The sequence below is a fragment of the Hibiscus syriacus genome, unplaced genomic scaffold, assembly GCF_006381635.1.
Source record: "Hibiscus syriacus cultivar Baekdansim isolate YM2019G1 unplaced genomic scaffold, ASM638163v2 tig00110319_pilon, whole genome shotgun sequence".
NCBI lineage: Eukaryota > Viridiplantae > Streptophyta > Magnoliopsida > Malvales > Malvaceae > Hibiscus > Hibiscus syriacus.
In genome coordinates, this window is record NW_024062678.1 from 384,671 (window position 1) to 456,759 (window position 72,089).

A 72,089-nucleotide genomic window follows, 5' to 3' on the forward strand; every position below is an offset into this window, starting at 1 on the left:
AATTTTATCTATCTTCAAAGATGAAATAAATGAAAATCAATTGTAAACGTGTAGATTACAAATGAGATAAATATATGAAATTTATTGTATCTCGTATTCTAATATATATTTTAATATCCTATTTATATATAAAAAAAAACACTTGGTCAATGTCTATGAAAAACCTATATCAGCAACCAAAATCCTAATAATTATAGATATAGAAAAATTATATTTTCCTAATTTCATAATTCTAAAGGTCATGAATATTTAATAATATCTTTTTTTTAATAAAAATTATAATTAATTCAATCATAAAATCATCTTTATTTACTAAAATTATAATAAAATGTAACTTGATTAAAATCCCAAAGGTCATCATTCTCTTGTGGAACCCTTCTCTCCATTTTCTGTCTTTTCATTAGAGCACCTAGGATCTCCCTTCTTAGTGTTTGTCCTAATTGCCTTAAGCCTTCATTAATTTGCAAAGAAACCTCCTCATCATCAAAGCTTTTATTTATATTAACTCAACCTACCAAATGAGTATTTCTACAAAGGACAAGGTAGGGCTATATATGAAATCAAAGTAGGTGTTTATTTATTGATATAATGAGATTATATATTAGATCTCTTTACTAAGATTAGGAGTACAAATTTTAATATCCAATCTAAATTATAAGATAGTTTTTGTTCAGAATAAAACAAATTAGACTAAGAGAGTCATACTCATAATGGTTCATTACAATACCCAATCTAGAGTATAAGGTAGTATATGTTTAGAATTTTCCTTAACCTATTGACAACGTACACTCACCCTACAGATGTAACTGCTCAAACCAAAATCTCTCAAAGAAAATAAAATTTCTTTTTACCATAGACAGCGTTGTAGGTTGACCTACACTTACACCTTCATTAAGTTTTGCTCATTATAATGAAAGCCCACTCTTGAGTCATTTATAATATTGTGAACAATTAATCCACTTAACTCATTTTACTAATTATTATCTCCTTCATGCGTGACTTGAAAGCAATTACAAGCTATCAGCCACTACAAACCCAATGACAAAAACTCTCAATATCACTTTTTCAGTCGAAGAATAATTATATTTATCAAGATGGAATTCAGATAGTATCGATAAAATTGATCAAAATAATATTTTGGATTAAAAATACTCTATTTAAAGTGTTAAAAAAATTTAGCTAGCCTAAATATTACCGTGCTCGATAGAAGATGTTTGAAAGATTTGACGACTTCTAGAAAACGTTCAAAACATTCAATGAATTCTAAAAAATTTCATGGAAGACACGGCACGGCGTCTTTTGATAAGACAGTTTTTGAACATGTATATAACTTGAAGAAGTCGTTCAGTCTTTCGGACATCTTTCATAGGACATTGCAACTCACAATAGATGAGAAAATAATTTTTCTAACACCTTATATAAAAAAAAAATTCCAAAACATTAATTGGCGAATTTTACCGAAAAAATCTATTCAACAATTCAAATAGTTGATAAAGATATTAAATATCATTTCTTTAATAGTTGATTATTAAAATCAAAATTTTAAATTTTCGATAAAGTACATTCAACATTGAATTTTTTAAAGTTATAAAATAATTATTAAATTTATCAAATGATTAAAAATAATTATTAATTTTCATCAAATTATTATAACGTCACAATTTATGATCATTTTATGATTTTTAAAAGTTTGGTAACTGAAATGAACACTTGAGCATAGTTCAATGACCTCTGATATATTTTACCGCAGAATTTAATAGCCACAAATATTTGTTTAAAAGAGAAGTGACACGCGGCATGTAATTAGAAAGTGGGTCGGAATATTGATGGAATTAGTACTTTAATTGGCACCAAATGTTTGATCTAATCTATATATGATAGGGAAGCATGTATCAATATATCCCCTCACTACACTCGTTACATGCCTCACTTCTAGTATAATTATCGGTTTTCGATTTATTAATAATTAATACGGCTCAAAAAGTTGTAGAGGTGAGGACAATATTCCTAACCCAATTTACCCCATTCTCAAATGTCAAGATTCAAATCTCTGACCTTTACTTAGAGATCTGCCTCATCCCACTAGATCAATTAATTATTGATTCTATGCCTCACTTCTAATTGTTTTTCAACTCACCTTTTATGCGAAAACGATTTTCACTAGCAATAAGAGTTTGAGGGCTAAAATGAATAAACTAGTAAAATTGAGGGGCCAACAAAGTCATCATACCTAATTATATTAAGGAAGTCGGACTTTTCACTTCTAATCCAAAACTTGAAAATTTGATCAGATCAACTTAGAGTTATACACAATCCAGATCAATTTACCTCAATGGTTCCAAATTTAAATTAACGACTTAAACTCGAAATGTTCCGAATATGAAGTGATCAAAACTTGAATTGAATTAAACAATGATTTAGCTCGAAAAATTTAAACCTCAAAACTTAAATGACATAAACCCAAAATTAATCCGAATCAAAATAACAAAATTTAAAAAATCGAATTAACATTATCCAAAGCAAACACTACCCACCTAATTGATTTGTCTCACCAAAGTGTTTAATTACACCTATATGGGAAAGGAATCTCCATTATTAGTTCATGTAAATTTAAGAAATGCATAAGGTTGTTTTTGCATGAACTTGTCTTACAAACAAATGTCAGAGTTTGACTCCGATTTTATGTAGCACAGATACATAGATACTAAGAGTGAGGGTTAAATATCAAGTTTTTCTGTCTTCAAATCCTTTTGTATTATTTTTCCTTAATATTAATAAAATTTTCTTCTTTTGCCCATGATTTTTTTATAAAGGGTTTTTCACATTAAATCTCGGTGTTCTTTTTGTTTACAATTATTCTACATTTATTATTATCATCGTAACAACAAAAATGAATTGCATATCAAAATCAATTGCTTTCTTTTGAAAGAAAACCTTTTGATTATCTTCTAGATATGGAAGGGGAAGCGAATCTCAAGCATTATGCAAAGCTTTGCAAGATTTGACAATGCCGCGTTCTTATCTAATAAGCAACCAATGGAAGAAGAAATTGAACTTAATGCACTTCTATTTTCCTCCATGTTCCATTGAGGAATCAGGACAACATTGCTGAAATGCAAGCCAATGTTGAAAGGCACCAAGAGAAGGCAGAAAAAAAGGAAAGATAAGGCTGATGATGGAAAGCTCGAATAATTGCATTTAATTTAACTATGACATGTCGTTTTCAATCGATTTAGAAATATTTTTTTAGGGTAAGTATACACATATACATTAAAAATATTAAAGTTCTTGTATGAAGTGAATACAAATAAGATTTTAGGCTAAGTACAATCAATAAAATATATAATAATTACTCAAAAAAAATTGAATATTAAGGTGAACAGTTATCTACCCTTGCTAAGATATCAATCCGTCACTGTTTTCAAAGAGAAGAGAAGATGATAAAACATGTTCATCAAGTGCATTATTAGGGAGTATTTGAACTCATAAAGGTTGGCGGTTCACCGAATCACAAAGCAAGGAATTACATGAGTTGGATGGTGACAGAATGCCGTTTCGTTGTCAAAACTTTAGATGAAAATGGGACATAAGCACTAAGTTTTTATCATCCAAAGTTGGAAAGTTTTAGGGCAGACACAAGAGAGTAGTGATTGATACTGTGCGAAATTAGGAATTTATTAAAAAGGATTAAAATATTTAAATTTTTTCAGAAAAAAAATTCAATTGAGGGAAGTCTGGTAAATTCTTTTTTTTTTCTTCTTAAAAATATTTTTTTAATATTAATTAATATTAAAATTTTTGACAGGAACCCAAACTCATGATGATCCGTGCCTATGACTACTGTTGAGTGTTATGGCCTCCTTGAACATCTGCATCTTTTGTTTATGGAAATACAAATAACTATCATGACCCCAGGCCTAACACCGGTATATAAGATATCATGTATGGTTGAGAAGGGATCTTGAACTCCCTCTCTTCCGGATCTCTCTACACTGACTATGCATTATCTTCTTTTTCAGTTCATTAGAACCATTGACGACTCTCCACCTATACTAGAAGAAGTGATCCGTTTACGACCGTCGATAATAATAATTGGAATATTTAATTAAAATATTTTAAATTTTAAAGATGATTTTAAGATCTCGAAAGATCTTTGGGTCAACTAACACTTAATCTTAAAAAACAAATACTTTTTAGAGTTAATGATACAAAGTAAATGGCCATTATAGAAATGCTAGCCTTTAGAAAAGTCAAGCTCATTAGAAAGAAATAAAGAAAATAGAAGGCAAAATACCACTAATATTTAGCATGCTGGCATCATGGTGTTCACTTTAACTCGTTCCTATATAGTGATTTACATAGCTTTCCATGATGATGGGTTTCAAATAACTTAGGCACATAATATTCTCATATGCACATAGACTATGAGATTAAGAATAAATTAAAAATATTAAAACAACCTATTAAGCGGTTTTAGTGGTAAAAGAGGATGTTGTTTTTCGTAGAAGTTCAAGATTCGAGTAGCTGGTGTGGACCTCTAACTCGCCGTTAATCAATAATATCCACATCAACAACGCCGTTTATTTTTAACGGCAAGTGGCTACATTAAAACCATTTAAATAGTTATGCAGTTATATTGCCAAAATTATAAGTATGGTGGTCATATCAACACCAATCTCTTTTGAATTTTACCTCTATATATGGTATACTAAACATCAATAAGCTTCTTTCTTCTATCATCCAATTCAAAAGCACATAACCATGTTACCTCAATTTGTCACATTCTTCTTCTATCTACTTATATACTCATCTCTGTTAGTCTCCTCTGCATCTGCATCTGCACCAGCACCTCTCCCTCTCCCTATGGTTTCCCTTCTCTCCTTAAAATCCTCCCTCAATGACCCTCTCTCCACTCTCAAAGATTGGGACCCTTCCGCCGCATTTTCCGATCCTAATTCCGATGAGCCGGCTTGGTGTTCATGGTCAGGAATCAAATGCAATCAAGAAACATCTCAACTCATATCTCTTGATCTCTCTGCTCGAAATCTCTCCGGAAGTATCCCGCCGGAGATCGGATTCTTGACTAGCTTAGTCCACTTGAATTTGAGCCGAAACAACTTCAATGGACCTCTCCAGCCAGCCCTTTTTCACCTTACTCAACTTATGACTCTCGACATAAGCCACAACTCCTTCAATGCCACATTCCCACCCGGTGCTTCCAAGCTTAAGTTCCTCAAAATCTTTAATGCATACAGCAATAGTTTCACCGGATCCTTGCCGCTAGACTTGGTACGGTTACGGTTCTTGGAGCAGCTCAATCTTGGTGGTAGCTACTTTGAAGGTGTGGTACCAGTTGTCTATGGAAGCTTCACGAGATTAAAGTTGCTTGACTTGGCAGGGAATGCCTTGGAAGGCATGTTACCGTCTGAACTGGGATTCTTGAACCAGATTGAGCATATAGAGATTGGCTACAATGCTTTCACTGGCACAATACCAGTGGAATTTGCATTCTTGTCCAATCTCAAGTACTTGGACATCTCGAATTGTTCGCTTTCGGGTACACTTCCTAAAGAACTTGGTGATTTAACCAAGCTGGAAGCTTTGTATTTGTTTAAGAACAAGTTTATAGGTGAAATCCCTGTGAGTTACACAAAGCTGAAAGCTTTGAAGGTTCTTGATTTATCTGGCAACCAACTCAGTGGCACAATCCCAGAAGAGTTGGCTTCTTTGACTGAGTTAACATGGTTGAGCTTAATCGACAACAATCTTTCCGGCACTATCCCGCAAGGCATCGGTGAGTTACCAAATCTCAACACATTACTTCTGTGGGATAACATGTTCAGCGGCATTCTCCCACAGAAGCTAGGTTCAAATGGGAAGTTGCTGTCTCTTGATGTCTCATCCAACTCTCTAACCGGTCCGATCCCTCGGAATCTTTGCCATGGAAACAAGCTTTTCAAACTAATCCTTTTCAATAACATGTTCACGCATGAGCTTCCCGGAAGCCTTGTGAAGTGCACATCGCTTTCGAGGTTCCGAATCCAGAACAATCTTCTCAATGGTAGCATCCCACATGGCTTTGGACTCTTGAAAAATTTAACATTTGTGGATGTGAGTATGAACAAATTTACAGGCAAGATTCCTCGTGATCTTGGTCATGCACCATTGTTGCAGTACCTTAACATCTCAGAGAACTCTTTCGACCATGAATTACTGAACGAAATATGGAGTGCACCTACCCTGCAAATTTTCTCAGCAAGCTCATCCAAGCTCATAGGTAAAATCCCAGATTTCGTTGGCTGTAACAACGTGTACAAGATCGAGCTCCAAGGTAATTTGCTAAACGGAAGCATCCCTTCGGACATTGATCACTGTCGAAAGCTTTTGTCTTTGAATTTAAGCCGCAATCTGCTTACGGGGATGATTCCATTGGAGTTATCGTTGCTTCCTTCCATAAATTCGGTTGATCTTTCTGGTAATTTACTCACCGGAACCATCCCTTCGAGCTTTGAAAACTGTAGCACTTTGGAAATTTTCAATGTTTCCTACAATTTGTTATCCGGTCCAATCCCATCGTCCGGACCAACATTTCATAATTTACACCCTTCCTCGTTTTCCGGCAACGATGGATTCTGTGGCACGATTGTATCTAAACTGTGCCCCGCGGAGGCAATGGATACAGGTGAAGTAAAAGGTGGTGATAACAAGCAGCAGCAGCAGCCTAAGAAAACGGCTGGAGCTATAATTTGGATTGTGGCAGCTGCATTGTGCATTTCTTTATTTGTTCTCGTGGCAGTGACCCGCAGTTTACATTACAGCCATAGATTCAGCGACAACCGGGATATCGAACAGTGGAAACTGACCTCCTTCCAGCGGTTGAATTTCACGGCTGATGATGTGCTGGAGTGTCTGTCAATGACAGATGAGATCATAGGGATGGGTTCGACAGGAACGGTATACAAAGCTGAGATGCCAGGAGGCGAAATCATAGCGGTGAAGAAGTTGTGGTGTAAGCAAAAAGACACTGTGAGACGGCGGCGAGGGGCTTTACCTGAGGTGGAGGTGTTGGGGAACGTCAGGCATCGTAACATAGTGAGATTGCTAGGATGTTGCAGCAACAGGGAGCGCACCATGCTACTTTATGAATACATGCCAAATGGGAACCTGGATGACTTGTTGCATGGCAACATAAATAAAGGGGACAATTTGGTGGGTGATTGGTTGACTAGGTACAAAATTGCTCTCGGGGTGGCTCAAGGTATTTGTTATCTCCACCACGACTGTGATCCAGTCATCGTCCACCGTGATCTTAAACCGAGTAACATTTTATTAGACGGTGAGATGGAAGCTAGAGTGGCGGATTTCGGGGTAGCGAAGTTGATCCAAGACGACGAGTCCATGTCAGTCATTGCTGGCTCCTATGGCTACATTGCTCCAGGTACGGTTTTTTTTCATTCAATTACGGTTCATTTATATTCATAAAAGAAAAATCGAACTTAAGACAGATTGAGACAAACCATTTGCTTGTTTTGTTTTTGGTAGAATATGCATACACCCTACAAGTTGATGAAAAAAGTGATATCTATAGTTTCGGAGTGGTGTTAATGGAGATTTTAAGTGGAAAAAGATCGGTGGATTCGGAGTTCGGTGATGGAAACAACATTGTAGATTGGGTGAGGTCTAAGCTCAAGAGCAAAGATGGAGCTGTTGAGATTTTGGATAGAAATGCAGGGGCAACATGTGCATCGGTCAGGGAAGAGATGATGCAGATGCTTAGAATTGCAGTGTTATGTACCGGCCGAAACCCGGCGGACCGCCCGTCAATGAGGGATGTTGTGTCGATGCTGCAAGAAGCTAAGCCAAACCGGAAACTAATGCAGGAGAGTGTGGTAGTTAATGGAAGCAATGTGGTTGATGGCACTCGAGATTCTATAGCAGAAAAGGCTATACCGGAATGTTAATTTTGTGATTAGTTTTCTTCATGTAAGGTGTTGGAGAAATGAATTTTTTCAACTAAGTGTTTGTTATAGTATTTGGAGAATTCTTCAAGACTACACGGACGATCTTTTTGAAAGAAAGGCATGCAATTCAATTAACACAATGAAACAGGTAAATCATCTAAAACCACATAAACAGACATCTCGGGACAAACCGAGTCAAAGAACAATGTATTATTAGACCGAAGCTTAGCTGCTTGGATGAGATGTACACGTAGACTCTGCTCGGACAACAAAACTTGTGGAGGGACCAAAATGACAACATTTTCCATTTGTTCCGAACACTGTTTCTCTTGTTCCACCATGCTTACAAGTTCAGTGACTAAATAAAGCAGTTTCTCCACCGGCTGTGAGAGGATGTCTATAATACTGCTTTCTATGCCTTCCATGACCTCAATGGCTGCACTTATGGCTTCATGCATGGACTTCACGTCGGCCTGTAATAGAATTATATATCGTTAATACATTAAATTTTCTTTCTCGAATCAAATCAGAACACAAGCTTGTAATAGAATTATATATTCATTCTCGAATCGAATCGGAAAGATATATATATAAATACCTTGGTTTCTTGAATTAAGGGGACTCGAACTAGGATTGCCGAGAGTTTCCGAATCACTCTACTGACTGCTTCGAAGTTTTTGGCTTCAAGCTTCAACCATTCATTGAGTAGGCGTAGCTGTGGGCCAACGATTTCACGTAGTTTGATCTCATGATTGAGTTTCTCAAGTAGAATTCTCTTTTCCAAAGTGGAGTTCCTTATTTTTAGGATTCTCACCCACACACCAAATAATTTGTCCTGAAATGTAAATAGTAAAAAAATTATAATTATTTTAGGAAAAAAATATTATATAATCTAAAAACCAAACCTAATTATTCGAATCTTATTTTAAGCGTAAAAAGTTAATTGTTAGAATATGGTTAATTTGAACTCGAAAATGGTTCAAACTCATTATTTTCTGTTAAAAAGTGATAATTGTTTGAGTTGGACGTTAACTTATTGATTGAGATATGATAAAATTATATTTTGATGATATCTACAGATTATATTTTAAGCGTAAAAAGACTATATGTTTATATATATATATATATAATATATATATATATATATATATATATAAATAATCCTATGAGCCGAACCCAAACTTATCTAAAGAAGACATCCGTGGCGAATTGTTGATACCTGAGCATCTATATTCACAGCGGCCATGGCAACCTCAGCTGTAGCATTAGTAAACCTCCATTGCAACATCCTGTTATACACAACTCGAAATTGATGATACTCTTCTTCTTGTATGGGTGACACCTTCTTCTTCTGGCTGAAATACTTTAAAACCCCGCTTACGCCGCCGCCTTTGGAGCACTTACCCCTTACCTCAGTCGTCCTACAAGAAGACCCTTGCGGCTCCATCGCCGCCATCAACGGTGAAGTCCTACCCGGAGACAATGCCCATGCGGACGGAGAATTCGTGACCGGTTTTGATGATCCCTTTGTTTTCGAACTTCCTCGCTGCAGGAACCTAACGAACCCATCTCTAGTAGTACTCTCTTGATGATTACTCTTCTTTTGCATGCTCGATAGGATGGCCGTGGGGTTGATATTCTCTCCGTTTGTTAGGGTTCTCAACCTCGTCACTTCAACCTATTAACATGGACGGACACAAGATTATATATTAGGAATGTAATTTTAAAATTTACAAAAAAAGACGATAATATAAAAAATATTTAAAATATATGATAATTTAAAATCTTCCTGACGAGTGTCATAATTATGCTCATTCAATCTATCCATACCTGTTAGTCATTCTTGGGGTCGAGTTGATCACCGACGGTTTCCTTTTTAGGGCTGTGGTTCCACTTCGGCTCCGCAGACTAAGTATAAGTTGAGAGCACGTTGATGGGGGAATAAATTAATATGTATTGATGAAATGTATGGCAATAGTAAGCAAAGTTGGTGAGGAGAAGACTATTTTCCCTCATGTCAAGCCTTCCACGAACAAGGAATATTGGTTACGACCTGCCAAAAATTCCTATCAAATTAATTAAATATTATATAATATATATCAGAATTAGGTACATCCTCTTACGTTGGTATTTAAATAAATTTTTATCTCATACACGATATTTGGACCAATTCTATCATGTGTAAATAATGATGTCATGGTGTATTTTTTAAGGGTAATCTTTATCCTTTTGAAAATCATAGTTCACATTTAGTTTTGTTTCATTTTAATATTTTGTTGTTAAAAACTTAACGGACGGGCTGACGTAGCATAGCTTCAGTGGACGGACGACCAATCCGAACGATGTACCACTAGAGAATGACGAGTCAACCAACATATTTCAGTTACAAGCCCATCGGACGGTGGACCATGGAGATCGGAGGATGAAGAAATCGAAGAGTCTATTCTTCAATTTGGGGAGACTGAAGCTTTTCCCGATAAAATGGAGACCAAAATCTCGTTCAATGGGTCAAAAAGGTGCAGCCTGGAAAGTTTGGGCTTCATTGGCCGACTATCTCGTCCATTAAGTTTTTAACGGTACTAAAGTGAAATAAAAATTAAACTTTAGGTACTAAAACGGATAAAAACTGATAATTTATGTACTAAATGTGTAGTTTATCCTTTTTATTTAAATTTTGTAACAGAAAATTAAAATAAATCTTTAAGACAAAAAAATTAAGTTACAATCTCGAATGTCATAAGTTTAAGGCTTAAAACATTCAAAATTTTGTTTTTTATATGAATTTTAAAAATATAAAAGATATGTATGAGTTTAAAGTTGAAGTTTCATAGTAAAATATTATTATAAAAAAAATAAAGTCATGAACAATGTTGTATCAATTAAAAAAAATTCAATGACATGTATTTGAGCTATTAAAAATTATCACTCAAATTACGAACACAATGAGAAGAGAACAAATGAAAACAATGAAAAGGGAGACTGAAATATAATAATTTTATACAAAAAAATGAAATTTTATTTTGTAATAAAAATAAAATAGATAATTTTAAATTTGATGATTTGATATAATTCTATCTATCATTGAATGTAACATACTCAACTCCAAGTAAAACCATTTCATAGCCTCTTTGATACCATTGAACATAATCAATATAGTTGACAGCATTTACTCAAGCTTTCTATCTTCCTCGTGTTCTCTTTTTCCTTTTTTTTGCTTGTTTCATTTTTGTTAGGATTTTTAATTTTAGTGTTTATATATATATATATATATAATCCTAATCCTAGAGGAGAGAGGAAGGTAGAACTCTAGGGGAAGAAAAGGGAGTGCTCCTAGCGGGTCTAAAACTCATAACCTAAAGAAAAGGGAGCAACTTGGCCAACTGGTAAAATATACTTGCTCTTATATATATATCACATAAACAATTAAACATGTATAAAATTATCACGTTAACAATAAATGTTGATTGTTAGTCAACTAACAATTTTTATAGAAAATTATCATTTTGACCGAAATTGAAAAGTTAAGGGCTAAAGTCCTTAAAAAAATATGGGTTAAAGTAATTGTTTAGACAAACATTAAAAGTGAAATTTGGTATTATTCTGTTTTCATGTGTTGTTGGTAGTCAAGGAGAAAAGGGAGCCCTTTAGAGCTAAGGGTAAAAGTTTGCCCATTGAAGGGTGAGGAAGAAGTTGAGTATTGGGACTTGGAAAGTAATACTCATTTTATCTCAAATTACTTCATGACTATTATAATGTGTATTAGTGTGCTTTGTTGGTCTTTTAATGATAATTGTAGTTTTGATGTATCTAAATCTCGTTTTAAGTAACTAGAAAGTTTATTTTGATGTGTAAAACTTGGTTCCGGAACCAAGGGTTTAGATATAAGATTTTTGAGCTATTTTGGGTCGATTTGGCTTAAGCAACTTTTTTTAACCTAGACTAGATTATCTAATGCTCCTAAAGTGCTGCTAATATGTACAAGATACCCCCTAAGTTCAATTTAATAGGTCACAAATTTTAAAAGTGACCAAAATGCCTCTAATACTAAATGTTAGATTGGAGGGTCGAAAACATATATGATGTCCTCGCATAGACCATTATGTATATAAATATTTCTAATATGGCCTAATTTGAAGTTCTAAGTGTTAAAATAACTAAAATACTTTTATATTATAAAAAATACCAAAATATTCCAAAGGCTTAATTAATGGGCGTGAAGAATTATTAAAATACTCCCCCGTACGAATTAGTAAGACTCAACACTTTAAATCACGAGAAATGACCGAAATGACCTTAATGCTTAATAATTGGGCTTAAAGGCCCTAAAGTCTTATACAGAGACAAAATTACCTCGAGGGTTAATAATCATAAGGTTAGTTCCTTATTTGAGCTTAAGTAAATAATAACAATAAGTCTTAATAATAATTTGATTAATATACTGTTAGAGTCGGAGGAGAAGTGTAACATCCTCCATACCGGGTTAGTGATCAAATTGTGAAATTATAAAATTCAGTGACCAAAGTAGATAAATTGAATAGTTGAAAGATTTAATGGGAATGTTTTGTATAGGATCAATTAACAAAGAAGGAGGAACTAAAGGGGTAAAGGAGTCTTTTAATAGGGGAAATAATTAAATATTAGATGAGGATATTTAAATCCACGTGGAAGGCAAATGAAGAGAACAAAAGTTTCCAGATTTCTCTTCTTCTTCACTTCTTCTTTCTCCATCGAGAGACCAAGCTAAAGGTGAGTTTTCTTGTTGATTAAATTCTTGATGAATTTAAGGTTTCTTATTGATCCTTAGTTGATAACTAAGCTTAAGGAAAGCTTAGATTATCTTAAAACCATAAGATGAGGAGAATATGAAGAATCAAAGAAAGGAAGTAGAAAAGTGAAATCTTGGATTAGAGTTCCTAATAAGAATTAGAAGTGGAATTTGACTTGTCATAAAGCTAACTAAGAAGTATGAGGTGTTAGAATTCAAATTAGAACATGTTGGAATTTGAGTTAGATTCTTAAATTTTACATGGAGAATTAGATTTTTAAGTTTCAAAAGTATGGAATGGATAATAATTAGTTTAAGTAAGAGTATGCAAGTTAAGGATATATAAAGAGGGGAAATATAAAGTGTTAAGTAGACTAAGAAGAGATTTTCGTGCTAAAATGACAATTCTGGGCAATGTGCATCGATGCACATTCATTGTGCACCGATGCATCGATGATAAATCCCAGAAATTGTTTAAGGTGCATCGATGCACATGCAGTGCATCGATGCATTAATTTAAAAAGAAAACATCGAATAGGATTTATGCAAATGGCTTTTCCTTTAGCCTAAGAAATGATAGTTTAGAATATATTAATTAGTATACTGATAAGTATCAATGAATTACTATGTAGATATCGAGCCTAAACGAGTTCCGGAACAATCAACAAGTAGGATCAATCGAGGGAAAGACAAAGAAATCTAGGTGAGTGCATATGCATAGCATGAATATGTATTTTATTCAGTTCTAGACTTGTGATAAGTCTAGATTCAATATTTTGATACATGATAGTATTTCATATTATGATATATGACATGAATCCATACCATATGCATTATGGGACATGAATATGCAAGAAAAAGTTATATGAGTTATGTGATAAAGTATGAAAATAGTCTACGTGATACAAATAAGATAAATTGTGAAAGCTCATGTTATGTAAATAAGAACTATAGGTATAGTTGGCATGCCAAGGGTAGAGGGTCTATGTGGTCCTTCAAGACATATATGTATTATTTGGAACATGTGTGAGGTCTGGTGAGACACATACTTGATCCTTGGCATGTGTATATGATTCTTAAGGAATGATATGTGGTCCTTATGGACATTATTATATGGCACTACGGTGCAATTCTACGCGGCACTCCGGTGCAATTCTACGTGGCACTTAGGTGCAATTATATGAGCTGTGGTGACAACATAGTGCACAACCTCACAATACTCACATACCTTAGGTTCTCTGTACGGTACCATGGGCTAATGAACTTACTAAGGCGAACTTATGAATGTGAATTTGATAAGTATATGTGTAAGAAACATGGTTCTGGTTATTACATTGTTTACATACATCTTATCATTGCAACCCATCTTATTTTGGCAATTACTTTATATTTATCGATATTATTATTATATTGCCTCACTAAGTCGATGACTTAGCGTGTGAGTGTTTCACACGTAGGATCTGATAAAGTAGACGATCGAGGTTAAGCAGCTGGACAACATTACTCTTGCAACTATCAGATCAGAAGCAACTTAATCAGTAGGTCATTTTGTTATGAAAATGGATATTGGCATGTAACTAAAGAGTTAAGTTGTGTATGCTCTGAATATTTTGGTAAACTTATATTACCATATGTATATTATTGTATTTTTCTTAATATAAGTTCAAATATTTTGTTATTATTTGTAATGAGTTGTGTTTTAAAAGTCAATGTAATATCTCTGACTCGTATCTGGGTTGGATACGGGTTGTGAGTGTTACATTTAATGGTATCAGAGCTATGGTTTAGCCGATTCTAGGCATAAACCAGAGTCTATAGAGTCTTTAAATGGAATGCATGCCAACAAATAGTGAGAATTTCTGATGATCTGGTATAGTACGAGTATGCTGTTTTGCTAATAGAACAATGTGTTTATTCTTATTAGATGTCCGGACATAATAGCTCCCGAAGTGAAGCGGGAGAAGATAGGCCTGCTGAAAGCAGTAATTCACCTGCCCTGGTCAGGCAAGGTGAAGAACATGCATCTCAAGGAGTGCCTGTGCAAGATCAAGATATGTTCTTCATAACGTTAGACGTTATTCTAACGCGTCTTCAACCTCCTGCTCCACCAACTCAAAGGATGAATGTAGCAAAAGAGTTGAGAGGTTTAGGAGCTCCCGAATTTAAGGGAGAAACTGAAGAAGGTCCGGTTGCGGCAGATCTTTGGTTAAATGATTTAAAGATCATGTTGGATGGTCTCCACTATTCTGAAGTGGAGAAGTTAGATGGAGTTGTCTCGTTATTGAGGGGTCAGGCGAGAATATGGTGGACGAACGTCACCATGAGGATGCCCAGTGACCAATTGACTTGGTCTTTATTCTTAGATGAATTTAAAAACAAGTACACTGGAGATCAATTTATTCGACAGATGAAGCAGGAGTTTTTGAATTTGAAACAGATGAACCGCTCTGTATATGAGTATGAATGTGAGTTCAACAAGTTGAGTAGGTTTGCATCCGAGCTTGTGCCTACTGAAAAAGAGGCTTGTGAATGGTTCATGGAGGGTTTACGCCCTAGATTGAAAGAGATGCTGATAGTATTGAATTTGTCCTCGTTCCAAGAGGTGATCAATCGTACCAAGGCTCTTGAAAGAGCTCAGAATGAGAGATTTGGGGATTTTAGAGTTCAGACATCAAAGAGAACGGGTGCTTCTTCTAGCTCAGCACCATCAAAAAGGGGAAGAGACTCAGGATTTCGATCACAAGCTAGATCAGAATCAGTTGCATCGTCTGCTAGGGGAGCAAGTCAGGCAAGACCTAGACAGACGCAGTCAGTGGGATCTGGTGTTGGGAGATCTACTCCGAGTCAAGCGAGACAGTGTCAGAACTGTGGGAAAAACCATTATGGGGCTTGTCGGATGGCTGCTGGGACTTGTTTTCGATGCAGAGATGCCATACATTTTATCCGGGATTGTCCATTGATGGTTGGTGAGCCTGCACCATCTGAAAGAGTTGGTTTTTCCTCACAAAGTGGACGAGGAAGAGGCAGAGGAATGAACCCATCTGAATTCTCTGCTCAACCTGAAGTTCGGTCAACCGCACGGGTGTACCATCTAAAGACAAGTGAAGACCGTGATGACCCTGATATTATAGCAGGTACTTTTCAGTTGTACGATAAATTAGTATTGGTACTGATTGATCCGGGTTCTAATTATTCTTATATTACAAGTAAGTTAGTAAAGGAATTGAGGATTCCCTTAGAAGCTACGAGTAATGAGATTATAGTAACAACTCCTTTAGGCCATAGTGCTTGGGTGAATAAAGTCTGTAAGGGGTGTCCCATAAAGGTTCAGGGAATTGAATTCCCTGCTAATCTGATGGAATTACCCTTTGACGAGTTTGAAGTGATTCTGAGAATGGATTGGTTGTTCCGTTACTATGGAGATGTTAATTGCAGATTGAAAAAGGTAACCCTGAAAATTCCAGGAGGAATAGAGATAAGTGTGAGAAGTGAAAAGTTTAATCCCTTAGCAAATGTAATGTCAGTAATGTCAGCTAAGAAGCTATTGCTACAAGGATGTCAAGGATTTCTTGCAAATGTTATAGATTTAAGAGCGATAGAGAAAGGGATAGAGGAGATTCCAATAGTTCAAGAATTCCCAGAAGTTTTCCCGGCTGAGTTGCCAGGATTACCTCCAGATAGAGAGGTAGAATTTCAAATTGAAGTAATGTCAGGAACCCTCCAATTGCAATGGCACCTTATCGGATGGCTCCGAAAGAATTGCAATAGTTAAAGAATCAATTGCAAGAGTTGTTAGGAAAGGGTTTTATTCGACCAAGTGTATCACCTTGGGGAGCTCCGATGTTATTTGTTAAGAAGAAGGATGGATCAATGCGTCTCTGTATTGATTATCGACAGTTTAATAAGGTGACCATCAAGAACAAGTATCCCCTTACGCGTATTGATAACTTGTTTGATCAACTAAAAGGAGCTTCGGTATTTTTGAAGATCGATCTATGTTCGGGTTATCATCAATTGAAGATTCAGGAGAAAGATATTCCGAAGACGGCTTTCAGAATGAGATATGATCATTATGAATTCATCGTAATGCCTTTTGGAGTAACGAATGCACCAGCTGCTTTCATGGATCTCATGAACAAGATTTTTCAGCCCTATTTGGACCAGTTTGTTGTTGTCTTTATTGATGACATATTGGTTTACTCGAAGTCCATTGAAGAGCACAGCACACATCTGAGGCTAGTTTTGCAAATTCTCAGAGATAAAAATCTATATGCGAAATTGTCCAAATGTGAATTCTGGCTAAACGAAGTAATTTTCTTGGGGCATGTGATATCGGCAGTTGAGATTAGAGTGGACCCTCATAATGTTAAAGCTATAATGGACTGGGAAGTTCCAAAGAATGTATATGAAGTTCGGAGTTTCCTTGGACTTGTCGGTTATTATCGAAGATTCGTTAAGAATTTTTCGATGATAGTGTTGCCTTTAACAAAGATGATGAGAAAGAATGTACCGTTTGTTTGGACTTCTGAATGTCAAGAAAGTTTTGAAGCTTTAAAGAGAATTCTGACAGAAACTCCGATATTGGTTTAACCGGAATCTGGAAAGAATTTTATAGTATACAATGACGCATCCCATAACGGGTTGGGGTGTGTATTAATGCAAGAAGGGAAGGTGGTAGCTTATGCATCGAGGCAGTTGAAACCACATGAAAAGAATTACCCCACCCATGATTTAGAAATGGTTGCTGTGGTGTTCGCTCTCAAGATTTGGCGTCATTATCTGTATGGAGAAAGATGTTACTTGTATACATACCATAAAAGTCTGAAGTACCTGATGACTCAAAAAGAGTTGAATTTGAGGCAACGTAGATGGGTAGAGTTCTTAAAAGATTATGATGTGATAATTGACTATCATCTCGGAAAGGCTAACGTGGTAGCAGATGCTTTGAGTAGAAAGACGTTTGCAGCTTTACGAGCTATGGACGCAAGATTATCTTTAACGGGAGACGGTGGTCTTTGTGCAAAGTTAAAACTTAAACCAGCATAGAAGATGAAACGTGTTTGAAAAGAATTGAGCAAGTAAAGAGTAAAGAGATTAAAGACTTTGAGGTTAAGTCAGATGGAAATCTATATTGTAAAGGAAGAATTGTAATACCCGACAATGACGACTTGAAGAAAGAAATATTAACAGATGCTCATTGCAGTCCGTTAACGATGCACCCGGGTGGAACCAAGATGTATATGGATTTGAAGGATCGATTTTGGTGGCCAGGGATGAAACGAAACATCACCGAATTTGTGTCTAAGTGTTTGATATGTCAACAAGTCAAAGCTGAGCATCAAGTTCCGTCAGGATTATTGCAACCGCTTTTCATTCCTCAATGGAAATTGGAAAATGTTACGATGGATTTTATTTCGGGGTTACCCTTGACTCCGAACAAAAGAGAATCAATCTGGGTAATTGTTGATCGATTAACTAAGTCAGCGCATTTTCTCCCGGTTAGAACAGATTTCTCTATGGAAAAATATGCAGAGCTGCATATTAGAGAAGTTATTAGATTGCATGGAGTACCTGTTTCCATAGTCTCTGATCGAGACCCTCGATTCACTTCTAGATTCTGGAAATCTTTGTATGGAGTGTTGGGGACTCGTTTAAACTTTAGTACGGCTTTTCATCCTCAGACTGACGGGCATTCAGAGAGAACTATTCAGATATTGGAAGATATGTTGAGAGCATGCGTAATGGAATTCAAAGGATCATGGGAAAAGTATTTGCCGCTGGCAGAGTTTGCTTACAACAATAGTTATCAGTCTAGTATAAAGATGGCCCCATATGAGGCATTATATGGGAGGAAATGTCGTACTCCATTAAATTGGTATAAACTCAAAGATCGAAGTGTTCTTGGTCCGGATTTAATTCAAGATGTAGAACAAAAAGTTTGAGAAATTCAGCATAACCTCAAAGTGGCCTCTGATCGGCAAAAGTCCTATTTTGATCTTAAAAGAAAAGAGATTGAGTTCGAGGTTAGAGATAAAGTTTTCCTTAAAGTATCTCCTTGGATGAAAGTATTATGTTTTGGTCGGAAAGGAAAGTTAAGTCCTAGATTCATTGGGCCATATGAAGTTGTTAAGAGAATAGGACCCGTGGCATATCAGTTATCCTTGCCACCAGAAATGGAGAAGATCCATAACGTCTTCCATGTGTCCATGTTACGAAGATATAGGTCCGATCCCTCTCACATCATTGCACCAGAACAAGTAGAAGTCCAATCGGATCTGACATATGAAGAAGAACCAGTGAGAATATTGGCTTTTGAAGTCAAACAGTTAAGAAGTAAGACAGTTCCGTTGGTCAAGGTTCTTTGGAGAAATCACAAAGTAGAAAAAGCTACGTGGGAACGTGAAGAAGATATGCAACTTCAATATCCCCATCTGTTCGTACAATAAAAATTCGAGGACGAATTTTTTTAAGGGAGGGAGATTTGTAACATCCTCCATACCGGGTTAGTGATCAAATTGTGAAATTATAAAATTCAGTGACCAAAGTAGATAAATTGAATAGTTGAAAGATTTAATGGGAATTTTTTGTGTAGGATCAATTAACAAAGAATGATGAACTAAAAGGGTAAAGGAGTCTTTTAATAGGGGAAATAATTAAATATTAGATGAGGATATTTAAATCCACGTGGAAGGCAAATGAAGAGAACAAAAGTTTCCAGATTTCTCTTCTTCTTCACTTCTTCTTCTCCATCGAGAGACCAAGTTAAAGGTGAGTTTTCTTGTTGATTAAATTCTTGATGAATTTAAGGTTTCTTATTGATCCTTAGTTGATAATTAAGCTTAAGGAAAGCTTAGATTATCTTAAAACCATTAGATGAGGAGAATATGAAGAATCAAAGAAAGGAAGTAGAAAAGTGAAATCTTGGATTAGAGTTCCTAATAAGAATTAGAAGTGGAATTTGACTTGTCATAAAGCTAACTAAGAAGTATGAGGTGTTAGAATTCAAATTAGAACATGTTGGAATTTGGGTTAGATTCTTAAATTCTACTTGGAGAATTGCCTTTTTAAGTTTCAAAAGTATGGAATGGATAATAATTAGTTTAAGTAAGAGTATGCAAGTTAAGGATATATAAAGAGGGGAAATATAAAGTGTTAAGTAGACTAAGAAGAGATTTTCGTGCTAAAATGACAATTCCGGGCAATGTGCATCGATGCACATTCATTGTGCACCGATGCATCGATGATAAATCCCAGAAATTGTTTAAGGTGCATCGATGCACATGCAGTGCATCGATGCATTAATTTAAAAAGAAAACATCGAATAGGATTTATGCATCGATGCATAAGGAGTGCATCGATGCATCCCCATTAAATACAAACATCGAATAGGATTTATGCATCGATGCATACCTCCATTAAAAGATGAAAATGGCTTTTCTTTTAGCCTAAGAAATGATAGTTTAGAATATATTAATTAGTATACTGATAAGTATCAATGAATTACTATGTAGATATCGAGCCTAAACGAGTTCCGGAACCATCAACAAGTAGGATCAATCTACGGAAATACAAAGAAATCTAGGTGAGTGCATATGCATAGCATGAATATGTATTTTATTCATTCCTAGACTTGTGATAAGTCTAGATTCAATATTTTGATACATGGTAGTATTTCATATTATGATATATGACATGAATCCATACCATATGCATTATGGGACATGAATATGCAAGAAAAAGTTATATGAGTTATGTGATAAAGGTATGAAAATAATATGTCTACGTGATACAAATAAGATAAATTATGAAAGCTCATGTTATGTAAATGAGAACTATATGTATAGTTGGCATGCCAAGGGTATAGGGTCTATGTGGTCCTTCAAGACATATATGTATTCTTTGAAACATGTGTGAGGTCTGGTGAGACACATACTTGATCCTTGGCATATGTATATGATTCTTAAGGAATGATATGTGGTCCTTATGGACATTATTATATGGAACTACGGTGCAATTCTATGCGGCACTCCGGTGCAATTCTACGTGGCACTTAGGTGCAATTATATGAGCTGTGGTGACAGCATAGTGCACAACCTCACAATACTCACATACCTTAGGATCTCTGTACGGTACCATGGGCTAATGAACTTACTAAGGCGAACTTATGAATGTGAATTTGATAAGTATATGCGTAAGAAACATGGTTCTGGTTATTGCATTGTTTACATACATCTTATCATTGCAACACATCTTATTTTGGCAATTACTTTATATTTATCGATATTATTATTATATTGCCTCACTAAGTCGATGACTTAGCGTGTGAGTGTTTCACACGTAGGATCCGATAAAGTAGACGATCGAGGTTAAGCAGCAGGACAACATTACTCCTGCAACTATCAGATCAGAAGCAAACTTAATCAGTAGGTCATTTTGTTATGAAAATGGATGTTGGCATGTAACTAAAGAGTTAAGTTGTGTATGCTCTGAATATTTTGGTAAACTTATATTACTATATGTATATTATTGTATTTTTCTTAATATAAGTTCAAATATTTTGCTATTATTTGTAATGAGATGTGTTTTAAAAAGTCAATGTAATATCTCTGACTCGTATCCGGGTTGGATACGGGTTGGGGGTGTTACAAGAAGTCAGAGGAGAAGAGGAAGAATGAAGGAGTGAAGAGGAATTGAGGAGAGAGGAAAGAGGGTTAGGGATTATAGAGAGCAATTAAAGAAGCGAAAAGGAATTTGGAAGAGAGGAACGAGGGTTAGGGATTATGGAGAGCAATTTGAGAATTGAAATGGAAGAGGGAATTGAGGGAATTGAAGCATGAGGATTACCTGATGGGTTGAAACCGGCTGAAGAGATCCTGAGTAAGGTGGAGTGGCCCAACCAGGACGGCCCAGTTCCTGCAATAGCTAAGGAATGAAATATCAGTCTGTTAGGAAGTTTGTTAGCAGAGAATGCCAGCTGGCATTGTTAGATTCTCTGTACAGCCTGTAACTAAATAAAACTGCTGTGTAATCACAATTTTCATTATGCAATGAATGATGAATTCCTTTTCTACTATCTATCTTCTCTAAATTCTTTTATTGAATCTACTCTATTCTCTTATTCTATAACAATTGGTAATCAGAGCCTCGATTCTGGCAAAGTTTAGTGGGTATACCAAAGAAGAATCAAGTTATGGCAGAAACTGATTTGTCTGGGATTCAAAAACAAATTGAGGATCTAGCTGCGTTGGTGTAGAAAGGCCAAGATAAAACTGATCCACCTAAATGGCGGGAAAATCAGGAGAATAGAATCACTACTTTGGAGTCCAGAATGGCTACTAATCAAGACTATGTTGAGGAACTGCTTAGAATTTTGACAGGCAGAATAGGGGAGCAAGAGCAGTCTGTTGGAGACCAGATACAATCTCCTGATACTTCTAAAAATAAGGAGAAAAGACCTGTTTTGGTGACTATGGTGAATCAAAAATCTAGATTTACTTATAAAATGGATGAACCTGGGATATTAGAGAGTAAACCTGATGCTTGTTTAGCCATTAAAAGTAGTTCTAAGCCTATGAATCAAAAGGGGGTCAAGGGGTTCATTTAGCAGTGCATGAACTATGTGACATAGACCTAAAATAGAACTGCCCTTCTTTGAAGGGGTTAATCTAGAGGATGGATTCAGAAATGCCTGAAATATTTTTCTATTTGTAATGTTCCTGTTGAGCAGAGGGTGGAAGTAGCTACAATGTATTTAACAGGCAATGCTTAAATTTGGTTTGATGGGTATATTATACAAAAACACCATGTAACATGGCATGAGTTTGAAGCTGATTTGTGTTACAGATTTAGTGATAGAACCTTTTCTGATATTGTGGAGGAGTTTACTAAATTGACTCAAAAAGGGTCTGTTGAGGATTATCAAGAAAGATTTGAGGAATTACAACCTCATATGCTGTTACAAAACCCCACTTTAACTGAGGAATTTTTTGTTTCACTTTTTATTAGTGGGCTAAGAGATGATATCAAACATAGGGTCAAGGCTTTGGATCCTAAGAATTTGTCTGAAGCATGTAAACATGCAAAACTTTATGAGTTATCTGTTGAGTTTGAAAATAGAAGGTTGAGGCCTAATTTTAAATTCTCACCCTACCCAAGCCCCATTATTAGTTCTAAACCTGCTTCACTGCCAGTTAATTCAAAACCTACAGCAGTGCATAATCCAAGGTAGAATATTATTGATTACAAGAGACAGAATAATCTTTGTTTTAAGTGTGGTGATAAATTTATTCCAGGTCACCAATGTAAGAACAGACAGTTGAATATGATTACTGAGGAGTCTGAAAATTCATTAGAAATTTTCCTACTGATTCAGAACAATCTTCACAAGAAGAAGAGGAAACTTTAGAAATTTCTATGAATACGATTACAGGCTCTATTGAACATACTACATTGAGAATTCAAGGATATATTCAGGACAGATCATTGAATATCTTAATTGACAGTGGGAGTCCACATAGTTTTTTGACTCCAAAATGGGCTGATGCTGGTATACAAATTACAACCCCTTATCCTTTGGCTATCACTGTAGCTAATGGACAACAATTATTCAGTTCTGCTAGATGCAACAAAGTAGAATGGCAAATGCAGGGACACACATTTGTACATGATTTCAGATTACTTAATTTGGGTGGTAGTGATATGGTGTTGGGAGTTGATTGGATGAAATTGTTTAGCCCTATATTGATGGATTTCAATAATATGACCTTGAGTTTTGATCATCAAGGAGAAAAAATATGTATTCAAGGCCAACAACCTTCATCAGAATTACAATAGATTTCAGGGGCTACCTTACTTAAAATGACTGCTTGGGATTCAGATATTATGGGTCACATTGTTTTATTGACTATGTCAGGGAATTCTCATCCTATTCCTACTGAAATAAAACAATTATTGGACAAGTATAGCATTGTTTTTGCTGAACCAGAAGGATTACCACCTCAGAGGACTCATAATCATGCTATTCCTCTAAATCCTACTGCTACACCTGTTAATCTTAGACCCTATAGGTTTCCTCATAATCAGAAAGTTGAGGTAGAAAAACATATTGCTAGTATGATTTCCTCTTCTGTTATTCAGCCTAGTAAAAGTCCATTTGCATCACCCTGCCTTCTTATTAAAAAGAAGGATGGCACTTGGAGATTTTGTGTGGATTATAGACATTTAAATATCATGACAATTAAGGATAAATTTCCTATTCCTATAGTGGAGGATTTATTGGATGAGTTGCATGGGGCACTCTATTTTTCTAAGATTGATTTGAGGTCTGGATACTGGCAGATTAGAATCAAACCAGAATATATTTATAAGACAGTCTTCCGAACACATCAAGGCCATTATGAATTTAAGGTGATGCCTTTTGACCTTATTAATGCTTCTGTTACATTTCAGGCTCTTATGAATGATTTATTTAATTATTTCCTTAGGAAATTTGTTTTGGTCTTCTTTGATGACATTTTGGTTTACAGTAGTAGTATGTAGGATCATATGAGGCATTTGCAACTAGTTTTGGAAGTTTTGCAAGTTAATAAATTATTTTCAAAATTGTCCAAGTGTTTTTTTGGACAACATCAGGTGGAATATTTAGGTCACATAATTTTTGCTGCAGGGGTATCTACTGACCCTACCAAGGTAGAAGCAATGCAGACTTGGCCAAGACCTAAGACCATTAAATCTTTGAGAGGATTTCTTGGATTGACAGGGTATTACAGGAGGTTTATCAGACATTATGGTATTATTAGTAGACCTTTAACATAACTCTTAAAGAATAATGGGTTTCAGTGGAATTATGAGGCTTCCATTGCTTTTGAAGACCTTAAAAGAGCTATGTGTTCTACTCCAGTTTTAGCATTGCCTGATTTTTCTAAGATTTTTTACTTGGAAACAGATGCAAGTTCTGGGGGTGTTGGGGCTGTTCTATCACAGGAAGGAAGGCCTATTGCTTATATGAGTAAGGCTCTAAGTCCTAGACATTCAACACTGTCTATTTATGAAAGAGAATATCTTACTATTCTCTTGGTTGTTTCTAAGTGGAGGCATTCTTTGGAGAATGGACCCTTTGTTATTAAAACTAATCATGAGCCTTTAAAGTTTTTGTTGGAACAGAAATTGACTACCACTATTCAGAAGAAGGGATTAACAAAGCTATTGGGGCTGGACTATACTATACAGTATAGAAAGGGAAAATTAAATGTTGTTGCTGATGCTTTATCTAGAAGATGGGAAGACCAAGCTCAGTGTTTTACTTTAGGAGTGATAGTTTTAATTCCTACTTGGGTGCAGGAGGTGGAGGACAGTTATCAAGGTGATACTTTAGCTCAGAATTGGATTTCAATTCTGGCTATAAATCCTACTGTAGACAGTAACTAGAAATTTTCTAATGCTGTTCTTAGATATAATGGAATGGTCTATATTGGGGCTCACAGAAATCTTAGGTTGAAGATTATTCAAACCTTGCATGACTCTCCACAAGGTGGTCATTCAGGAATTCAGGCTACTTATTACAGAGTTAGGTCTAATTTTTATTGGCCTAAACTTAAAGCTATGGTTACTACTTATGTGAGAGGTTGCACAGTTTGTCAAGAAACAAAGGTGGAGCATATTCCTAAACCTGGTCTATTACAACCTTTACCTATTCCTAATCAGGCTTGGGAAGTCATCACTATGGATTTCATAGAAGGACTACCTCCCTCATTCAAGAAGAATTGCATCTTGGTTATAGTGGATAAATTTACAAAGTATAGTCATTTTTTGGCCATATCTCATCCCCATTCAGCAGCTGATATTGCTAAATTGTATCTAGATAATGTTTACAAGTTACATGGCCAACCTAAGATGGCCATCTCAGACAGAGATAAGACTTTTACCAGTTCTTTTTAGAAGGAACTGATGAAGCAGTTGGGCACTCAGACAGTTTTTAGCACTGCTTACCATCCGGAAACAGATGGTCAAACAGAACGAGTTAATCAATGTTTGGAGCAGTATTTAAGGGGTTTTTGTTTCTATCAACCTAAGAAATGGGCTAAATGGCTATCTCAGGCAGAGTGGTGGTTCAATACCACTTATCATACTGCTATTAAGCTTACTCCATTTCAAGCTTTATATGGCTATAAACCACCTATTATGGTTTGGTTTACTGATACTACATTGCAATCAGTACAAGATATTGTCACAAATAGAGAGCAGATTAGACAATTGGTGAAACAGCAGTTAGAATTTGCCAGTAATCGTATGAAGCAACAGGCAGATAAGAGAAGGTCATAAAGGGTTTTTCTATTGGAGATAGGGTTTACCTGAAGCTACAACCTTATAGGCAAACCTCAATTGCTCTACGAAAAAACCTCAAGTTAGCATCCAACTATTATGGTCCATATACAATTCTGGAAAGAATTGGAGAGGTGGCTTATCATTTGGACTTACCGAATTCTTCGAAGCTTCACCCAATGTTCCATGTGAGTCTCTTGAAGAAGTTCATCGGGGACTCTTCCACTGCTGCCACAAACCCTCCTGCAGTTGATGAGGAATGACAGTTCAGTATTAAACCTTTGAAGATTATAGGAAGACATATAATAAATCGAAACAATCGACCAGTAACTCAACTTTTGGTTCGATGGACGAATCTAGATGCCTTGAATGATACATGGGAGGACTATTCGGTTCTCAGGGGGCAGTTTTATGATTTTGATCCTTGGGGACAAGGCTCATCTCGTGGGGTGGGTATTGTTAGAGTCGGAGGAGAAGTCAGAGGAGAAGAGGAATAACGAATGAGTGAAGAGGATATGAGGAGAGAGAAAAGAGGGTTAAGGATTATGGAGAGCAATCGAATGAGTGAAGAGGAATTGGGAAGAGAGGAACGAGGGTTAGAGATTATGGAGAGCAATTTGGGAATTGAAATGAAAGAGGGAATTGAAGCTCGAGGATTACCTGATGGGTTGAAGACGGCTGAAGAGATCCAGAGTAAGGTGGAGTGGCCCAACCAGGACGGCCCAGTTCCTGCAATAACTAAGGAATGAAATATCAGTCTGTTAGGAAGTTTGTTAGCAGAGAATGCCAGCTGGCATTGTTAGATTCTCTGTATAGCCTGTAACTAAATAAAACTGATGTGTAATCACAATTTTCATTATGCAATGAATGATGAATTCCTTTTCTACTATCTATCTTCTCTAAATTCTTTTCTTGAATCTACTCTTTTCTCTTATTCTATAACATATACCTAGGTGGTCATAAGTGTCAATGGATGTTAGGAGCAATATGTAGGTCTTAGTAGCAAATATAGATTACCAGGCTTGAGAAGATGTCTAATGGAAGGGACTTAGAGCTCATGCTTGTTTAACGGGATTTAATTGCTATGCTTGCTTGATGAACCTTAGAGAGTATATTTGTTTGATGGCCTTAGAAACTAAGCTTATTTTATGCTAATGATGTGAGTTAGGGCACCACATCTTCAAAGGAGTCTCAACAATCATTATCTTAAAATATATACTTATTCACTTTAGTTATATACGTATTATTGTAGGACTCTAAGTGATTTAAAGTTTATAAACTTATATTGTTTATTATCAATATTTTGTATAATTGTGTATACACAATGATCCACTTTTACAAATTGTGTTAATATGTATATTTTAGTAATTAATAAACCTTTATCTATTTGATTTTGAAAAATTATGAGTCATTTTTATGAATTGTATGTGAGACTTTATATTTTAAATTAGGTTTATAATATTACACAATATAATCTCACGTTGTATAAGATTTGTATATTTAAAATCAGATTTAAAATGTTACACAATATAATCTCACATTATGTAAAATTTGAACCCCTCTAAACATATCTCCTTTATGTATTATGTATATCATTCTTTAAAATTTATGGTGTAAATTGTTTTTCAAAATTGAAATTTACATTTATTATTTACTATATATATATATTATTTTTGATTAAATAATTATAAATATTCAGCCTACCACTTAAAATGGATGATTGATAGTGGTACTGAAAAATATATATAAGCAAAGAGAGGCACATGATCCATTAATACTAACTACATAAAATTACTACAAAACAAAAAGAAGAGTTAAAGTCCAGTTGCTCCTCCTGAATTCACTCTTCAAACATTGTCATACACAAGCCCAGCAACCGCCGCTCCAATCAACGGACCAACCCAGTAAACCGCCTGGTTCTTGAACCGACCTGCAACCACCGCCGACCCAAACGCTAATGCAGGGTTCATCGACCCTCCCGAGAATGGCCCTGCCGCCAGCACCATGGCTCCTGCCATAACTCCTAATACCACCGGTCCAATGCTCCTCAACGGACTGTTCCTCGGGTCACTATCGGCGTAAACCGAGTACACTAAACCGAATGACACCACCCCTTCCACCATCGATGCTCCGAACTCCGTCATTTCACTTGCTATTGTATATATCGGAACGTTGGCTTCGTTTTTCTTTGTACCTGAGAGACGGTGGTGGCCTTCAACAAAAGACAAGCCATGACGGAGGCCGACATTTGAGAAACCCAGTAAAACAATGCCGTTGAGACACTTATAAGACCACCGAGCGCCATCCCGAAGGTGACGGCCGGGTTCACATGTCCACCTGAAGCGTTTACCGCCATGTACACCGTCAACGACAGCGCGAAGGCGTGGCGACTAACACCAGACTCGACGGACCCGTTGCGGAGTCCGACGTCAATCTCCCTGGTGAAAAAACAACAACTTGAAGAAGGTTTTTAAAAAAAGAAACAGCCATTAAAAGCACTAACGTGAAGCCATGGCGGAACCAACAACTGCAAACACTTAAAAGAATGTGGAAATGAACTCCTCAAGATAGGCCTGAGGGCACCGGCGGTAACTGATTGCTTGAAACGGGAAGTGAAGGACGCTGCAGCATCTTCGATAGCCAAGAAGAAGATTACAAATTCTTTTTATTACAAATGAAAGATAATTCCGATTTGTTTTGCGTTTGAACGTTTATAAAGATGGTCATTCTTGATAGATTGCCTAACAAGGATAGGCTTGTTCGGTTTGGTATCATTATTGATGATGTCTGTGTGTGGCATTGGGGTCGCATCTCGGAATCATCTCTGTTCAGATTGTTCCTATGTGAGGAAAGTTTGGGGTGCTGTTTTACACTCTTGTGGTTTGAGACATGAGCTGTTTTGATGGGAGGATTCTCTTTGTTGGGTGATAACAAATCTAAATAAAAAGTAGGTCTATTTTGGTGCATATTATTAAATTAACTTGGACTTTTTTTTGTGTACTTCATTTGAGAAGATCGTAATCATAGGTAATTTACAGGTTGTCTCGTTCGACTGATACGATTGTCAATAGAATTAAGAATGCTATTAGAATTAAATTGTATAGATGTTACATGAAATTGGATGGTGTAAATAGGTAATTGTGTATTGAATAGGAGTTGATCTAATTATTTTGTACGGTTAATTGTAACAATTTGTCTGCTCTCTTTTTTTGATGAATATAATTTGACAACCTTTGATTCTTATTAAAAAAAAGTTTATATAAGAATCAAAGCTGCGTTGCCGTATTTGGTGACGGTTTATACCGTTATGTTGATTTGATTTGATTTGATGAAGCGGCTTGGGCTACCCGTTACGTTTGTGGGTTTCACTCAATTTTAGCTTCGTTTGGGTTTGGGCTCAATTTGATCCCATATATATTATTATAAGAAAAAACATTAATTTTTATTTTAAATATTAATATGAGGAGCAAAAAATAAATTTTAAAATAAATTTTATTTTTAAATTATTTTATCAAAAAAACATTTTTTATAACTAATTATTTACCATGATAGTTATTTATTACTACAATCTCATTAACTCACTATTATAACACTATTTTTGAAAGAAAAAAATTCAAAAATATTGTTCCTCAAAATCACTTGTATTTTGAAAAAAATAAAGTCATCATCAATCATTATAGACTAGGTATGATCAAACATCTATAAAATAACCTTTAAAAGAATATTTTGAAAAAGATAATTATAAAGGTTTAAGTTTAAACCAGAGAAAAAGTTGAGTTGAAAAATCGACTCTCAAAGATAGTTATAGTAACCCCTTGACATCCAGAATTGATACCTTGTTAAATTATGTGTTGTCTCGATCTTCAAAAGTTACAAATTAAAATTTCATTTTTCAGAAAAGCTTACTTGCTTACGTCATTGGGGTGAAGAGTGCCTAGATCAATTCTATGGGATATATGAACTTCAGCTTAATGCGGCTAAAAGTGAATTGTTTGTGTCTGGATTCAGAAGATCGAAGGTACACTATTTAGAGCATTTCAAGCTTCCAACTTGGGCATTTGCGAATTAGATATTTAGGTATTCCTCTGATTACAATGAAGTTGATAAAGAAGGATCGTTCTACTCTAATCGATAAAATTAAAATTAGATTAAGGAATTGGTCGAGCAAACACCTTACTTAAGTTGATAGGCTTTAGTTTATCAAGATGGTTTTGTTTAGCATTACAAATTATTGGTGTAGATATTTGGTGCTTCCTCGGGCTATTATAAATACGATTGATCAGTTGTGTGCCATTTTTTTAAATGGGCTGAATGCTCGAATAAGTTGGAGACATATATGATCTTTAAAGTCAGAGTGAGATCTCAGGTTTAAGGATATTCAGTGTTAGAAGAATGCTTGTTTGTTCAAGTTGATAAAGAGTATCCTAGATGGTGAGGATTCATTCTAGGTGGCGTGATTGAAAACTTATGTCTGTAAGGGAACAGATTTTTAGAATGTGGATGGCAAGGTTAATGTCAGTTGAAATTTTAAGAGGTTGTTGAAGCTAAGGGAGAGGTTCTATTTTTTTTTTTTTGCTTATGTCGATTAATTGGGGAAGGTTAAAGTTTGGTGGATCTGGACAGAGATTGGGGTTAAAGGTACTAAGATGACGTTTGGTTCGCTTGAATGTTTTTTAGGGAATTGGAATCTATGAAGGAATTAGAATCTGTCAGGAATTGGAATCTGTCAGGAATTGGAATCTGTCAGGAATTGAAATCTAATTTCATATTTTGTTTGGTTGACAAGAAATGGAATTGGAATCCAATTCCATATTACGTTTGGTTCGCAGACATGTCAGATGAATTTGATTTCAATAATGTAAAATGATAAAATTGTCATTCTTGTTTTTTTTTACTTTATTTTAGTTTATTTTACAACTTACATGTAGTAATATATTATAAAAAATTAAAAAATATTAAATTTTCATTTTATTTATTGATTATTCATTTCAATAAATTATAAAAATTATTTTTATTCAATAAAAACATTGACTTAATTAAAAAAAAATTATATATAGAGGGGTATTATTATAATTATTCCTAAATATATAAGGTAAAATTATATATTTGTTTCGGGTCGGATCCGGTTTTTTCACCGTAAACCCGAACCTGACCCGACCCAACCCGAATATCACACTTAAAAAAACCCGACCCGACCCGAATATCACACTTAAAAAACCCGACCGACCTGAACAAAATAAAGTTTCACCCGACCCGACCCGAATATATGAATTAGAAATCCGACCCGACCCGAAATAATAAAAATATATTTTTATTCAATAAAAAAAGTGACTTAATTGAAAAAAAATTATATATAGATGCGTATTATTGTAATTATTCCTAAATATATAAGGTAAAATTATATATATTTTCGGGTCGGGTATTTTTCACCCTAAACCAGAACTCGACCCGATCCGAATATCACACTTAAAAAAACTGACCCGACCCGACCAAAATAAAGTTTCACCTGAAATAAAAAAAAATATTTTTATTCAATATATGAATAAGTTACCAAAAGATTGATGATGGTAGTATGGTCAAATTTCAATTCCCTCCAACAAGAGAATTAAATTCCATCCATTTTTTGATCGAATTCACTTTCCCTCATTTGATGGAAAGTTGAAGCCACGAGAGATTTTAATTCCCTTAGAAAATTTGAACCAAACATGTGAAAGTGGTGTAATTATATTCTAATTCCTCCTAATTCGAAGAGATTCATGCCAACAAAAGACCATCTAAAGTTCCTTGGCATTGAGTAGTTTGGTTACCTCACCCTCTTTCCAAGTATACTGTCATTGCTAGGATGGTTGTACTAGGAAGATTTCCCACCAAGGACAGACTGTTGCAGATGGGACTTGGCACTGACAATCAATGTCAAATTACTTTGGACAAACACACTTTACGCTTCATCAATGTAAACGTCAAGTTAATCTTGCATCCTATTTACCAAAATCTTTGATATAATTTTAAGTACAGTACATAAATTGATTGGACGAAACTAATTTAATTTACTTGGTGTGGCAACTTTCGAAATATTTACAATATGAGTATGATTGATCAATTGCATATCAGCTCGTCCATAGATAAGATCAATGCAATAATCTGACACCTCCGATCCTATAAAGTGCCAAAAACATTGATAAAAAAGAGCACCAAGGCCATCTTCACCCGAAGCCTTTAGCGGACACAAAGATTCGACCGCACTGTCAACCTCTTCCATTGTGAACTGTCGATCCAGAAAGTTGTTTACATCTTTCGTGATGCAAGGATCAATGCCTTCCAAAATTCTATCATCGATCGACGAGGAGCTGATGCAAACACATTTTGAAAATATTCTCGAGCTAAGTCCCTCATTCCCACTTCATTATCCACAATATCTCCTTCATCCGATTTGAGAGAAGAAATTCTTAAGCTTTCAACGTGAAGCAAGTGAATTAAACCCAGGTTTATGCAAGTCTTTAAGGTTCATTAGTTTTGGAATCATATTTTATATAATATATATAAGAATAACTAGACAAAAAGTACAAAAATATTTATTGTATGAAAATATAAAATAGATAATTTTTATATAATTTATTGAACGAGCTTTAATAAATGTAAATTAAACATATCTTGTTCAATGTTTGATCCATAAGATATTATATTGGTGTGAAAATGATTTAATACATATATATATATATATATATCACTTTGGAAACAATTTAAATTTATTTGTTTTTAGTTTAATAAAATAAGTTTTAAATGATTCGATGAAAAATAGTATCAAATAGATAAGAAATACAAAGTGGTATGTAAATTTTGAATTAAAATTTTATTTTTGTTTATAAAGTTACATTAAATTAAAAATTATGAATACTATTATATATTTAACATAATCAATGTATATTTTTTTTAGATTTATCCCTTTATTACTTTTTTTTAATTTAAAAATTGGATTTAAGCCAGTGATTTAAATACAAATAGTATCAAAAGTGGATTTGTTTTAATGTGTTTTTTTATTAAAAAATATTTTAGTCTTAGTTCATCCCCTTCTAACATTTTAAAAGTTTGCTCTCTAGCATAAAATTTTTTGTATGTTCCTGGTTGGATGTTGAGTCGTACAGAGTTAACCAATGAACTCGATAATAATCAAGAGGGGATATCTTCATCCATCTATCCATCATTATATTAAATTTTCGTAGGATATAAAATAAAAACTCCGTAAACCAAACTTAATTTAAAATAATAAAGATAATTTTTTATCAGAGAGAGCTTAAGTCTGCACTTAAAACATATCCCTTTATTATATTAATATTGGAATAAACTAACATAATTGCTAGTATCATTGCCCGGCAACCGACTCTTTGGACGGCTAAGTTGATTGCTTAATTTATTTGTTTGGTGATAAATTGTTATTATAATTTGACTTATCTATGAACCAATCATGCAAGATAACATACTTATCCAATTTAATTTTAAAACTATCTGCATATAAGAATCTCAACTAAATTATATTCCATCAATGAAAATAAAAATAATTTAATTAATTTATATAACTTTTTTTTTTAAAATCAACAACTCATAGGCTACAAGAAAATTTGTTATAAATAGTATAATCAAATAAAATTCCGGCTGACCTATAAATCATGTATAAAAGAATTTTCAGGTATTTTCAATTTTGTGAAAGAAAAAAAAACTAACCTCTCCAAAAAAAGTAAATTTACTCATGTTGAAGAGTAAAAGATAACTCATCATTGTTGATGATACGAATGAAATATTATATTTTTAAAAGATTTTTTTTTTATTTGAACGTAAAATTATAAGATAGATAATTGACTTAAGATGATTTATTTTATGTATACTGAAGGGTCATATTTGATAACTTTTTATATCTTGTTTTATCTGTTCAAGTGCTATTTATTGAAAATACATGTAATTATCATATTAAAAAGTGATTTTCCGAAAGTAAGAGACGTGTCAGTAGACGATTGGTCCAAAATCTCGAATTTTAAAATGTTAATATATATATATATATATAATTAATCAAAACAACAAAAACATAAAACTAGTTACTTGAACTCGTTGCTGGTAGACTTTGGTACAATTCAAAATAATTTAAATTTTTTCTTACTCTTAAATCGATATAAAATTATTTATATTGTAAAAGCAAAAAAGAAACATTTGAAGAAAAACAAAAACCCATTAATTAGCCAATACCCTTAAAATTATTATAATATTATATTAATTTCTTTGTCTTATTCTTAGATCCATACTAAACTAAAAATCATTAAAATTATCATATTAATGAACTCAATCATTATATTTGTCTTATTCTTAGATCGATATAAGATTATTTTGTATTATAAAAAAACATTTCAAGAAAAATCAAAACTTAATCATTAAATACTACCATAAAACTATTAAATATAAAATATAAAAAAATATTTTAACATTATTTTCTATTATTCATTAATTTTTTATAGTTAATCTAAATATATAATTAAATTCAACCACGATTTAATTTAAATAATGTTGTTGTCCACCATATAACAATTTCTTAAATTGATATAGCAATCAAATGTTAATTCACAACCAAGTGCTAGATTCAATCAGCTTTAAAATTTTTTTGTTTTATTAATCTAGAGTAAATATAAGATAATATTTATTTAAAAAATAATTATTGATCATTTGATATTAAACGCTCATACATTCGACATTTATAGTATTCGAAATCAAGATTTTAAAGAATAACAATAATTCTATAACAACAATTCCTTTATTATCGAAATTATTATTCTATAAAAATAATTCATTTACCATTAAGATTTACATCACCAAATATAATTTATATCTCCTTTTTCTAGAATTTTGTATCGTGTAATAGTTGCTTAACTTGATGCAACAATCAAGTAGTATTACTTATTCTCACTTTTCAAGTTTGATATTTCTAATTCAATAATAAGATGATAATATGCATTATCGTCTTAAAAATTGAAATAGTCTATAAATATTCAATGTTAGATTTATTAAATAATTTTCAAATTAAAACTTTTTATTATATAGTTAACGTGAAAAAAAATAAAACTTAACGGTCTATAATTTAAATAAAATAAAAATATAATATTAATAAAAATGTGAAGCTTGAGCGGCCGAAACAATTTTGGAATATGATTGAATAATATTAAATAAAATGCCAGCTCAGTTCTGAATGATATGAGATAAAATGGAAAAAATAATTAATAATTAAATGAAGCCAAAATAGAATGGGGTAGGAGTATGTGGAAGAAACTCTGGTATCGTGCTGTTCTAAAACTCCACCATCTAAACTGCGTTCTCAATCACCAAAAGAATTGAATTTTCATCATTGTTTTTGAAAAATTAATTCAAACTAATCATGAATTCATCAAGATTTTCACCTAAAAATTAATCACAGAATACATCTGCAGCAATATCGTAATAGAATTTTCAAGAACTCCACGCACCCGATATTCGACATCGATTCTTTCTTCGACCGCCGCCTCAACGATTTCATGACGGTTTCTCTACGATAACTCTCCAGAACATCCTCCTTGAAAGCTAAATCTCTCGTGTCCTTTATATCGTCGGTCCCAAAAAATACGTCTCCGATTGTTCCGCGATTCGACGACGAGAGGTAGAAAGAGTCGGATACCGGAAACAAAGAGTAAGATTGCGTTATATATTGGCTTCCGCCGCCACCGCCGCAGCCAGTGCCTTCATAAGATACGTCGTGGCTGGGGATTCCTCTGTCCATAGATGTGAAAAATAAGAGCGAGATCGGGAGAGAGGGAAATTTGAGGAGGAGAATAGATAGATTGAGAATCAGAGGTTCAATTGATATAGCTAAAGAAGAGTTCTAGTCCATTGGGGGAACTGGATAACTATTGTTGACCTAGAGTTGACTTTGGCTGCAACTTCATATTATTGACACTGGGTCCTACCCAAACTACAACGTTTTAATGCCTATGCTTCATCTATCATTTTATTTTTATGCCATTCATATATTTGTTTTTATATACATAAATAGTCGGTTTAAATTTATATATTTCATTATATGAGGAAAAAATATTTTTAAATTAATTTTTTTCTTACCAACGACCAGTTGATCTAGTGGGATGAGACACTAGATTCCTTAAGCAAGGTCAAAGGTTCAAACTCTGGCGTTTGTAAATGGAGCAAACTGGGTTAGGAGGATAGTCCTCGACTCTGCAGTACCTAATGTGAATTAGTCGATCAATAGATCGGATACCAATGATTAATTAATTAAATTTTCCTCTAAATATTTTTTTAAGAATTAACACGATACACATATTTTATTTTTTTTGAAAAAGAATCTAAATACATTATATTATCTATAACTTAGAAGAATTTTAAAAGTATGAATTTAAATTTGAATAGGGATAAAATTTATTGAAGTTGAATTTGTGGACTGGAAAATATAAAAATAATTTAAAATATTATCAATACATAAATGTATAAATATTTTTAAATTTAAATAGCCTAATTTTATACTTAATTATATGTTTGAATCTAAAACCATATTAGATTAAAAATAATCAATTAAAGTTTAAAATATATTATACATATATATTATTTGTAGAGGTTCATTATGATAATAACTCTACACGTCATATAATATTTAAGTATCATTGGTTTACTAGGATAATTATCTAATATACGGTGAACGAGAAAAAAAGGTTTTTACAAGTACCATTAAAATTGTGATAAATATCTTTTTAATTTATTTGAAAAAGGATAATCATAGGGGTTACTGGTAATGGATTTTTTATAAACATCATAGCCAGTGTAATTAATTTAAGAATTATATAAAAAAAAACCGAAGAAGGACACTTATAGTCATTTTAATCCAGCTGGTCAATAGAGGTGACAAACAAGTCATTTGAATCGGGTTTAATTTGGATCATTTCGAGTCTAAATTATATTTTGTTTAATTTTATTCGAGTCGATTCGCATTTAGTTCAGGTGTATAGTGAATCAGGTCGAGTCGAGTATCATGTTCATCAATTTTTCGGGTGGGTTAATTTTTGGGTCGAGTGATTATTGGATCGGTTGTTTTTCGATTCAGATCAATATCGAATTGGTTGATTTTTTGGTCAGGTTAATACCAGATTAGTTAGATTTAGATTCGGGTCAATATCGAGTCAGATACACCCGACAGATACAACTATTCAAACTCATGACCTTTAAGAAGAATAATATTTTCTTTCACCACTGAGATGACTTGATGATAGTTACAAGAAAAGTTTGTAAAACTAGTGTATATTCAATAACATTAATCATATATATATATATATATATATATATATATATAAAATTATCAAAGTGTACAAACTAACCATGAAAATAAAATAAAATATGACGATATGATGAAACAGTTAAAACCCCAACCAAATTACTTATAAAAATTATGGATACAAATATCTCAATCACGTTAAAACATGAATATTATTTACACTAACATAAAAAATACACATATCAATGTGACATGTTGACAAATAGATTTTATTATAATTAATTATAACTTATTTTTAGTGATTACAAATATTTATCAATAAAAAGAGAACTAATATAAAATTCTAAAATAGGAACAAATCAGCAAAGTAACTAAATAGGCATTAATTAAAAAGGTTATATTAAATCTAATCCTAGAAAAAAAACGTACTACATGAGAAAGATAGAATCATCTATGATTTCCATATAAAAAGAGACTTACTAATTAAAAAATACAACTCAAATAAATAAAATAAAAACACAATAATATTATGATAAAGTCTAAAAAAGAATACGAAAAAGAAAGAAAAGGAAAAAAACCTAGTGATCAACGGCCATAACCACTGGCAATAAAAAGATATATAAATAGCTAGATTATTAAAATATAATAATCATTCGAAATATAATAGGTTGTTTTATTAAGTGTCTTGATTATTAAAATTAACGAAATTGTCGTCTCATTATAGGGCGTTGTTTTGTTAAATCATTCGAATATTAAAAGTTACAAAATGGTCACTCGACTATTTATATGTTCCAAACTTGTCATTTTCCGTTAAGAAGTTGACGGTCGTCTAAATTGACCGTAAATCTGCTAACTGTGATATAATAAAAATCATATTTTAATGATGTCTACTAACAACGTCGTTGCTTTCAAGTACTGGCTCGACGACATAATGTTTCAAGCACTAACTCGACCACATAATATAAACATAAACTCAACTTGCAAAATACAACTCAAAAGGTTATGTGATCAAATTTTATCATATCTTTATCAATAGGTTAACGTCCAACTCAGATGACCACTAATTTTTTAACGAAAAAAGACAAGCTTGGAACATATGCATAACCGAGTGATCATTTTTTAACTTTTAATAGTTGGGGAACTCAACAAAATAACGTCCTATAATCAGGGACCATTTTATAATTTTAATAGTTGGGAGACTCAACAAAGTAGCCCTTATAATAAGGGACCATTTGTGTACTTTACCCATAAAAACTAAATGGTAAAATGCACGATAAAAAAATGTAAAAACTTCTTTCACTAATAATACACCAAAAAATAATTAATAAAACAAATAATTAATAAAAAAAAAACAAACACAACTAGTTAAAATTTTATGATAAATATTAATCAAATGTACATCTATCATAAAAATGATAAAATACATGCAAGTGAGTTGATATAAATATATAATACTACTCAGAATAAAGAACAAATTAATATAATACACAAATATTACCGGCTACCGCTACATATAATTCAAATTATCCGGTGGAGATACAATTATGGTGGTTGGCCATGACCTGCCAAGTTCTGTGGGTAAATTGTAATTTAAGTCACTGCTAATTTTAAAATCAATAAAATCAAGTTTCATCTCCAATTTTTATGATTAAATTATACTTTAAATCTTTATTAATTTTAAAATTAATTAAGTTAAGTTTTATGATTATATTATACTTTGAGTCACTCCTAATTTTAAAATCAATGAAATTAAGTTATCGAGATCCAATAATTGATCGAATGATTAAATTATTTTCAAGTAAAAAGATATTATATTTTCAAAACAAATATTGAGATTCAAACTTACATAAATTGAGATAACATAAACATTCTTAATCTCTCGATTAATTAATAAATCTTTTAGTGGTTAAATTGTAACCTTATATGTTATAACCTTTAATCTTGGGTTCAAGTTATCATTTGATTATTAATTATTTTTACTAACATAATATTTTATTACGTCATCAAAACTTAAATGAACTTTTATAAAAATGATTATTTAATTGAATATTAATAATAAATTTAAAATTCAAACATTTTCCCAATAGAACTAATATAATTTAGGAACCCATAATTTCTGTAAACAAATTCGATTTTAATGCACAAACTGAGGAAGATGAAGAAAGCATCCAAGAAACCCATGCTTACATTAAAATTACGTGAAAGCCCAAATGATTTGATCAAAAACAAAGATTAAATTGGAAGAACAGATTGAAATTTCTATGTCTACCCACAACATTAGGCATTTTAATTATTAATTTTCAATCTAAGCAAGGAAGGAGGTTTAACAAGCGGACGAACCTCCGTCTTGAAGAGAAGAAAACAAAACTTGTCCACCGAGAAGTACAAAAACCCTCCACCGGCGTGCGTCACAAACGACCCAAAACTCTTCCCAACGATGCAATGCCACGCCGGTCCGTACAGCGCATCGAATTCCTAAATCAGAAAAAAGTTTCTTTCAAAATCTCCAACTCGAAAATCACTCCGAAAAAAAGGCAAAATTTGAGGTTACCTTCTTAAGGCACATAGCGAGACGCGTAGGATTGGGAGTGGGTCGCTTGGCATTATCTGGGTTGTCGTCGAGTAGAGCTCTAGCTCTCCTTATAGCTCGCTCTTGCATCGCGAGAGGCATGTCGGCGGATCTCAGCCGTACGTTCAAATCGACGGCCATTGCGGCTAGTTTGAGTTCATTTGGAGGCGGAGGCGGAGGAGCTCTAGCGAGCGGCGGCAGAGATGAAGAGCGCTGGAGTGTATATTGTGAAGTTTTTTTGGGGTTTTCATTTGCGTTTCTTCTTCCATTATATGAACGTTGTCTCTCCATTCACTGAAACTAGTTGGTGTGGGAAGTTGGTAGCTGGAAAAGGTTTTTTTGAACTTTTAACTTTTGACTGCATTTGCTTAGAGTGAAACCAAGGTTAAATTATGATTTAGGTCCCTTCATTGTGCTCTAATATCTGATTTTTCCTTATATTTTTATTAGGCATATTCCGGTCCTCCGTTTGTATAATGTTAATAGTAGGAGTGAATATTCGAGCAAGTCGAGTTGAGTAAAAAAATTCAAGTTAGTCGAGTTGACGAGTCTTATTTTATAATTGGAACTTTAATTAAATTTTGTTCAGATTGAGTCGAATTGAGTCGGGATGTTCAAGTTCCTCTTTAAATTTAATTATAATTATCTATAATATTATGATACATATTTCTTAAATTTAAATAACTCTCTAATCATATAAGATATTCATATATTTATATATATATATATATATATATATTCATTTTATTTGGTGAAATAAGGACATAAAACATTCTAGCTATTAATTCCTAAACATTCTTTACTGAGTATCAGCTCTACAGCCACCGGGGGTGTTGATAAACTTTGACCCCCAAAATCATCGATGTGGGTTATCTTCGTCATAAAATCAGTAACTCTATTCTTTGTTCGATTAACCAAAGAAAACGAGATTATCATTGTCTGTTTAGCAGCTCCTGGATGTGCTGTAAAATGGTTGGTGAAACTGGTTTTGACACAACTTGGTTTAAATTCCGGAAGATTTCTCTATTATCGACTTCGAGTATGACACGACACGCTCCCATATTCCAGGCATGTTTTAAACCTTCCAAGACCCCCCATAATTTCGCTTTCACGTGTAAGTAAGATTTATGATGTTGTTTACTAAATCAAATAACATCTAAATCGGTTAAATATATTTATAATGTTATTTTTTAAATAAGACATTTCTAGGACAAATTATTAATAAGAGTTAACAAATTTATAAAAAGTTAACCAAAGGATCCTATTGAATAAAATAGGACGAAATTGCAAAAAAAATGAATTTGGGTATTATATAGTGTTAGTGGAGTGTGCCATTTAAATTTAGTAAAAATAGACTTAAAACAAAGGGGTAACTGAAAAGAGAGAGAAAATCATGCAAAGTAGTGAGATTAAATCTAAAAACAGAAAATTAGTTTTCAAAAAGAGGAATTGAAACTATGTAGGTATTCTAAAATGTTTTAGGATAATTTAGTTCAAATTTGATAAAAAAAAAATAGATTTGAAATGAAAGAGAAGTAGAATAAATAAAAAAACCAACGACTAAATTGTAAAATTTAGTTTATTAAATTACTAAATCTCAACTCGAAAACCAAAACCAAAATTCGTACCGACTTGAATAACTTAAAATTTTAAAATATTCATTATCTTACATTATTTTATTTTTATAGATAATAGGAAGAGTGAAATTAGGGGAAATGATACGCTGAGGTAGTAAGTGCAGACCACAGATATAATAACAGGGACTAGAGTTTTAAAATTTTCAGGCTTTTGGCACTTTTGAGCAAGCAAAACAGACAATTATTGGATGAATTATTTTTCTCTCGGGGCCCTTATCGTTTATAATTCGATAAACAATTGAAAATTATTTATATTTTAATTCGATTAAGTTCAATTTATTAGACCGTCACGTTGGATATTGTACATCAATTAAATGAATCGCAATGCAAAACATAGCTTCCAAAAAAACAAGCATATATAAGTGGGAAATGGAGATCTCAGAGTGAAATCTTGGAAGTTACGGCAAAGCAAAGGTATATAAGATAAATTTCCATCTAATAATGAAGACAATGTTCACCCTTTTTGGTTTGGGTAGAATAATGTGTTATATGAATAAAAACTTACTTAAGATTTTATATTAAATGCAAAAATTTAACAAGTTATATTAAAAATTCAAAGAATGTAAAATTAGATCATCAATAAAAAACTGTAAAAAAACACTTAAACTATGTAAGGATTTAAAATTTCCAGGGATATGATCGTACCTCAACACCCCCTCGATCTATTCCGGTCTACGAGGGCTAGTTTCTATACCAACGGTCTACTGGCCCATGCATGAAAAAAATATGGGCTAAAGTGACTATTCAATTAAACATTAGAAGTATTTTTATCGTAAAATGAAATAATAAGATTCAAAATACTTTAAAAAAGAATAGAATTCAAAATGATTATTTTAATAAATGCAAGAAGACTAATTTCAACATTATGCAAATAAAAAATGAACATCTTATAGTGAAATCTTGGAAATAACAACAAAGCAAAGTTGTATTGATAGGTTTCCATCTAATAAAGATCTTGTTCATCATTTTTTCCAGTAGATTAATGTATTCTACGAGTAATAACATATGCATGATTTTATCTTAGTATGTGTGAATTTAGTAAGCTAAAGTAGAAGTTGAAGGGATGCAAAATTATAAAATTTTATATAGTACAGAATTAACTCCAACAGAAAATATAAAAAAAATATTTACACTATATAAAGATTTAAAGTCTTAAGGGATACGATGACACCTTAGGAGGGCCAATTTCGGTACCAACCGGCCCATGCAGAGACCAAGCCACTGACACCAAGAGACAGAGGATGGTTGCAGAAAGGGTTGGGCTCGATCTCTGCAAGTGCAATTATCAAATCGGCAACATTCGCTGCCACTGCCATCAACCTCATCACTCTATCGCCTCTTATCTTCCTTATCTTCTGCTTTGCTTCCTTTGAATCTTCATCATCATCTTCTTCTTCTTTCAAAGCAATGAACTTCCTCTCTGCCTCGACCCCTTGTTTCATGACAATCAAATCCGAAACAATGAAGAAAACATACCCAAATGCCTCACCAAAGGCAGAGATGAAGCTCATCCTCTTAGCCAACTTAGCATCAAGCGTCCCGATTCTCGAGAGCCAAAGGAAGTGGTCGAAGAAGAAATAGACCATCTCTCCGGCATTAGCAAGCACTGCTAGGAGCTTGAAACTTGGGGTTGAACCAGGGTTCCTTCTCAAGGCATTGAAACCGGTGAGGAACCTGCCGGTTCTAAAGGCTTTTCGGCTAAGACCAGAGGCAACCTCCCATTGCTTGAACCTGGTGGCGAGGTCAGGGTGAGTGGCTTCCACTTGCCAGTTAACAAGCTTGGAGACGTATTGGAACGTCTTCACCCAGCTTGTCGATGCCATCTCGCTTGGCCAGAAAGATGACCAGCTTGTCTACTGAGTCGTTCATTTTTGTTCGAGTAAGAGACGGACGCAGAATTTAGACGATGAACTCAGTGAAGAGCTCATTGTTTTGGGTAAATTAAAGAAAAGTGAGAGCCGCAGGATTTTGGGAGGGGATTTGGTTTGTGGTCAAGTTCCTAACATCCAGTAGTTTTTTTTGTCTTTTAATATGGATAGCAATTTGGGATGTCATGTGGACAAATTTCTTCTTCATATGTTAATATGTATTATCTACCATATATGTAGGATAAGCCATTTGTAATGCCCGAAGAAAGCGGTAAAATAGTGCTATATATGTATCCATCACACCATGCAAACGTACATTAATCGATTAACTTTCTAGTGCGTGCATACATAATTTTTGGAAAGGATCCAAAATAAACTTTTATTTTGAAAATTTTGGACATGTGTGTGCTTTGAGTTTGGGTTCACCCAACAGTAACACTCCCAGTTGTTGATAATCATATGGAGGGAGCTCTAACAGTCAGCCCATAGAAACAACAGGCCCTTCCTTTAACACATGGTCCACACTCATGCCACGTCATCTCCGCCTATACTCAGACAGTTGGGGGTCCCACAACGCCGACTCAGAGAGAGAGAACAGACGGATGTATGCCTACCATGAGAAATATTCTTCCTTGGATATGCGAATATGCCTTTCTTCTACACCATCAGCACTTTCCATTATAAAATTCACAGTAATATCTTGCACATTCTCAATCATTTCCCCAAGGCTTAAAGCTAAAACAGTCTGGTGAGGTAATTAATGATCCTTTCGCTTGTATATTTTGTTCATGTATCTGTCGAGTTTTACATCTTTATGTGTTTGATTTGGTTTATCAGGGAAATCGAAATACATGGGTTCACCGGCTGACACAAGTTACAGCAAGCCTCTCGGAATCCGATTCTTGGAATACATTAAAAAAACGAAGCTTTCCTATGAAACTCATCAAGCCATCGTCTTGATCGTAACATTCTTCGCCTACACCAGCTATCACGCGACAAGGAAAACCACCAGCATTGTCAAGAGTGTTCTTGATCCCCAATCATCTGATCTAGGCTTGAAGTTCTTCCCATGGAGGATAACATACGTTAGTAGCGCACCACAAGTTGTAGGAGATGGTTGGGCACCATTTAATGGATCCGATGGGATGACCTTGCTCGGCCAACTCGATGTGGCGTTTCTCGCGGTCTATGCTTTTGGGATGTTCTTCTCAGGACACATTGGTGATAGAACCAACTTGAGGGTCTTTTTGACAGTGGGAATGGTTGGAACTGGCTTGTTTAGTTCGCTATTTGGTATTGGTTACTGGGCTGAAATCCATAGCTTTTACTACTTCCTGATCGTCCAAATGCTTGCTGGGTTGTTTCAATCGACTGGATGGCCTTCGGTTGTGTCGGTTGTTGGTGAATGGTTTGGGAAGAAGAAGAGAGGGTTGATCATGGGGATATGGAATGCTCACACATCTGTTGGGATTACTGGTTCTTTGATTGCTTCAGCATTGTTGAGCTATGGATGGGGTTGGTCCTTTATTGTGCCTGGTTTGCAAATGGCATTCATCGGCTTACTGGTTTTCCTTTTTCTGCCTGTTAGTCCCGAATCGGTCGGAGCCGATAAAAACGAAGATGAAGTGGATTCTCTTAGGAAGAACGGGGAGGGAGTATCCGAGCCTCTCTTGGGCTCGGATACTGAGCTTAAGGAACAACCTGTAGGGTTCATTGATGCATGGAAAATCCCTGGGGTTGCTCCTTTTGCTTTCTGTCTCTTCTTTGCCAAATTGGTCGCTTACACCTTTCTCTATTGGCTTCCATACTACATTAGCCATACAGGTATACACACACATACAATGCGATAGGAATCACTTACACTATGCAAAATTGCGTAAAAGTCATTAGTTTTATTGTTCAATCTTGCAGCAATTGAGGGTAACTATTTATCCAATGAGACGGCTGGAAACTTATCGACATTTTTCGACGTCGGAGGGGTGCTTGGAGGGATCTTAGCCGGACACATTTCGGACCGGCTAGATGCCAGAGCCATAACTGCAGCAACTTTCATGTATTGCGCCATCCCTTCTCTGTTTTTCTACCGTAGTTACGGACACATTTCATTGGCGATGAACGTAGCTCTGATGTTCATCTGCGGAATGTTCGTGAACGGACCCTATGCTCTCATAACAACAGCCGTATCAGCAGACCTTGGAACACACAGTTCATTAAGAGGAAACTCCAAGGCATTGGCGACTGTGACAGCAATCATAGATGGAACAGGTTCTGTTGGTGCAGCAATTGGACCATTGTTAACCGGTTACATCTCTGCCAAGAGCTGGAATTCAGTTTTTACTATGCTCATGGGGGCTGCATTAGTTGCAGGGCTGCTGTTGACAAGGCTCGTGGTGGCTGAGGTGACGGCGAGGATTTCTGATTCGAGGTCACACGGAGGATCTCAAGCTCCAGAACTGGATGTATGATGCACATAAATTGTGCGTTTTACATATTTTTCTTTGCTATAGTTATAAGATGAAGGGGAAAGGGGAAGATTTTGTAGCCTTCTCCTCCTAGTTTTGATTACCATGAAATTATTTCTCCTTTGCTCCATTGGAGAAGACGAAGATAGAAGAAACATCAATCTGTATGTACATTTTGTATGCTACATTATATTGATTTAAGACAGCATCATTCAACAATGTTGCTTATTCAGAATTTTTCTTTCGCTTTTATGCTTGCCGTATGAATGTGATTAAATTTTAAATTAATTTTTAATTGTATTTTTGAATTAAAATATTGTTCCAATTGAACCATTTCGTCACGTTGGTCAAATTTGGTGTTGTATGTATCTTGCTAGTTTAATATCGCTATTATTGCTGTTTTTTTTATAAGAAAGTTTAGGTAAGGTGACTCTCCCAATTTAGGGTCAGGCATACTTAATAGTCAATTGAGATTTATATAAAATTTTACAGATTGTTCACTAAGAGCAACGATAAGATTCAAACTTGACCTTACAAACTCAAATTTTTGAATCTCAATCACTTGTGTCAACGCTCATTGACACTATTATTGATGTTATGATTGATAAGTATTTTGAAATTTTTAATTTTCAAAAAATAAAATTTTCAAAGTAGGTGTACATGATAAAAATGTTATCAAAGTTCGATTAAATAGTCATTTTGGTTTCTATTTTCTTAGAATATTTTGATCGAAACATTTAATTTGGGACAAAAAAGTCTCTCTGTTGATAGAAATCATTAGTCAACAAACGATTAACGCTATAAAATAAAGACTCTTTTGTTTGAAAATAAAATTTGAGGGGTCAAAATGTTCCAAAAAATGAATAAGAACTAAAATGACTATTTAGTCCAACGTTAGTAGTCTTTTGCCCCAAAGCGAACACCTAGATCCAAAATGCTTAAAAAATAAATGTCAAAATAACTATTTAATTAAACGTTATCAATATTTTTCACATTTTTTTTATTAATTATGACTCTAATTTTAACTTGTAGTACCATCGAGATTTTTATTGTATTCTTTACTAACATCGGCAAGGAGAGCAACATATACAAAATCCATGAAGATCTAACGGCAAGCATTTGATTTTTTTATTAAGTTAAGATGATTATAAAGTAATATATGTTCTAAATATTCTCAACTATTTAACAATTGGTATGCGAACCCATGATTTTTAAGAACAATAACAATTCTTTTAACCATTGAGGTAAGTCGGTTCATGTCAAGTGTTTGACTTAAAATAAGATGGATTTGAGACATTTTATGATGAAAATCCCCGAAATAGAAATCAAGAGATCGAGACGATATTTTTGATAAAATTTAATGATTAATAACCGTCGCATGTGATAGTTAATACGGTGATCGACAATGATAATGCACGATGAGGAACGACAGAAAGACTGGTCGGTCAGGCATCTCTAGAGAGATATAAGATAAAATAAAGAAGAGAGACAGAGCAAAAATTAAATAAAGTAGAAAAAAAAAAAGAGTAAAAATATTTTTATACCCTTATTAAAACGGTGTCGTTTTGTTTCTCATTATGTTAACCCACGCCTGATTCCGACTGGAGCTTTTGACCAGCATGTTTTGTCTCTTGCGGGAAAAAGTTACATTTTTATTTCGCTAAATGTTAATTGTTAATTATTTTTATTCTTTTATTTATTATTTTCATTTTTATTTTCACTTACATATTTTTTTTTCTTTCTTTTGGCAGTGTCAGCTTCAAGGATTCATGTGTTTTTATCCATATTTTAATTTATTATTATTTTTTATTATCATATTGATATATATATATATATATATATATTCTTTTTTATGTTAAAAATATTCTTTTCTTTCCAGATAACATAATCCTCTGAAAGTGTTAATCTTCCTCGTGTAACAGATTCTCGAAAGCTCTTCAAGGACCCAACTCATTCAAACCACCCAAAGCGCCACGATATCCTCCATATTCGAATGGTGAGGAAGCCACCCTCGAGGAGGAAAGCAACATATCCGAAATCCATGAATATCCAAAAATGGATTTGGGCAGATCGGCGAAGAGAAGCTCGGGCATCTGGCTTTAAATCAGCAAATTCTGGACATTTTCTAATGAAATCATACTCGAAATTGAAATCAGGGGACGAGATAGTGTTTCTGGTAAAATTTGATGATTAACGACAGCTGTAGGTTGCGATCGGTACGATGGTCGGCGATGACGGTACAGAGCGAAGAAAGATGACAAGGCTGGCCGACCGATATCTCTGGCGAGATATGAGAGAAAATAAAGAAGAGAGGGAGAGAACAAAAATGAAAGAAAGTAGAAAATTAGAAGGAGAAAAGGAAAATATGGAATAACTTTTATACCCTCACCGAAATGATAAGGTTTTGGTGCCTGATCTAACCGAAAGCTTTTGACCCACGTGTTTTGTCTGTGGTGGGGGAAAATTACGTCTTCATCTACTTTTGTCTTCGTTTTAATTTAGTTATTTTCACAGTTTTTTATTTATTTTAACCCAATTAACTTCTATTTGTTGCATATTGATCTCTTAGCATGCTTGCATGTTTTACATATTTATTCCATTAATTTTTATTTGCATTTTTTATTATTATTATTATTATTATTATTATTTTCATTTACATATTTTTTGCAGCAGCTTTAAGGATTCATGTGTTTCTATCTCCATTTCATTTCATTATTATTTATTATTATTTATATTTTTAAAAATATTATTTTCTTTCGAGATAACATAATCCAAGGTATCAAGTTTGGGTATCGTGAGGGTGCACTAATATTTTCCATGTATAATTGATTCTCGAATCTGATTTTAATCTCATTTTAGACGCAAATCAACATTTATCGTATTTAATCATACCTAACCTAAAACGATCGATGGTGAGTCCAACCATGTGAAGAGTTCTTCAATAACTCAAACCATTCGAACCATCGAAAGATGAATTCTACAATTGTGATAATCATCAATTTATATTTGAATTCAATAGTTTTCTTACGTTAAACATTATTTATTGGAATTCTAAGAAAAAATGTATCTCAATCCACAACAAAAGTTGTATATAATGGCGGATCCATCCTTAGTCTAGAGTGAACATGTGTTTATTTTAAAATTTGAATTTTCTTTAATTAGTTATCTATTTTATTGATTGTGTCCACTTTAAAATTTTATTTGGGTTCACCTTATATAAAATTTTGTATTATTAATATATGTATACATGCTTTAAAAAATATTTATATATCTGTCACTCATTGTATGCGATAACTTTAACTGATGCTACGTTAGAATTACCATCGTTAAATTCTGTGTTAGATTATCTTGGAGTTGTCCTCAAAGAAGTTTCCAAGATTTGAGGTGACAACACAAGCACTGCTGTCGATTTGAGTATCCATGTCAAAACTAAACATGTAGAATTAGATCTTCACTTCGTTAGAGACAGTATTCGTCAACAATTACATGTTAATTTTAAGCCAGCTCAACTGGATGCACGCATTATCAGTCAACACCTTCTTTGGTTTTTTGTAAAAAGCTTATAGTTTGCTCAATAAAAAAGCTTTGATATACTTGAACAAAGGGTCAATAAGATGTGTTAATATTAGATAGATAAAATTACAGTTACAACTGTCTTCAAGAATAGATTGAAGGGCTGGCTGGAGCGATGGTTCCGTAAATATTTTATTTGTATTTTTTATTAGTGGATGATAACAATGTAATATATGTTCAAAAGGCTTTGAACCGATTGATAATGAATGTTCAAAAGGCTTTGAACCGATTGATAATGAACGTTCAAACGCCTTTGCAGACGTCGTGTTTGAATCCAAGACCTATAGGAATAACAACCATCCGTTTAACCATTAAGATCCCTTGATTTGTAAGATCAAAGATGATTGATTCCTCTTATATGATGGTTTATTTTCCTAGTCAAATTTATTATGAGGGTTGGTGAATGAGATGATGTTATGGATAGAAAAGAAAAAGTACGAGAACTTAGACTTGTGTAGTGCGTGCGTTTATGTTGTTTTTCAATGTAAAAATTAGAGGTGGCAGCGATGACGGATGCAAGTATGGTTTAGGGTTTGTATCGAAATTTAATTTTTTTCTTAATTATTCATTTTATTGTTGGTATTCCCTTAAAATTTTATACCTGTCTACCCATACGAAACATTTATGTGTTAATATATATGTGCCAAGCTTAAAATTTTTTTTATGGAATGAAGCGCATGCAGATCAGGATGTGGTCAAGGTGTTGGGTTTCGTCTTTAGTCAAATATAGCACTCCAACTTTTCTAATAACCAAGCACCTAACTTTATCTGAATGGAAAACAAAATTACTCATAACTAAATTACTTTGGAATTCCATGTAAAGTAATTCCTTTTAATACACGAGTAGACTAGGACAAGTAGGCATGTTCTAGTTTTGGACACCCAAGATCCGGGGATTGTTACTGTCTGAAAACATGAACAAGAATTATCGGTATGTTGTTGTGAGTGTTAGAACAAAGAGAATGAAATGAGGCGACAATTGAATTGGAAAACGTAAACAGTTTGAAGCATTTTTTGTAATCTTCCCTTGATCCATTTCCATTAGTTTTTCTTCTTTGACGACATCCATCGTGTTCCTACAATCTTTGCTTCACAGATCACTAAGCTGCTGCTGCTGCTGCTTCTTTATTAATCAATCCCCACAATAAAAATGTTCACTGTCCCCTCGTTACCGCAATAACTGCTTCTTACAAATCATCTTCTCTTTCAAATCCAACAATGTCTTGTCTATTCTTCGTCTTCTTGTTTACATACCTGGCCATGCATGCATGCAATGCAAGGCATCTTGGAGTAGTCATGGATGACCATACTGTTTCCGATAAGAAACATCTTTTTTCTAACAAGGTAAACCTTATTAATTTATTCTCTGAATATCCTTGTATGTTATTGATTTGGTATATGTCTATAGGTGGTGGAAAGTGTTGAACAGACGAACAAGGAGGAAAGCATGATTTTCATTGAGAGTGATGAGGTGAAGATGCCAAAAGGGTCGGGCAAACAAGAAGGAGAAATGTCGGGTGTTGTTCAGGTTTCAGTTTCAGTTTCAGTTTCGGACAAGGACTTGGATGTTCGAAGTGGATTTTTTTCTGATTATTCTACACCTAGAACACGTCCTCCTTCTCATAATTGACTAGTTCAGGTGTAATACTATTACTAGAGCAAAACTCTTTATTGTTATTTACTACTTTTTGAAGCTTCATTAATTCATATATATATAACTAACATCAATGTCGTTTTATCATAGACGGAAATCCTGTAACAAATATGTTACCTTTGTTAAATCGTCTCTATAGCAGGTGGTTAAAAGCTATAAGTTGACATAATTTTTTCTTCTAAATTATAGGTTCAATACTCATTAAGGTGCAAAATTTTCCTTACCCTCCCTTAAGTATGAATTGTTCAAAAAAAACAAAAAACAAAAAATGAAATAACAAATTACAAACGTTAATATACATTTAAATTTATAATTTTAATGATGTTATAACAGAACTCATTAAGTGATCTCAATGGTTAAAATGAGTTTTATTCTCCCTTGAGTTCGAGCAGTTGCATCTATAGGGTGTATGCATTGTCAATAGTTAAGAAAAATATTAAATAAATACTACATTCTAATCATCCTAGATTAATAAAAAAATGATGTTAGAACAATAATTATTAAAGGGAATCAATGGATTGTGTCGGTTAAAGGAAAATCAACTTTTCTGATTTAAACCCAGAACCGTAATTGATCGGTTCTCGACTGATGACTACTTGATGATAAGTGATATTTTTTTATATCTTGGTGAAGAAAGATGTAAAAGAAGCTCTCTAGATCACGACGATTATTTATAGGTTCTGAATCTTGTATTCAAAAATGTTCTATAATACCTTTATTATAGATAAATTTTTCGAAAATCTTAATATGCAAAACAAAAGAGATTCAAGAGTGTATAACAATAATAATGTCAACATACCATTTCCATCCCTTCCTATATAGCCTATGTAAAAGAAATCAAGAGAACAAACGGCTGTGCTTTATAATTTATTTATTAAGTTTAAACTTTAGGGAATTAGTAAATCAATTAATTAAAATAAAAATTTTCAAAATCCCAAAATTCAAACGTAACATAGCTATTACTTGTTGACTTGAAAACAAAGATCTATTTTGTCATCCCAATTCTAGGATTCGTGTCAAATAAGTCCGTAACTTTTAAAATACTTTAATTATAGCACTAAATTTTGATTTTAGTTTCAATTATATCACTTGACCGTTAATCCATTAATACTCTAATGACATGACAATAAAGTCAAAAAATAATTTTTATTTCACCTCATCATCTTCTTCGTCATAGTTAGGGATTTTGACCTAATTTTAGTTGTCATTGGAACCACCACGTCCGACTTCTTTTACGATCACCCTGGACACCAATCAACTTGTCTCATCGTTCTCTACCACTTTTTTGATTTAGATTTTCTAAAAATCTTTTTAAAACTTATTAAAAAAACCCAACCATTTTTGGGAGGTTTGGGGGCTTTCTTAGATTTGAGCGGTTTGAAGTGTTTGTTCAAAAATTTGAACAATGAGAAACATTATTTCGTGAAGACAAACAATGTACCTCGAAACTAGTCTCATCAAACAACCGTCGGAGAAAAATCAGTGTTAGAACATCGAACTTTTAGGTAGAGTTTCATCAATTGTGAGTACGTTTTGTGAAAAATCAGTCCCACGAGTAGGGGTGTGCAAATTCGGATATCGGATTTGACAGATCTGAAAAATTTGGATAGGATATCCGAATATTCTGATCTGAATATAAAATTTACTTTCACAAAAAAATAATTTTATATTTTATATTTTTTTGACTTTATGCAACCTATTCTATACTTCTATTATATTTTTATATTTATTTAATTATTTGCATACAAGAAATAATTAAATATCCTAATTTTTATTGGGTTAAAACTTTAATGGATTAGTGGGTTACTCATTTATTGGGCTAAATGCTATATAAAATCTAAAGGCCCAATTTTTTTTTGAATTTTCAGATAACCCGAAATTGAAATTTACCCGATCCGTATCCTATTCGATTATCCAAATTTTTTTCGGATATCTAATCTGAACTATCCGAAAATCAAAAAAGGATAGGATATCCAATTTTTTGGATTGGATCATCGGATCGAATCTTTTTGCACACCCCTACCCACGAGAACAAAGAGTGAAATGCAAACGTTTTGATACTAATCTTACCATGAATTTCAACTAGTGATGGGTAGAGGTGGACTGCTAATGGCGACCGAAAAGTTTAGTACCTAAAATTATCGAGTTCCAAAGTTTAATGACAAAATTGATACACAAATTAAATGATTTATATCAAAATAACATCATTTTTAGCACCAATAGCCATACTAAAATGATGTCATTTTGATTATATCATCACAACGATAGAAAGATTAATTCAGTCATCACACCGGTACAATATATATATTACAACAAAATGAAAGTTTAGTGCTTAATTGAATCTACTTAAAATTCAATAGTAAAATTGATACAAATATTAAAGTTCAATGGTTATGTATTGTAGTTTATCCATTTAAATATTATGAAATATGAAAAAAATTATGAAATGTAAAACCTAACAAAAATCAAAACTTATCGAAAAATTGATGACAGTTAAGTACATACCTATCCTACGAGTCGAAAAGTTGAATATACTTGCATTTACTTGTGACTTGAACTTGATGTGATTCTAAGTGTAAACCGAAGCTTTGATCCATTGCCTACAACAATGGCAGATAATATAATGAGTTTTGGAAAGTTCAATTTAACAAAAAATACTATTACCCGACAAATATAATAACATAAATTAATTGACATCTATCAATTGTATTCATCTTTTATCTATGTAAGCTCATCACACAACAATATACTCGAAGATTTGGATTCGAGTAATTACATTTGTCAATAATTAAGAAATTTTTTGAAAGATAATAACTAATAATAATTTCAAACTATTCAAAAAAAATAATTATGAATTTCAGATATAACATTTGATCACTCTAAAGGGATTGAGAAATATAGCATTTGATCATAACAGTCCTATAATTGAATATTCAAATCACCCTTAAACAATCCAAGGGATTTACCTTATTCCTTACTGGTTCCTTCATCAACCATGGTTCGTCCTTTCATTAGGCCATTCCACCCTTGCACTTCACTTCTCTTTCTTCACGAATCCTCCATTTTTGTTTCGAGAACGCACGTCTTTGGATTTGCGTTCGACACACTGTATCATTTCGTTGCAGTCGTCCCCTCCAAATCTATAGTATCGTCCATAGTATTAAATTGCAGTTGCGATTGCGATTATGATCGAGACACGAATTAAACGATCTTAGTGATTAAGGAATTGTTGTTGTTCTTAGAGGTTCTGAGTCCGTACATGACATATGCATGAGCTTTCAAACATTTATTGTTAAATGATTGAAAATCTTTCGAATAGATACTATTAAAAAATCTATAAATTTATATAAAATAAATAGACTTGAATATCACATCTTAATTAGAAATAAAAATAGGCCGTGTGCTAATTAGTTTAGGCATGGGCTCAAAACCAATTCACAATATTTTCAGTTTTAAATTTATATGCTATTTTAAACTTTTGATGAAGGGATTGTTACTTAGGTGTTATATTAGTGTTATATTAATGGTATTTTCTCTCTTTTATATAATCTCTAAATAGGACCACTTTAACAAAAAAAATAAAAATAAAAATGAAACATTGATAATTAAAATAATTATTTATAAATGTGTAAATTTAGACTATAGTATCTGTTGATGAACACTTCTATGGATTTTTCAATGTTCATAATGTTGTGGAATTCGGGTTAATTTCCACCAATAATAACAAATTCACCTTGAAAACTATTATCTAGGTAACTAGTGTGAAAACGATTGTACTAAAAATCACCCCAAGGTAGATTTCCAGGAAAGAGGAGGGGTCACAATGGTCCCTCTTAAAACCCACTTTCCTTAGACAGAACTACCAATACAAGTAATTTTAATAGGACAATAATTAACAACTATACCCGACAATAGCTATTAAATAGACATAAAAGAGAACACCAAAATTTAACGAAGTTCGGCCAAAATTATGCCTATGTCCTCGAACACTACTAAAATAATATTTCACTAATAGAGGAAATATTACAAAGAGAGAAAGAGTACAAATAACCTTTAATAGTGAAGAAGGCTTATATTTGTGGGATGCATAACTAAGGAGAAGGAGGGCTCTATTTATAACAAAAGAATTTCCCCTCCTCTTTATACACAACCAATGTGGGATTTTGACAAAAAACTAACAAATCTCCACCTTGGCAAATTCCACACAAATCTCTCAAAAATCCAATCTTCAGTAGTGTCTGCAAATTCATCTTTCAATTTGTAACAATATTGACCAAGTCTAAACAATGTTTAAACTTGACCGCAGTTACCACTTTTGTCAACATATCAGCAGGATTCTCAGTGGTCCGAATCTTCTGGATTATGACTCCACCTTCTTCTAGAATCTCTCGTACAAAGTGATATCGAACATCGATGTGCTTCGTCCTTGCATGGTAAACCTGGTTCTTTGCTAAATAAATAGCACTCAGACTGTCACAATGCACTTTGATGTGCTTCTGTTCCATTCCCAATTCACCAAGCAACCCTTGAAGCCAAATTGCCTCCTTCACAGCCTCTGTAACTGTCATATACTCTACCTCTGTAGTAGACAAAGCCACTGTTGACTGTAAGGTGGACTTCCAACTGACTGGTGCCTTTGCAAATGTAAACACATAACCAGTAGTTGATCGACGCTTGTCCAAATCACCTGAATAGTCTGAATCACAATACCCAACTACACACTGACCATCTTGTTTGTCCTACTTAAAGACCAAACCAACATCTACGGTGTTCAGAATATACCGCAAAATCCATTTCACAGCTTGCCAATGCTCCTTTCCAGGATCATGCATATACCTACTCACAACCCCAACTGCCTGTGAAATATTGGGTCTCGTACACACCATTGCATACATCAAGCTACCAACAACACTTGCATACAGAACCTTTGACATGTATTTCCGTTCTGCATCATCCTTAGGTGACATGGATGCACCGAGCTTGAAATGAGGAGTAAGAGGTGTACTAACTAGTTTTGACTTCTCATTCATGCCAAAACGTTTTAGTACCTTCCTTAGATATTCTTTCTGAGAAAAACAAAGTGTAACATCCTCAATACCGGGTTAGTGACCAAATTATAAAGTTTAAGAAATTGGTGATTAAAGTAGGATAATTGAATAGTTTAATGATTTATTGGAATATGATGAAGGTTGGTTAGTAATTATTAAAGGAAATAAAGGGTAAAATGGTCATTTGACTAGAAAGATTTTTATCTTTCTTTTAAGGTTATAAAACACGTAGAAAAGGTGAGAAGAAAAGAAAAGTCTGGAACGTGGGTTATCTCCTTCCTCTTCTCTTCCCGTAAGCTCCATGGCAAAGGTAAGCTTAATTTCAGTTGGTTAATTCTTGAGTTTTAACCTTAGTTATGATTCTTGGGGTGTTAAAAAAGATTATTTAGAGATTAAAGTAAGTTGAAACTTCAAAATGGATGAGTTATGAAGGATTAAATATGAAGAGTTTTTAAGCGAATTACTGAAATAGAAGGAGTTAATAGATTTTGAAGTTGAATTTGACTTGTCAAGGGTTAAATTAAGAGATATGAAGTGATAAAATGAGTTTTTAAACATGTTGAAAATCTGGTATGATTCTTGAAGTCAATAAAGAGGAGAGGATATTAAGGTTCAAGATGAGATTAATGAATAAAAATGAGTTTGAATATGAGTATGTAAGTTAATAAGAAGGGGATGATATGAAGTAATTAAGCTGAAAAGAATGGATTTTCAGGCATAAATTGGAATTCTGGGCTATGTGCATCGATACACATTCAATGTGCACCGATGCATCAACGGCAAATTTCCAGAAATTGTTCAGTGTGTATCGATGCATAAGGAGTGCAGTGATGCACCCCCTTAAAAATGAAAACATCGAAGGTGATTTGTGTATCGATGCATGGGTAGTGCATCGATGCACATGTTAAAGAATGCATCGATGCACTTCAAGGGGAAATTAAAATAGACATTTCTTTTGGTCTATGAAATGATAGATTAGAGTATATCAATGGGATACTGATATGTATTAATGTATGATTATGTAGATATCGAACATGAACAAGTTCCGGAACGAGTATTAAGTTAAGATTCGATCGAAAGAGAGGAAATCATAAAAGGGGATCGAAACTTAGTGAGACCAAGGTGAGTGCATAAGAGTGACATGTATTGTTTAATGGAAATAGGACTTGCGACGAGTCTATTTCCTAGAATAATATGCATGAAGTCATAAATGAGATTATATGGTTGTTATTATTATATGTGTTATATGTGATTATATATATTTTACATTAATTGTATGTATGCATAACTAAATATATTGATATGCTTGGTATATGCTATAGGATTTGTGCAAAACACTAAAATGTAATAATGGAAGAACATGAAATGAATTATATGATAGAGACATAAGGAATGAAATGAACGAGTGAGCATAAGATAATCGAGTATAAGTCATATTATATGGTATAGGTGATTACACGAGAAATGTTAGAAGACTCTATGAGGATAATATAAATTTGAGGGTATATGCATAAATAAGGATACATAAGTTATATAGGGAAGATTATATAGTTAAACGAAACTATGGTTTATGAATTATAAAGTGAAGAGTTAAAAACTTATGAAAGAGTATGTATGACGTAATGGGAAATTGAACCTAATTAAATGGATTAATTAGTATATATAAATGAATATGTAAGTGAAAGGGGAAATGAGATAAAATAAGTTGAAATTATAGGATAGAATGAGATTATTTGAACATGTGTATAAACTTTATAAAGGAGGACTTAGGTTAAATTACATTAAAGAGACATGTTTACATGTTTACACGATTACAAGATATGATACCGGACATTAGATATATGAAAGAGAAAGTGAAACAAGTTAAATGATATTGAATCAGGTGAATATAAGAGATTAAAACATAAATTATAAGAAAAGATATAAGTCATAGGATATGACATGTTTATAGGAACATAGGAGAATTGTTAGATGCCATGTGATACATGAATACGAAATGATATGAGAATTTTCATGAACTACGTGATTATATGTTATATGAATACAAGAACATAGATGTGAATTATATGGAAATGATCTACGTGTAAGTGAACTACGTGACTATGTGATTATATGAAAATGATGATAATGAGCTATGTGTAAAAACTATGAGACTACGTGCCTAGGTAATATGAATATGTGAACATGTGAAATGACATAAATGATAATGCCCATGTTATGTGTCATGAGAGCTAGGGGTATAGTTGGCATGCCAAGAGTCGAGGGTCTACGCGGTCCTTCGGGATATATATGTATCCTTTGGAACATCTATGAAGTCTTTTGAGACACATACCTGGTCCTTGGAATATGTATATGGATATAAAGGAATTTTCTACGCTGTCCTTAGGGACATCTTATATGGCACTTCGGTGTATTTCTACGCGGCACTTAAGTGCAATTCTACTTGGCACTTCGTTGCATTTATACGAGCTGTGGTGACAACATTAGTGCACAACCTCTATAGACTCACATATCTATAGTTCTCACATGTGTACATGGGCTAATAAAGAATATGATATAAAAGAACCTTGTATGATATTATGTGCTTTATTTGTAATCTTTATGGTGAAATGATATATGTGATATGATGGTGATGTGTATATAGCTTGGTTAAGAAGAAATAGGTACAAGAACATATGACTAAAAGATAAAGAAGAAAATAAGACTATTAAAGAGATAATGAGAAATTGACTACCTACGCTTTATATGTTTTGTGTTAGGAAATATGTTACCGGAATTATATGATGATATTGGTATTTCTTTTTGAAACAATATGTATGTATAGGATATATATATATATATATATATATATATATATATGTTTGGATGCATTTTATGGTTTATCATGATTACATGAAATGTGCATAATAAGAATTAGTTATGATATATTATAATCAGTTTATTTATGCTTCACTAAGTCATCGAATTAGCGTGTGAATGTTTCACACGTAGGTTCCGGGAAGCTAGAAGAAAGGTTAAGAGGAGCAAGACAGGTCAGCATATCCCTTACAAAATTTCAGATCAGAAAATAGAGGATTTAAATGACTTTGGTTATTTTGAATATAGTTGGCATGTACTAATTGGTTGAGTTAAATATGCTCTGATTGATTTTGGTTATTGTGGTCAATTTATGTAACTAAACCGCTTTTACTTTAATGAAAGCTTTAAATTTTCTTTGAATTCTGTCAAGAGTCAAAGTTTGAAAAGTCAATGTGACACCTCAGACTTGTATCCGAGTCGGGTACGGGTTAGGGTGTTACATTTAATGGAATCAGAGCTAAGGTTTACCCGATTCTAAGCTTAAACTGAAGTCAAATGAGTTTTAAAAATATGTACATGCCAACATAAAGTGAAATTTTTTGATCTGATAGTGTAAGGAGTGTGTTATCTTGCTAATAGAATTAGATTGCTAAGTTATAATAGAAGTATGTTTATGATAGTTCCGAAATAAAGTGAAAGGTGATATTCCTGATTGTTATATCTATTCACCTACCCTGGCTAGGTAGGATGAAGAGCGGACACCTCAGGAAGTGCCTCATAAAAATCAAAGGTTGATTTCAGAAGTCGAAATCATATTAGAATAATGATAGAAGATTTTTCTAGTTTGAATCAGAAAAGTGATGTGAAGTCTTCTTATTATTCCTTGGATAAGATAGAATATGGTGAAAAAGTGTCACCATAAGAGCGTTAAAAATCAAATGATGCAGTGAGAATTGGTAGAAGAGTTCAAGAATAAGTGTATTAGTGACAAGCATATAAGATGTATAAAGTCAGAGCTTATTGGTTTGAAATGAAGGGATAGTGTTGTACATAAGCAAAAGTGTGAATATGATAAGAGATTGCATTTTTAAAGGAAAAAGTTAGCGTTGGCTAACAAGAATATGTGATGGGAATATACTGGAAGTATAAGATTATAAGATATTGTCAGGTTAAGATAAAAGATATGAAGTGAATCTGGATACAAGTTAAGGATTGATCAGAAGAGTTTAAGAATGTGTTTATCGATGATTAGTTTATAAGATAAAGGAAGTCATAATGTTGAGTTGAACAACGGAAATTTCAAGATGTATGAGAATAGAGATGAAATTGGCAAGTTAAGTAAATGAATTTTGAGATAATTTTGATAGGAAAGAATGTATATGATTGGTTGACTAGGGCTTGTGCCCTAGATTGAACAGAGGTTATTGACCAGTTGTCAGAGTAAAGGTAATAAAGTTATAAGATTTGAAGAAAAGATAAAGTTAAGTTAATCAAGTATGATGTGGATTTGGATATGGTTGTGATCATATAGATATGATGCAGGCAATGAAATAAGTATTGGTATGTTTAAAAAGGGAGCCTTGAGGAAGGAAATACAAGTATAAGAGATTGTAAAGAATGAGGTTCTGTATAACTAAAGCGGATCATCAAAGTTATGAAGATGTGATGAAGATCGGTAATCAGGGATATATCTAAGTGATATGAAAAATGTAGGAAAGACTGAATAAAAGATATGATCTATGTTACAAGAATATTTTGAATTGTGAAGGAGTAAAAGGATAAAGAAATTAAAGGGTTAAGTATGATAAACGTTATATGGAAGGGTAGACGACAGGTTCGATATAAAAATATAAAAAGTGTGCAAAGTAATGTGAAAAGATTGTTTGATTCTGTAAAGTATGTGTTTAATCACAATTAAAGAAGATTTAAAGTAGTGTTTTGGTCAAATGAGGATGGAATAAAAGTTTGGTATCGTGATAAGATAATTAGAGATTAATGAAGAAATAGATGAATTTATGATATGGAGTAATGGAAATGGATGTTACTGTTTATGTGATAAGTGACATGATATGAAGGTATAAAGGAAAAAGGTAATTGAAAAGCTAAATGATTGAAAAGTAAGTTTTTTTATTATGACAAGAAAGATTAAGTAAAGGAGGTAACATGAGAATAATAGAAGATATGTTCTTATTGATTTGTTCAGTGAAAATTCGAGGATGAATTTTCTTTAAAGGAGGGGAGATTTGTAACATCCTCAATACCGGGTTAGTGACCAAATTATAAAGTTTCAGAAATTGGTGATTAAAGTAGGATAATTGAATAGGTTAATGATTTATTGGAATATGATGAAGGTTGGTTCGTAATTATTAAAGAAAATAAAGGGTAAAATGGTCATTTGACTAGAAATATTTTTATCTTTCTTTTAAGGTTATAAAACACGTGGAAAAGGTGAGAAGAAAAGAAAAGTCTGGAGCTTGGGTTATCTCCTTCCTCTTCTCTTCCCGTAAGCTCCATGGCAAAGGTAAGCTTAATTTCAGTTGGTTAATTCTTGAGTTTTAACCTTAGTTTTGATTCTTGGGGTGTTAAGAAAGATTATTTAGAGATTAAAGTAAGTTGAAACATCAAAATGGATGAGTTATGAAGGATTAAATATGAAGAGTTTTTAAGCTAATTAGTGAAATAGAAGGAGTTAATAGATTTTGAAGTTGAATTTGACTTGTCAAGGGTTAAATTAAGAGATATGAAGTGATAAAATAGTTTTAAACATGTTGAAAATCTGGTATGATTCTTGAAGTCAATAAAGAGGAGAGGATATTAAGGTTCAAGATGAGATTAATGAATATAAATGAGTTTGAATATGAGTATGTAAGTTAAGAATAAGGAAGAAGATGATATATGAAGTAATTAAGCTGAAAAGAGTGGATTTTCGGGCATAAATTGGAATTCTGAGCTATGTGCATCAATGCACATTCATTGTGCACCGATGCATCAACGGCAAATTTCCAGAAATTGTTCAGTGTGTATCGATGAATAAGGAGTGCATCGATGCACCCCCTTAACAATGAAAACATCGAAGGTGATTTGTGTATCGATCCATGGGTAGTGCATCGATGCACATGTTAAAAAACGCATTGATGCACTTCAAGGGGAAATTGAAATAGACATTTCTTTTGGTCTAAGAAATGATAGATTAGAGTATATCAATGGGATACTGATATGTATTAATGTATGATTATATAGATATCGAACATGAACAAGTTCTGGAACGAGTATCAAGTTATGACTCGATCAAAAGAGAGGAAATCATAAAAGGAGATCGAAACTTAGTGAGGCCAAGGTGAGTGCATAAGAGTGACATGTATTGTTTAATGGAAATAGGACTTGCGATGAGTCTATTTCCTAGAACAATATGCATGAAGTCATGAATGAGATTATATGGTTGCTATTATTATATGTGTTATATGTGATTATATATATTTTACATTAATTGTATGTATGCATAACTAAAGATATTGATATGCTTGGTATATGCTATAGGATTTGTGCAAAACACTAAAATGTAACAATGGAAGAACATGAAATGAATTATATGATAGAGACATAAGGAATGAAATGAACGAGTGAGCATAATATAATCGAGTGTAAGTCATATTATATGGTATAGGTGATTACACGAGAAATGTTAGAAGACTCTATGAGGATAATATAAATTTGAGGGTATATGCATAAATAAGGATACATAAGTTATATAGGGAAGATTATATAGTTAAACGAAACTATGGTTTATGAATTATAAAGTGAAGAGTTACAAAACTTTATGAAAGAGTATATGTATGAAGTAATGGGAAATTGAACTAATTAAATAGATTAAATTAGTATATATAAATGAATTATGTAAGTGAAAGGGGAAATGAGATAAAATAAGTTGAAATTATTTATAGGATAGAATGAGATTATTTGAACATGTGTTATAAACTTTATAAAGGAGGACTTAGGTTAAATCATTATATGATATAAATATAGGGAATTACTATGTAAATTACATTAAAGAGACATGTTTACATGTTTACACGATTACAAGATATGATACCGGACATTAGATATATGAAAGAGAAAGTGAAACAAGTTAAATGATATTGAATCAGGTGAATATAAGAGATTAAAGCATAAATTATAAGAAAATATAATCATAGGATATGACATGTTTATAGGAACATAGGAGAATTGTTAGATGCCATGTGATACATGAATACGAAATGATATGAGAATTTTCATGAACTACGTGATTATATGTTATATGAATACAAGAACATGAGATATGTGAATTATATGGAAATGATCTACGTGTAAGTGAACTACGTGACTATGTGATTATATGAAAATGATGATAATGAGCTATGTGTAAAAACTATGAGACTACGTGCCTAGGTAATATGAATATGTGAACATGTGAAATGACATAAATGATAATGCCCATGTTATGTGTCATGAGAGCTAGGGGTATAGTTGGCATGCCAAGAGTCGAGGGTCTACGCGGTCCTTCGGGACAGATATGTGTCCTTTGGAACATCTATGAAGTCTTTTGAGACACATACATGGTCCTTGGAATATGTATATGGATCTAAAGGAATTTTCTACGTGGTCCTTAGGGATATCTTATATGCCACTTCGGTGCATTTTTACGCGGCACTTAGGTGCAATTCTACGTGGCACTTCGGTGCATTTATAAGAGCTGTGGTGACAACATTAGTGCACAACCTCTATAGACTCACATATCTATAGTTCTCACATGTGTACATGGGCTAATAAAGAATATGATATAAAAGAACCTTGTATGATATTATGTGCTTTATTTGTAATCTTTATGGTGAAATGATATATGTGATATGATAGTGATGCGTATATAGCTTGGTTAAGAAAAAATAGGTACAAGAACATATGACTAAAAGATAAAGAAGAAAATAAGACTATTAAAGAGATAATGAGAAATTTACTACCTACGCTTTATATGTTTTGTGTTAGGAAATATGTTATCGGAATTATATGATGATATTGGTATTTCTTTGTGAAACAATATGTATGTATAGGATATATATATATATATATATTATATATATATATATATATTTATATTTATGTTTGGATGCATTTTATGGTTTATCATGATTACATGAAATATGCATAATAGGAATTAGTTATGATATACTATAATCAGTTTATTTATGCTTCACTAAGTCATCGACTTAGCGTGTGAATGTTTCACACGTAGGTTCCGGGAAGCTAGAAGAAAGGTTAAGAGGAGCAAGACAGGTCAGCATCTCCCTTACAAAATTTCAGATCAGAAAAATAGAGGATTTAAATGACTTTTGTTATTTTGAATATAGTTGGCATGTACTAATTGGTTGAGTTAAATATGCTCTGATTGATTTTGGTTATTGTGGTCAATTTATGTAACTAAACCGCTTTTACTTTAATGAAAGCTTTAAATTTTCTTTGAAATCTGTCAAGAGTCAAAGTTTGAAAAGTTAATGTGACACCTCAGACTTGTATCCGGGTCGGGTACGGGTTGGGGGTGTTACACAAAGCCTCTTCAATTTCTTATCCCTTGATATCTCCAAGCCTAGAATCTTCTTCGCTTCACCAAGATCCTTCATCTCAAACTCCCTGTTCAATTCAGTCTTTAGTTTCGCAATTTCTGTCTGACTCCTGGAAGCTATCAATATACCATCAACATAAAGAACAAGATAAATACATGATCCGTCTTTTAGCTTGCGTAAATACACACAATGATCATATTTACTTCTTGTGTACTTCTGCCCTATCATAAACTTGTCAAATTGCTTGTACCACTGCCTTGGAGATTGCTTCAAACCGTACAACGATTTTTCTAATTTACACACCATCTTTTATTTTTCAGGAACTTTGAATCCATCTGTCTGAGTCATGTAGATTTCCTCATCTAAGTCTCCATGTAAAAATGCAGTTTTTACATCCATCTGAACTAGTTTCAAATTCAACTGCGCTACCAAAGCCAACAAAATTCTGATGGAGGAATGTTTTACAACTGGAGAAAATACTTCATTATAATCAACTCCTCCGTTTGAGTAGCCTTTAGCCACCAATCTTGCTTTGTAGCGGATGCTATTCTTGTAAGGAAATCCATCTTTCTTTACATATACCCACTTGCACCCAATTGCATTCTTTCCCTTCGGAAGACTAGCTAGTTTCCACGTCTGATTCGTTTGAAGGGATTGCATTTCTTCATTCATGGCGATCCTCCACCTTTTATTTTCTGAACTTTGGAATGCTTCATTAAAAGTGGCATGAACGTCATCAATTACAATTGGTGATGCAAAAGAGACCATATCAGCATAACGAGCAGGTTGTCTAATGGTTCTTTTGCCCTTTCTGAGTGCAATTGATTCATGTTGCTGTGGAGGTTCTTGGGTATGAACCTATTCTTCATCTGACTCTTCTTCTACCATAAGAGAGTCAACATCACTTTCTTTACTGGCTGGGACAATTCTGCTTCCTTCAAACTCCACCTATTTGGGAGTTCCATCTGTCTGCTCCAATTTTTCTGAAGTCACATTTCTCAACATGGTAGATTTATCAAAGGTAACATCCATGCTGAAGATTATTTTCTTTGTTTCTGGACACCAAAGACGATAGCCTTTCACACCAGAGGTGATCCCCATAAAGATCGCCTTCTTTACTCTTGGATCCAACTTTGACTCCTTAACATGGTAGTATGTAGTGGAACCAAACACATATAAGGAATCATAATATATAACAGGTTCTCCAAACAATTTCTCTAATGGTGTTTTACCACCAATAACAGTCGATGGTAAGCGGTTGAAAAGGTGACAAGCAAAGACCAAAGCCTCAACCCAAAATTCTTTGCCTAACCCAGTATTAGACAAAATACACCGAACCTTCTCCACTAATGTCCGGTTCATATGCTCTGCCACCCCATTCTATTGTGGTGTAGATCTGACAGTGAAATACCTGACAATATCTTCTTCACAGACTTTCAGAAATGAATCATTTTTGTACTCTCCACCATTGTCTGTACGAACACGTTTGATTTTTCTACCTGTTTGAGTTTCCACCATCTTTTTCCATTTAAGGAAAAATCCTAGCACCTCATCATTTGTCTTCATTGTATAGACCCAAACTCTCTGGTAAAAATCATCAACAAAGGTGACATAATAGTGTGTTCCTCCCAATGAAGTTGTCTTGGAAGGCCCCCATACATCTGAATGAACATAATCCAAAACACCTTTAGTATCATGGATTATTGTTCCAAATTTCACCCTCGTCTTCTTCCCTTTGATGTAATGCTCACATAAAGCTAATTTGCAAGCCCGAGCACCCTTCAATAATCCTTGATCTATCAACAATTTCAAGGATTTTTCACTAACATGCCCCAAGCGCATATGCCATAACCTGGTTGCTTTTGACTCATGTTCATCAGTAGAAGCTGCCACTGCTACTGTCCCAACAATTGTACTACCCAGAAAGTAATACACATTGTTTCTTTTTCGGATTCCCTTCATTATCACTAGTGCACCAGAGATAATCCTCATAATCCCATCTTTTTCCCTCACTTCTAAACCTTTTGACTTTAAGGTTCCCACAGAGATGAGATTTCTCATTAAATCTGGTACATAATGGACACCTGTTAAGGTTCTGATTGATCCATTCCGATTCCTTAAGCGAATTGAACCAATCCTAAGTGTGTCAAGAGGGGAATTATTTGTTGTGTAGACAATTCCACCTTTTAGTTCTTTAAAATCTAAGGACCATTCTCTATTGGGGGTCATATGGTGGCTACAAGTTGAATCTAACAGCCATGAACTGGAATAGTTGGTTGATGGTGTAGCAGCGAATGCGAAATCTGAATCTGCATCATCATACTCGACCACATTTGATTCTGAGACAGCTTTTCCCCTTTCAGGTTTGCCTTTATTCTTTTCTCAATCTGGACTTTGACTTCGATCTCCCTCTCATTCCTTTATTCTGACTCTTCGAACGACCTCTAACAACAAGAGCTTCTGCTTCGACACTTGTGTTTTCTTGTTTGTCTTTCTTTCTCAATTCATAACTAGACAAGGCAACAGTTACTTCACTGAGAGACACAACAACCTTCCCATTAAGTAGAGTAGTTTCAAGATACTCAAACTCATCAGGAAGTGATCCCATCAACATCAGAGCCAGATCTTCGACTTCAAAAGTCATGTACATATTCATCAGATCAATCACCAGCTGATTAAAGCTAGTAATGTGATCATTCATAGTGGTACCTGGTACATAGTTGAAGCAGAACAATCTCTTTTTCATGTAGAGCTTGTTCTGACCGCTTTTCTTTAAAAATTTCTCCTCCAGTGCCTTCCACAATTTACTTGTAGAAGTTTCCTTAGAAAATGCATACTTCTGCTCTCTAGAAAGACACGATCGAATAGTACCACATGCCAATATATTGATCCTCTTCCATTCTTTCTCCTCAACATCATCTGGTTTCTCTCCTTCAATAGCAATGTCTATACCCTACTGAAATAGGGCTTCTAGAACCTCACTTTGCCACATGCCGAAATGACCGGTGCCATAAAAAATCTCCACTGCAAATCTAACATTTGTCATAACATTTCTTGCAGATGTTTTTGTATCTTCTGCCATTTCTGCTACAAACTCTATTTAATAGCTATCAATGCGGAATGTCAATTATCCTAAGGAAATTTTTTCTGATGTGGAAGATCAGCCTAAGCCGCAACCATAGAGCATACTAAAATAAACCAAGAGCGTTGATACCAATTCTGATGTGGAAGATCAGCCTAAGCCGCAACCATAGAGCATACTAAAATAAACCAAGAGCGTTGATACCAATTGTTATGGAATTTGGGTTAATTTCTACCAATAATAACAAATTCACATTGAAAACTATTATCTAGGTGACTAGTGTGAAAACGATTGTACTAAAAATCACCCCAAGGTAGATTCCCAAGAAAGAGGAGGGGTCACAATGGTCCCTCTTAAAACTCACTTTCCTTATACAGAACTACCAATACAAGTAATTTTAATAGGACAATAATTAACAACAACTATACCCGACAATAGCTATTAAATAGACATTAAAGAGAACATCAAAATTTAACGAGGTTCGGCCAAAATTATGCCTATGTCCTCGAACACTACTAAAATAATATTTCACTAATAGAGGAAATATTACAAAGAGAGAAAAAGTACAAATAGCCTTTAATAGTGAAGAAAGCTTATATTTGTGGGATGCATAATTAAGGAGGATGAGGGCTCTATTTATAACAGAAGAATTTCTCCTCCTCTTTATATACAACCAATGTGGGGTTTTGCCAAAAAACCAACACATAATACAATAATTATAACATGCAACAATTTCAAACCTAATACAAATTATGGGTGCCAATTGAGTTTAGCAACTCGTGAATAATTTGAATTTGATTCGGTTAAAATTCGATCAATGTTAGATTCAAGTTGGCTCGATTTAAATTAGAGCTCAACTCAAGATTTAAATTAGAGCTCGACTTAAGATTTTAACGAGTCGAGTTAAATAAGGTTCAACTCGACTTAATAAATTCACGAGCAACTCGTTAATTTTTTAAGACGTTAATTGCCTTATTTTTAGGATTGATTATGTACTGTTAAACTTTTTTTTAAGAATGATTGTAATAGGGAGGGTGCACTAAGCCCCCTAGAGGGCCAAGTGCATCCCATTATTTTGAAGAAAAAAATTAGTTAAATTTAGTATAATGTGTTAAGGGAAAAAGAAAAAAAATTTGGCTACCCATTATTTTTAATGAAAGAATATTAAAATTTTAGATCACATTCTTAAATTTATAGATTTGTCACTATATTATAATATGTTAATTTGATGTATTTGTAATTTGTGGGCTGTTACTTTGTAATATATTAGTTTGGTGTAATTTTGGATTGTTATTTTAGAGTTTAGACTTTTAAATTAATTTACAAATTATTTTGATTATTATTATTTATTAAATTTATTAATTTTTGTTGATATTAAACTGTACATAGTATTATTAAATTTTACATATATTTTTAAAAACAAAACAAAAATTTTAACGAACTTAATGAACAACGAGTTGAATCAGACCAAATACTACTCAACTTGTTCGATAAGTATTCATAATATAAATAATACTGTAATCAGAAATATAATATAATAATAATAATAATAATAATAATAATAATAATAATAATAATAATAATAATAATATAATAATAATAATAATAATAATAATAACACCATAATTAACAGGCACAACAAGCAAGACTAAACAGGAATAATGACACCAATGGTACCAATTCTCTTGTATTTTTTCATTTTCCATGATTTTTGTTCTACCTCACATTCGAAAAGTTTCTATATATGTAGTAACATAGTAGTATGTACTGTTCTCATAGGTACTTGGATAATCACTTTGTTTCATACATTTTTATTTTGACATTTAATATTTTATTTTCAAATAAAATAATCTTAGATTAAATAAAAATCGTTAGTTGATTAACGATCAACATTTATCATTGAAGTTATACTATTACGTCACATTTTTTGACATGTGACATATATCATATCATTATTTTTTAACATGTGACGTGTATCATTTTATCTCTTTAGACACATGAGGTGTAATATGTTATCTTTTTAACATGTAATATGTGTCATGTCATCACTTTTTGACACGAAATATGTATCATTTTTCAATATGTGACATGTATCATATCATCATTTTCGATACTTGATTTCATTTTTGATATGATATATGTCATGCATACTGTGTTGCATCTTTTTAAAATGAAAGGTCAAGACGTTAAAGTGTTTAAATAAATAACTTAAAACTAAAATAATTATTTTATTTTATTAAATGTTAAGAATAAATTACAGTATTAAGTTTTGATTCAAAGGCGGTTGCACTTACTTTCTCTTAGTTCATCAATTGTCAAGTATAGGCACGGACAAGCCAATTTATAACGAGGGATGTCAAATAATATCCTATAATTTTTTTAAAAATCCACTTTGCAAATTTAATATAAAAATATTTTAAAAAAATAAAAGTTAATATATTTTAAAACAAATATTAATACCTTTAAACATAAATTGACACTCATATCTATTTTTATCCACTTAAAATTTGTTTATATAATTTTTAAGTTTAAAACCTAAATAATTTTTTTTAATTTGATACCTAAAATAATTTTTCGAGCTTCACCCGGTTCGTAGGGATCCGTAGAAAATGTGAGTGTAACAAATATATTGTGATGATGGGAAGAAAGAGAGACTATTTGAAAGTTGAAGGATGGATAGGGTCCAAATTCAAACACCGCATAACATGAGGAGCGTAGAATTAATTTATTATATGCGCTCTGATCTTCCTTCCAATCAACGAAATGAGTTTGATAAATGCTGGCCATAATCATGGAATCATACGTGCAACTTGATAATTAATCAATAGCAAAATAAAAAGAATTGAGGATACAAGAGAGAGTTGATTAAGGAATTGAATAATATGGAAAAATGGCGTGGGGCCTTGCGGTGCATGTGATGCAGGGGGATCCGAGATAGATAATGCTGAGCTGTCAGATTGCACCTTGATGGCGCTGAAATACCATGAATTGGCAGATCAGCGCAAAGGCGGGAATTGATTGTGACATGTTCCTCATTGGGGTCGTTTTGAGTATGTTTCAGTCTTTTGACCATAACTTTGGCTACAGGTGTCAATTTAAATCCGATTTAGGCCGGATTTTTTAGAGATTGCTTATTTTATTTCAAATTTCAATTTAGAGTGATTTTTGGGATTTTGCTATTTTTGGTAAAATTCGAATAAAGACGATTTTTGGCTATAACAGTCCGGCTTGTGGACTGATTTTGAGGGTTTTGAATTTATAATATTTTATTAAACCCTAGAAACTTTTTTTTCTCTGGTTTTGTTGGGCGAATTTTCTCTTGTGAATCATTTGTTGGAGCGCTTGCAGGATAATCACTATTCTGTCTGGCGTCAGTTGGTATCAGAGCTTCAACATCTTCCTGGGAAATTTCACTAGTTTTAATGGCTGGAGGTCGTGGTCGTGGTCGTCGTGAGCAGGTTCCGAATGAGGAAGCCCAATGCCGTGATCGCAACGTTCAGGATGTGATGATTGCGGATTTACTGAGGCAAGTCACAGAATTAACCCAGCGCCTGGCGGCACAGGATTTCGAGGATCGTGAGGCCTCTGATCACGATACCAATTCCACTTTCGAAAACCCATATCATAATCGTGCTCTATTCCGGGAACACCGTGGTCAGGAAGAGCGTCATGGAGACCTCGATTTTCAGGTCGATCTTCCTGAGTTTTCTGGTACGTTACAGGCCGAGGGATTCGTGGATTGGATTAATGAAGTAGAGCGTATTTTTTAATATAAGGAAGTCCCCGATCGTGTGAAAGTGAAACTGATCATTATCAAACTCAAGGGCAGAGCATCTGCGTGGTGGGAACAGTTGCGACGTTCACGAGAAAGACATGGGGCAGAGCATCTGCGTGGTGGGAACAGTTGCGACGTTCACGAGAAAGACATGGCAAGGCCAAGATCATTGATTGGGAGAAGATGAAGAAGAAGATGAAGGGTCACTTCCTTCCTTCGGCTATACGCAAACCTTGTTTCAGCGACTTCATGCGTTGAGGCAGGGCGCACGATCAGTCGATGATTACACGGATGAGTTTTACCAATTGGTCGCCCGGAACGATTTATCTGAGACGGAGGAGCAAATTGTGGCGCGGTATTTGGGGGGTTTACGCCAGCCCTTACAAGATGTTCTCAGCCTTCATTCACTGTGGAGTGTTTCGGAAGCTTACCAGCGTGCACTTGCTGTTGAAAAACAGCAAAACAGGAGACCAGTGATCAGGAACGATCACAACAGTCGACTAGTTCGTCCTCAGGATTCCCGTCCTGCTCAACAGCCACCGCAGGGTAATTGTAACCCTACTATTAGATGTTTTCGTTGTGGTGAACAAGGGCATAGGGCGACTGATTGCAGGAAGCCTGCTAGTCAAAAGGGTAAAAATTTGTTGATTGAGGAAAACACGGAAGACGAGACTGAGGAGATTGGCGAA

At 33.6% G+C, this 72,089-nt stretch overlaps 5 protein-coding genes and 1 pseudogene across 5 annotated transcripts; 2 read left to right on the forward strand and 4 right to left on the reverse strand.

Annotated features, from left to right (window-relative positions):
• Positions 1–4,735: 4,735 nt before the first annotated feature.
• LOC120117269 (leucine-rich repeat receptor-like protein kinase TDR) lies at positions 4,736–8,316 on the forward strand. The gene is made up of 2 exons (XM_039137566.1): positions 4,736–7,438; positions 7,543–8,316. The coding sequence occupies exons 1-2, from the start codon at positions 4,762–4,764 to the stop codon at positions 7,959–7,961; spliced, it is 3,096 nt and encodes a 1,031-aa protein (XP_038993497.1). The 5' UTR covers positions 4,736–4,761; the 3' UTR covers positions 7,962–8,316.
• LOC120117132 (QWRF motif-containing protein 7-like) lies at positions 8,093–21,767 on the reverse strand. The gene is made up of 5 exons (XM_039137455.1): positions 21,759–21,767; positions 21,571–21,639; positions 9,181–9,639; positions 8,560–8,796; positions 8,093–8,434 (listed from the first exon to the last, which is right to left on the reverse strand). Exons 1-5 carry the CDS (start codon positions 21,765–21,767, stop codon positions 8,093–8,095), a joined length of 1,116 nt encoding a protein of 371 aa, XP_038993386.1.
• Positions 21,768–27,880: 6,113 nt separating this feature from the next.
• On the reverse strand, positions 27,881–35,836 carry LOC120117134 (annotated as a pseudogene).
• Positions 35,837–39,503: 3,667 nt separating this feature from the next.
• LOC120117112 lies at positions 39,504–40,206 on the reverse strand. The gene is made up of 2 exons (XM_039137446.1): positions 39,888–40,206; positions 39,504–39,811 (listed from the first exon to the last, which is right to left on the reverse strand). The coding sequence occupies exons 1-2, from the start codon at positions 40,194–40,196 to the stop codon at positions 39,623–39,625; spliced, it is 498 nt and encodes a 165-aa protein (XP_038993377.1). The 5' UTR covers positions 40,197–40,206; the 3' UTR covers positions 39,504–39,622.
• A 2,508-nt stretch (positions 40,207–42,714) lies between these two features.
• LOC120117271 (peroxisomal membrane protein 11B-like) lies at positions 42,715–43,411 on the reverse strand. Its single transcript, XM_039137568.1, is given in 2 exon segments — positions 42,715–43,347; positions 43,349–43,411. Coding segments are annotated over 2 exon segments (696 nt in total).
• Positions 43,412–44,247: 836 nt separating this feature from the next.
• Positions 44,248–46,104, forward strand: LOC120117270 (putative glycerol-3-phosphate transporter 1). The gene is made up of 2 exons (XM_039137567.1): positions 44,248–45,234; positions 45,322–46,104. The coding sequence occupies exons 1-2, from the start codon at positions 44,262–44,264 to the stop codon at positions 45,873–45,875; spliced, it is 1,527 nt and encodes a 508-aa protein (XP_038993498.1). The 5' UTR covers positions 44,248–44,261; the 3' UTR covers positions 45,876–46,104.
• The last annotated feature ends 25,985 nt before the right edge of the window (positions 46,105–72,089 follow it).

Bases quoted from the DNA above. Each gene is read 5' to 3' on its own strand.
- LOC120117269 (XM_039137566.1), top strand. From the start codon at position 4,762: ATGTTACCTCAATTTGTCACATTCTTCTTCTATCTACTTATATACTCA. The intron at 7,439-7,542 runs GTACGGTTTTTT...TGTTTTTGGTAG, and splicing joins CTATGGCTACATTGCTCCAG to AATATGCATACACCCTACAA.
- LOC120117132 (XM_039137455.1), bottom strand. The intron at 9,640-21,570 runs GTAATCCTCATG...CCATGTTAATAG, and splicing joins AGCCGGTTTCAACCCATCAG to GTTGAAGTGACGAGGTTGAG. The intron at 8,797-9,180 runs GTATCAACAATT...TTTACATTTCAG, and splicing joins CTGTGAATATAGATGCTCAG to GACAAATTATTTGGTGTGTG.
- LOC120117112 (XM_039137446.1), bottom strand. From the start codon at position 40,196: ATGGAGAGACAACGTTCATATAATGGAAGAAGAAACGCAAATGAAAAC. The intron at 39,812-39,887 runs GTAACCTCAAAT...TTTCTGATTTAG, and splicing joins TCGCTATGTGCCTTAAGAAG to GAATTCGATGCGCTGTACGG.
- LOC120117270 (XM_039137567.1), top strand. From the start codon at position 44,262: ATGGGTTCACCGGCTGACACAAGTTACAGCAAGCCTCTCGGAATCCGA. The intron at 45,235-45,321 runs GTATACACACAC...TCAATCTTGCAG, and splicing joins ATACTACATTAGCCATACAG to CAATTGAGGGTAACTATTTA.